Source organism: Pan paniscus, chromosome 9, assembly GCF_029289425.2.
Source record: "Pan paniscus chromosome 9, NHGRI_mPanPan1-v2.0_pri, whole genome shotgun sequence".
NCBI classification, from domain to species: Eukaryota; Metazoa; Chordata; class Mammalia; order Primates; family Hominidae; genus Pan; species Pan paniscus.
This window is the reverse complement of record NC_073258.2, coordinates 17,910,858-17,973,769: the sequence shown is the minus strand read 5'-3', so window position 1 is coordinate 17,973,769 and position 62,912 is coordinate 17,910,858. Positions and strand designations below refer to the sequence as shown.

The 62,912-nt window shown below is 43.4% G+C and overlaps 1 long non-coding RNA gene across 1 annotated transcript; it reads right to left on the bottom strand.

Annotated features, from left to right (window-relative positions):
• Positions 1 to 4,708: 4,708 nt before the first annotated feature.
• On the bottom strand, positions 4,709 to 45,949 carry LOC130540583 (uncharacterized). Its single transcript, XR_008954580.1, has 5 exons — positions 45,540 to 45,949; positions 40,663 to 40,732; positions 21,977 to 22,081; positions 18,716 to 19,236; positions 4,709 to 5,145 (listed from the first exon to the last, which is right to left on the bottom strand). It is a non-coding gene; the product is annotated as an uncharacterized LOC130540583 (long non-coding RNA).
• Positions 45,950 to 62,912: the final 16,963 nt, after the last annotated feature.

The window sequence follows — 62,912 nt, the reverse complement described above, 5'->3', positions numbered from 1 at the left end:
GAGCACAGCCCTGGGATCTGAGCAGCTTGCATACAGGATGTAGCAGATTGGTATGCAAGCTTAGTGGGCTCTGGCTAATCTTGCAGGGAACCCTTCAATCTGAATAACAATCAACAAGATTTTAAAGAAATTTGGGCCAATTTCCTGGAAGTCTATGATTAATCTAATTGCTGGGTTTTCCTCTGTTTTTGTCTCCCACTGTTAATTTCATTTATTTTTTTTCTTTCTTCCCCGACACAGACTGCCTTGTCTCTGTACGCGGTTTTGTCACTGTTGTTATTTGTCCATACATAGTTTATCATTGGCAATGCATTCAATGGGATTATTGTACTCTATGTTTGGGGAAAGAGAATCTTTCAATAGAGACAACATCACACAGCAGGAAGAAAGAGCACTGGGCTGAATTTCAGAGACACTATTTCAAAGCTTCACTTTGCGAATACCTGCTACGCCTCCCTGGCTCCTCAGATACCCCAGGGTTAAGGAGACCTCCTGCTTCTCCTGGCCCATCCCCCATTACATAATATCTGGAGTTATGAGAAGCTTTAGGGGCTGCACTATGCTGCCAGCTATTGCAAATAAATGTTCAAAAATAGATTTTGGTCAAATATAATATAAAATGCTTCCTTTTAGCAAGGGGGTTTTGTTCTCTAGAGGACACGTCAAAGGAATGGGATGGTGATAATATTTTTATAACCAGATGGACAAAGGTATTCCAGCACTTGGATGAAGACAGAGGTGAAGGAATGAGTTGAGGAGAGATGGAGAGAGCAAAGGAGGGTGTCAGCACTGGCCATGGCTATACGTTTTAGAAGGGCCAGAGGTGATCGAAGAGGTCTGGACAGAGATAGAGCCAATCTAGTGTATTCATCAGGTGAATGAAGAGTGCAGCCAACTTTTCTGTCGCCTGTGTCTGTTACCTTGCATGTGCCTAGCTTGGAAGCTTAACTAGTCACTGGTTGGAACATGGGAGACCACTAATGAGCAACTGGCCTGACCAAATCAGACCAGCATCAGAAATGGTAAACTCTTTGGGATAGCAGAGTGGCATTGCTATTGGGTTACCCAGGAGAGGAGAAGGTGAACTTGACTGTAGGGCAGCCAGTCACCCCTGGTCACCTCTCTGCAGCCTACCACATGTAGATCCTACTTCACACCCCATAGGCTTTCTGGAAAAATGTGCCATGAAGTCATCCAAGATCCTGATTCTTTATTCAGTCTAAGTCTTATTCAAGCATTAAGGGGCCTTGTTTTTGTCGTGGAAGACTAGTACTGTCCTTTCTAACCAACTAGCTACTGGAATGCTGGGGAGGTGTCTAGTTCTTGGTAGGTAACCCAAGAGGCAATAATAATAATATCCCTTAATGTCAGGCCTTGAATGTGTGCCAAGTACAGACCTGCCTTATCTCACTGTTCTCTCCCTGAGTATATGTTCTGGTAATAAATATTTATTTGTATTTGATAATAAGAAACAGCTACTTAATTTGCAAGGTCCAGTGCAAAATGAAAATACAGAGCTACTTAAAAAAATATAATTGGGAATTTCAAGACGGTAAGAACAGAGTGTTAAACCAACTGCAGGGCCTTTATGAGGATGGAGCCCTGGGGGAACACACAGGTCACATGCCCATGAAACAGGCTGTGCTTATAATTTTAACTGAGATGTAGAGATATGAAATAATTTCCCCAAGATGACAAAGTTAATAAGCTGAGGGTCTGGCTGCAGAACCTGAACTCTTAACCACTCTGCAGAATTGTCTCAAGCTAGATAGCTGGATAATGGGTGAATCCTCAAGCCCTGCCCACATTCTCCTGAATAGGCAAAACTGGGAGGAGCCAGATGATCCCACTTAAGGGGCCTCAGCCTGGTTGAGCTCTGTCCACCACTCGGGAGGCTCAGTGAATAGCCTGGGCTCCAGCCCCTGGTGCTCAGCACCCAAGCCTGCACCCTCTGACTCTAGAGGCAGCAACTTCTGCTGAACCACAGTTGCTTCATCTAAAAACAACAGTAGCTACAAAAGCAACAATAGTTACAAATGCAACAGCAACAGCAATGAACAAACGTGCATATTTGGAAATGGCTTGCTCAGTTGGACCACAGCCCTCTCCCAGACCCGATGAAAAGGAGACATATGTACTTATACACACACACACTCACATACTCACTCACTCCAGGCTATGTTCCTAGTTGGGGTCATTGGTCCCAATTGCTCTGCATTTGCCCCTACAGTGGTGACAGAGATTGTGTAGGAGTCTTCTGCCATTTCTCTTGGACTTCTTGTCCTGGGGTCCCAATTTCTCTTTTACATTTCCTTCCAGGATCCCAGAGCTTCCTATGCCTCCATATCTCAGAGTTGTCGAGACGTAGAAGCAGGCTCGGCTGTTGGCTCTTTCTTCACCTCTCACAATGTGGGAATGTGCAACTTCACTCTCCAAAGGGCGAAGGGGAAGGCTGCCACTAGAATCTCTCCTAACTAGACTCTGTGACACTTGTATGACACTTGGTGATACTTGGCACAATTACAAATGGGACTAGGGTGTGAAGTCAGGAGGCTGTCTGGCCTTTTGCCTAGAAGGGGAGGAACACTGCCATGGTGTGAGGTTGAGAGGACTGACCCTGAGCTCTACTGGGAATGGAAGATGCAGCAATGAGTAAGGCAGATGTGGCTCCTCCCCTCCTGGAGCTTGTAGTCTAGCAGGAAACATAGATAGCAAACAAATAAGTTTTACAAACAATCACTTAATTATAATTGTGAAAAGTAATGGGGAAATGCAAAATGATTAGAGAGTGTACGTGCAGATGGCCTGATCCAGTCAGATGTGTCAGGCATGGTCTGAAGAAGTAACATTTAAGCAGAAACCTCAGCGAAGAATAGGAGTTAGCCGGAAAGTGGGTGGAGGGAGGTGCTGGAGAGGATGCCTACAAAGAAAACAGTGACCCTAAGCCAGGCATGTGGCTGGCCCTCACCTCAGTGGCACCAGGGAGGGTCACTAGGAGAATGCTGCGATAAAGAGTGACTACTTGGTTGAAAAAGGAATGTAGAAGAGAATGGCAGATGGAGAGAAGAAAGAACAACTGAAAGAGGGGCCAAAGAGAGCAGGGCTGGAGTAGAGGGCAGAGTGAGGTAGATGGGGATGACCCCTGTAAAGAGGAATGAGACAATTACCAATCCCATTTCTAAGTCAAATTCCAGGTGCTAACCCTCAATTCTCAACTGCGGGAGAAGTGGCCCCAGGTAGAGCTTGAAGCTTCCTGCTCCCTCCAACCAAAGGCACTGCTAGACCACAGCCTTCCACGGGAAGCACATTCAATCCCTCCTCTGCAAGGAATTATAACTTTCAGCACTTCTCACCTTGCATGAAGGTAATCGTGATTGCCCAGGTGTGGTGTGAGGATTGAGAGAGAGAATGCTTATAGAGCACCAAGCGTAGTGCTTAGCATGTGGGAACACTCCAGAGTGTCCACTGCTTCTAACATTCTAGAATGGAAAAAAATATGGAAGCTTTGGTGTCAGAATAAACCTAAGTTTGAAACCTGGTTGTCCCGTTCATTTTGTGATCTTGAGTTGATTACTTCACTTCTCTTAGTCCCAGTTTCATCATCTATAAAACAAGGACCATAAGGCTTACTAATGCAAAGTTCTATGGCACACGGTTAATAACCATTCCTTCCTCTTCATTTGCTCTTAATTTCTTAATTTATTTGTAAATTCAACCTCTTTCAACATTTGAGGGAATCAGGGTCTTCATGCAAGCAGGATGCAGTCCGCTCACTGTCCCTTCCAAAGGACCTTGGATCCTGTCTGGAAGATGAAGAGTTCTCACATCTACTGCCCACAGTTTGCAAAGCCCATTTATATGTGTCTCAGAATCATCTCAGAGAGGGGTCTGGAGGCAGGAGTTATCATCTGCATTTCCTGGAGAAGAAAACAGAAGCTCAAAAAGGTCTATTTACTTCTCCAAATCATGGAATCCATAACCCATCTACTCCTCACCTCTACACAGGGGAGCACACCAATTAACAGCTACAAAAAAAAAAAAAAAAAAAAAAAAAAGCTGGGGTTTACGCTCAGAAAAAAAGTTAAGTGAGTTTCCTTGAAAGGATTCTTCAATGGGAACCAGTTTGGGGTAGATGTGGATTGGTAAAGGTGACAGAGAGTGGGGCAAGGGAGGTGTGACAGATCTTACCCGCTCATTATATTCAGCAAAAACTGAATCCACCAAAGCCTAGAAAGGGCTAGGAGTGTCTGTGGGGGCAGGCAGATTCCAGAGTTTTCTGCCACAAGAAGTAAACTCAGACACTACTCCTGGCCCCTCCCTCCCTCCCCTGCAAGAAGAGCCTTCCTTCCCACTAACCCCTGGGGCTCTGCTCACCCTCCCACCTGGGCTCCATCCAATCCTGCTCTGCTCTTGCCAGGGGCTGGAGTGCTGGTGGCCGGCTCCTCCAGCTTGCCTCCATTGGCCTGAGTGCGTCCTAGCCCACTCTGGATATTAGAGCATTCTCTCATTTGAAAGGCTCCTTTATTTTTAGTGCTAAATCAACAAAGCTGTTACTGTCATTTTCCATCAGACCGTCATCTTCCACGGATTCAAAATTACACTCAGCTGCAAACTATTGACACTCCTCTTAACAAAAAAATGGTTTTAATAAATCTTTACATTAGCCTATGAGATAAAAAAAATCTTTACCATGAAATATACAAGTGTGTAAGTGTTTTATGAAAGTTTTATTAACTTTACAAAAGAAAAATTGGCAGTGGACCATGAACATCCTGTACTCCTAACACGTGGTTATAAATTACATGTTCTTTCCAATAACATCTGAAAAAGAGACTGTAATTTAAATTTCAAAACCACTTGGCATACCTACTATATAGTGCTGACATGAAGTAAAAGGAGGAACTAGAGAGGCCCAGACAAAGAAGAGAAATATAAAGACGTCCTTAGCTAAAAAGCTGCTGATGGGTACAATCCCCCCTCCAGCTGGACAGGGATCAAGTACTTGCTTGTCATATCATTCAATGCACTGTTCAATCTGGGATTCTTCCTTTCAACAAAAAGAGAACTTAAGTGCTAGTAATCATCGCTTGCAGAACTTTATCTCCCAGATACCTTCTTTATGTCAGGATTTCTCAATGACCGCTGCTGCTGGCAGAGAGATCAAAGTTGTTATTAAACACAAATGCGAACCCCAGCCCATGCAGGAGGTGTGCGCCATGGCACTCCCTCCCTGGGATGTAAGCCTACCACTACCTTAGTGATTTTTCATTTTCTGTCTCTGCTCCGTAGGCTATTAAGGAAACTTCCTGTAGGGTCTGTCCAATACAGGGGTTGGGGTCCAGCTTTTCTTTGCAAGTGAGTGCTTCAGCGTCAAGAATATTTTGGGACATTAAGGTCACCTGGTGGGATTTGAAGAAGCCCCTCGGAAGTGAGCAGATGGCACAGATCTGGCGGTAGCCTGCAAAGTTCACCACTTTGGGGAAAGCAGATATCTACCAGGATCTCAGCAGCACTAAGCCTGCCTTCCAGGCAGCAGCATTGCAGAAAAGCATAATATAAAGTCATGCAAACCTGGATTCAAAGTCCAATTTTGCTAGTTACTACCTGTATGATTCTGAGCAAGTTACTTAACCTCTCTCTTCCCTTTGAGTCATACTGATAAGGTATCAAAGTCTGAAGCAGTTTTCTTTGGCCTTCAAGCTCAACATTTAACACAGCCTGAAGATGGGGACTAGGGCCACCCTCCCAGATCCAAGAATCTGGCATCTGTTGAAAATGGTCAGTGAGAGGTGCACACCAAGATGGCCCTGCAGACATACTCTCCCAAGGCCTAAGATTTCGTGGTTCCATTTAAGTGGTGAAATTTCCAGTTTGCCACTGACAAAAAGCTGAGCCTCTAAGATGTGTACCCAGGTTGGGGTGCCATGTCAGACAGCCCAGACTGGGAACTAGAAAACAATCCTGGGAGACCCTCTTAGTTGGGTGGCAGGTGACACTGCAAAGTTCAGCAGGGTTTCTGCATATAGATCCAGGCCCAAGTCTTAGAGTGAGTGTCTTGGAGTCTTCCCATAGTAGAAAGAAATGAATTTCCACTCAGATAAGGGGTATTTTAATGGTTCTTACAGAAACACCTGAGTTGGGAGACTCCTGCTAACATACCTTCCTCTGCTTTCACTTGGTATGGTTAATTTTTGAATGCATTTCCTTAGTTGTTGGATTCATTGATTGATTGAAATCAAATGAGGAAGAAAGCCCTGTGCTGGAGTGACTTTGGAGATTAGACTATGTGGGATCTAAATGGCCCCATTTCCAATTACAAAAGGGTAATATGTGCCCTTAATGGAAAAGCACAACAACTTTTGACCAAATAAATTATTTTCTTCCAGTTCAAAATAAGTGACGGTCCTTACAAAGTAGAACTTGCCCTCCTTCCAAATGTGTTGAAGGAAAGTGACATGTGTCTTGGATGCAGAATTACAAGGACATCATATTAATCTGCATCACCCCAGATGAGAAGGCAGCCAGACGATGTGGGGTGGGGGACTTGAAGCGCAGCGCCTGAGAACAGCTGTGACTGCATGGAGGTCACAGTCAGGGACTAGGCAGGAGCCAGCACTGCCCAAACTTCATTATGTAGAAAAAATGCACCCAGTAGCAAGATGCCGAAGATCTGAGAATCGGTGAGAAAAGTTCATTTGGACTGAAGGGAACTTGATTAATTTTAAGCCTGGTGTGTTGCTACTGCCTCCCTGACTTAGTCTTCAGAATATTAATGAGTGGTTTGAGGAAAAGAAACAGCACAGGAGATGTACCTGAGGATGCAGCCCACTCTTCTTAATGACAATAGCAGCAACAAGAGCAATAATGACAACAGCTATAGTGACATGGAAAAGGGCTCACATTTACTGAGGGCTCATAATGTACCAGGCCTTGAGGTTGATATGCATTATCCTATTTATTCTTCACAACAGTCCTCTGAGGTAGCTATTAAGTGTTCTTATCTCCAATTTGCAAACAAAAACTCTTTGGCACAGAGGGATAAAATGAGTTGTCCAAAGGCACATAGCCTGAGGTTTGCACCACATGCGATCTTTCATTTTCCAAGGTCTCCTCAAACCTGAACACCCACCACGTGTGCCCACCTGCAGGCTGGGCCTTCACTGGAAATGATCTCCAGGGCTGACTGCCTTCTCCCAGCCCATCTCAGGATTTGGCTAGGCATGTCCAGCTGCTCCCTGGCAGGCAGAAAGGGATTGGACACTGACCTGGAGCTGTCTGAAGGGCTGGGCATATGTCAGGGCATCTGACCCAGGGATAGGAGCTGACATGAGGGGCTCCCGATATCAGGAAAAGCCTGACACATGAGGATGTCACCATCTCCCAGCTATAGTGGGAAGGCTGACCTAGTAAGTGGGTGGGACACAGAAGTGGGGAAATTAGGCTGATAGTTGTAATCTAAGAAGCCCTGATGGGCAGGAGGCAGGCCCTATCACCAGCCAGGGAAGCAGGTGAGAGGGAGAGAACAGGAGCTGGGGAGAGGAATGGAGTTCCTTGGCCTGGAACAGGCTGGCCAGGGTAAGAGAGGTCCCATGTACTGGATGGGGGCTGGAGGCAGGGCAGAGCCCTGTCACAGAGACTTGGAGCCAAGCTCTAAGCCCAAATTCCAGCATCAGACCCAGATTACATGGTATAGGGATAAGATGCTAGGGCATAGGGCCATTGACCCCCATGGAGGCACAACGTCAGCAGTGGAAGAACTGCAAGAATTAATTATTCTTAAGAAATGGACTCTGAAGCTGGGACCGAACAAAACCCTGAACTCATTCAATGATGCTCTTTCGATCTCCCTTGCTCTCTCTCTTCATTCATTCATTAATGCATTCATTCCATAAGTATTATCTGAGCAATTATTCTGTGACAGACATGGGTATAAAGATAAATGAGATAAACGAGAGCTCCCAGTCTATCTACTAGGAGACAGTCCTATAATCAAAGGTATATACCAGGAAAAAAAGGTCTTAGTTGTGGTTTAGATGCAGGGCTATGAAAGCCTAGAGGAGGAGCACCTGATTCTGCCTGGGGTGGTCTAGGAAGGCTTTCTGAAGGAAGTGAGGGATGATAGAGTAGAATCTTAGAGCTTAATTCTTAACCAGGTAGACACAGGGCAATGAGGGAGGTGACTGAGGAGCAGGCGACAGCTTGGGCAAAGGTACAGAGGACAGAGACCATATGGCCCATCTGAAATTGGCCCTGAAACCTGAGTGCAGACATATGGGGTAAGAAAGGAAGGGACTCTCCTCATTTTTAGAGGAAGAAATGGGCTCATGCGCCATGAACCAATGGTGAGCCAGTGCTAGAATCCAGGTCTCTCCACTCTCAGTGCCCAGCCAGACCACTTCAGAGAACAGTTAATGTTGCAGAAGAGTCTTTGGTTGCAGACAGATCTAATGGGATCTCACACCTTAGCTATGCCCCCACCAAGGTGAGGAGCTGAAATTGCTTATTTCTTTGAGCCTGAGATTATCATTACAAGGGGGAGGGAGAGCTATTAACACTGACCTTACAGATTGATCTGAAACGAAAATGGAGAATTAAATCAGATAATGCTGGAACTGAATAGCTTGTTGTTAGTGGAGCTTTGCCATTTGTCTTGCTTTGTTCATTTGTTTAGGGGAAGATTAGGGTGACTGCACATGCCAGGGAGACAGGAACAGGGCTCTGGGACAGGGGACCCCACTAGGGGGGCTGAGTTAGTAACCCAAGCATGAGGTGATCAGGATGGCAGTTGCTGCAAATATGCTGTGCAGAAGGAGGGAAGCTTGTGGAGAAGATAGCATTTACTAAACACCTACTGTGTGCCAGGAGTTGCATTAGGAATTGATTTACATCATTTAATTCAATATTTACCATAACCCAGTGTCTCAATGTATGGGCTGGAAAATATGGTAGCTGGATGGAGAAGGGGGACTGATGTTTATTCAGTGACATCTAGCAGGCATCAATTGTTTTTCATTCAATATCTCACATATGCTTTTTACATACATGTGATATACACTCATATTAGTCCTGTGACAGCAATACTATTCCCATTCTGTAGATGAGGAAATAAGACTGGAAGGAGTTAATGGCTTGTTCAAGATCACATAGTTACACATTGGGCAGGCTCAGAATTTGAACTCAGCTTTCTTGGCTCCAAAGTCAACGTGTTCTCCATCTCACTGGGTGTCAGATAGGAAGAGGAGCATGTCAGAATATTTCTTTCCTTTCCGCAGTCATTCATTTTCAACACTTTTCTCTGCCCTCATTTTGTCATTTTAGGCCCCAAATCACCTTGCTTTCCTGTCTCTAGCCCACATCAGCCAAGACTTCCTAGCCAGGCTGAGACAAAAATGGTCCATTTAAAGACTGGAAGTCCAAGTACGTTGTAGCTTCTCCAGGTCCTTGTTAACTGGTTTTCCTTCTTGTGACTGGTCTGCATATTGGGGGTGGGGCAGTGAGCAGGGTAGAAGCTGGGCTTTTGTCATTAAGGAGACCAGGAGGGGCTGGGCGTGGTGGCTCATGTCTGTAATCCCAGCACTACGGGAGGCCGAGGCAGGCAGATCACAAAGTCAGGAGTTTGAGATCAGCCTGACCAGCATGGTGAAACCCCACCTCTACTAAAACTACAAGAATTAGTTGAGGGTGGTGGCATGTGCCTGTAATCTCAGCTACTCAGGAGGCTGAGGCAGGAGAACTGCTTGAACCTGGGAGGTGGAGGTTGCAGTGAGCCAAGATGGCACCACTGCTGGACAGAGCAAGACTCCTTCTCAAAAAAAAAAAAAAAAAAAAAAAAAAAGACGAGGAGGGAAGAGACATAAGGGAGAAAGCAACCTGGTTTGCAATGCAAAGATCACACATTAAACTTTCTATTACCCTCCAACAGAGGTTTGCAATTTTCTATTTTCAACACTCAATTTCATTCTTAAAATGAAATTCTACTTGAGAGCCCAACATATAAAAGATACAAAAGAGATTCTGCCTTTGTTGAATTGGGAGGGGGTGGTCTGAAGGCCTGACCACTGACATCCATCACCCTTGAACTGCCTCGCAGGACCTCAGGGCTTCTTCGAACCCAGTTTGAAAACTGTGGATCTGCTCTGTGACTTTGGATATAGAATGTACAATATATAGTTAATTACCACAAAGGGAAGTAAAATCCCTAATTTTGTAGGGATGTCTAGGTCCTGATGGAGTGAGGTTAACCCTGGACACAGGTACAGCTCTTCAAAGGATAAAGGAAAGTAAACTCACATCTACTGAGCACCTAGTAAGTACCAGGTATTTTGTGTACCCAGTAAGTGCCGAAACATCGCCCCAGTTATTTTGTACAAAGGTAGGACTTCTCCAAACTTATGGCCCTATTTCTCAGATGATTTAAAGTCTGAAGGGTTAGGTAACTTGGCTCAAGGTCACACAAGTCAGGAGTGGTCAGCACAAGAATTCAAGCCACACCTCTTTATGGAAAGAAATACACTCAATCTCAGTCCTATGTTAACTGACTTTATGTTAAGGAGGATACAGAAGGTACCCAGGATCTGGAGTACCTGAAGGTACTTCCTTACAGCACCAGAGATATGAAAGGGACAAGATACGTATAACACAGTGTCACTCATAGAGCCCTGCAGTGGGAACCAAGAAATTGAAGATTCTAGTCCCCCTGGCTCTGCCCTTGACTTACCAGGCAATGGACCTTCCTGTTCAAGTTGCAGGGCTGGGCTGAGGAATGGGTAGATGGGACAGTACTTTGAAGACTTGTAGTTTCTGTGAACAGATGAGGGAATTTTGTAGGGTTGACTGTAGATATGACCAATTGCTAAATCAGTTCCTAATGATTTTACATTATTCTAACCAACTCAAAAACTGCACAGTATGCCACAAATAAACTCCATGAATGTACAGCTCCTATGGGCTACAGAAGCCAGCAGCAGGGAAAGAGCCAGGGAGTTGGAGCCAAAAGAACTGGGATGGATTTCTGGCCCCAGCACTTGGTAGCTGTGTGACCTTGAGTAAATTGCTCAGCTTACCCTTTTTGATCCTAAGTTTCTTGCCTGTGAAAACCCCATCTGACAGGGTTATCGTGAGAATTAAATGTGCAAACGTGCAAAGTGTCGAATGCAGTCTGGCAAATAGCATGTAGTACATGTAAGCACCCTTCCTCTTCTTTCTTTTCTCCACTCTCTAAATAGAAAAATCATTAAAAGTAGGTGGTAGCTCCTAAAAACTCCTGTTCATCCTTCAAAACCTGGATTTGTGATACTTCTTTCAGCAAATCTTCCTTGAGCCTCCACGACAGAGCTGATACCACCTCCAAGTTATCTGGGGACTTTGTATTTGATTCTATTACTTCTTGTTATAATATTACTTACATATTGTAATTTCCTGTTTTTATGTCCATTTTCCCCAGGAGACTGTGAGCTCCCTAGTTGAAGCCTGGCACAAACGAGTTTGCTAGACTCATTTGGGGAGTTGTCAATAACCCCCAAGTAACCCCTACATCAACCCAGCCAGCATTCCACTGATGACTGGGAAAGTTGGACAGCCTTCCACCCAAAACTGGACAATTCATTTAATCTGCTCTCCAGAAGAGCTCTGTGCTGTTAGCCCTTTTGTGAAAAGCAATTCTGCAGGATCCTCAGGAAAAAACTAACACGGTGTGTGTGTGTGTGTGTGTGTGTGTGTGTGTTTATGGAAAAACTCCACAGTCATTTTTTTGGCACTGAAATTCTTGGGTTTTTAAGGAGGAGAATTTTTGCTCTTCTTGATGCCTGCACCCAATATGATGGAAACATAGTGAAATGTCAAGCACTGCTCCAGTGTTTTCTTTTTTTATTTTCTTTTTAATTCCTGCTTTACGGGAGTAAGAAACTGGCCCTTGTCAAGACTAATCTGCAGAGAATGCTGGCAACCAATCATACAATGCCAGGTTGAGCTTGGATCTGGGCCCTGGGGCAAGCTTGTTTATCTGTAAAATGGGATCCTGGGTACTCACCTTGCAGGCTTGTGATAGGGATAAGGGAGGCTGTGGGTGCTGCGTGCTTAGCAGAGTGCTGGCACGTTGCAGATCCCTTTCCTATTCCCAGGTTACCTCATTACATTCTTACAATGCTCTACTGTATATAGAGAGCCATCCCTAAGTTCTAGGTAGCTTGTGTTAAATTTAACTAAACTTGGCCTGAAGATGCCTCAGTACCTTGAGTATTTACATAACAAACTGCACCTAACTTAGTAAGTAAACAGAATAAAAGCCTAATTTAGGAGTATGTATTTTTTGTGACAAGTAGCTGTGTCTCAGCCAATAACAAGACGCTGAGGTTCAGCCAATCACGGGCAGTCAACTCATCACACCACATCCAAATATGGCCAACGCCGAGCTGTAACCAGTGAAGCTGTTGCTGTGCCTCACTTCCGTTTCCTGGTTCTGAGGGGGCTCGATTTGCGAATAGTTCTTGGCTCAACTAAACTTTGTTAAATTTAATTTGCTGAAATTTTTTTTTTCACGCCTGGAAGTGTGTGTAAAGTGCCTCTGTAGGTAGGCAGCAGAGCTAAGACTGGAAGTCAGGATTGCTGGACTCCACAGCCCATGGGAAATGTGTCCCTCCTTCATAAAGACTGAGTCTTCTCATTGAGATTGTTCTCTTTAGCTGTGTAATGGGCTTGCCACAGATGCCCTCTTAACTCATGCCCAGGTGCCCCCTTTTGGCTCTCTGCTAGCTGCCCCTGTTCCCTGGCTGAGTCAGACAGGAAACTCCCTTGGACCACATGTAGAAGGATCGAAGAAGTGGAAAAATAAAGTAAGCAACAGTGACTTCTGATGGGTGTGAAGAATGCAGCTGCAAAGCTGCAGAGATGGCCGTGCTGGGGCTGGCAGGAAGCTCGGGCTCCACAAGGAACGCACTGGTCAGTCTCAGGAGCAGCCTCAGCCAGGTGGCTTCCTCCCCAGCAATTTCCTTCCAGGACCCCCTGTGGAGCCAGTGAAATGAATGCCAATACAACTGCTGCCCAGGTACAAGCAGGCCTCTGGGGGGCTGGGGCTGCAGGTAGCTTGTTTAACACAAGCTAACAGCAGGATGTGGTGGATGCCATGGTGTGCTGCCCACCTCCCCTGGAGGACCAAGGCACTGTCTCCCTTAGTTGACAGGCTGTTGCATCCCTCCCTGGGGGTTGCTCTCAGCTGCAGGGTACTGCTCCACCCAACATCACGTCCTCTCGCTGGAGGCACAAAGCCTCGGCCCATAGATTCATTTGGGACAACCTTGAAGAACCCTCTCAGCTCCAGAGCTCCCCATGACCTCTGCTGAGGCTGCTGTCCCTCTGCTCTGTCCTGCTTTCTTTCCTCAAGTACTCCTCAGTGAACCCTTGCATGCTAATCCCACAGTTTCAGCCAGTTTCCCAGGAGCTGCACCTAAGACCAGGGAGAACTCTAGCCTGGAAGATTGAAAAACTTGGTTCTATACACTGTTTTGTTACTAACTTGTTGTGTCACCTCAGGCAAGTCCCAGCTTCTCTCTGGGCCTTCAACTGCAAAATGAGGCAATTTTACCTGAAAGTTCCTTTCAACCGGGACTGTCCTTGAGTTGGGCTGAAACAGGAGCTCAGGGCAAGTCCACAATATCTGGTCTCTCATGAGTAGGGACCAGGCATTGCTGCTTGCCTATGACAATCTCAGGTAATTCAGTGTAATTGTTGTTAGTGTCCCTTTCGCTCTCAACACTGTCTTGGTTTGGATGATTCTTTTTTTTTTTTTTGGTTATCCTACTGAAGATACCTGGGACATGAGGGAGATGCAGCCAGGAGGAGAAAGCACAGAGTGAATTCAGAGGGTCCAGAGTGCTGTCTGTCCCTGTGTCTTCTGCACCCTCTCCCTGGCCCTGTGGCACCAGATAAGCTCCAATCCTGCAGATTAAGCATCTCCGCCTGACTCTTCTGTGGCCTTTTTGTTCCCCGGGGTCTGCAGATGGAGGGCACATAGTACAGCCAGCCTTTATGGGGGCAGCAAAGAGTTAAAGCAGCTCCCTGAGCGCCAGACAACAGCCTCATCAGCAGGCCCTGATTCTGATTAAACAGCTGTGCGGAGAGGTATAGAATATATGTGTGAGTGAGCCAGTGTGTGAGGGTGAGAAGGGTGGGGGGAGACTGTTTGTAACTAAACATGTCTGAGAATCCATGTGGCATGTGTGAGTATGGCTGAGCGAGTGCACACAGGCACATAGGTGCCTCTGGGTGCATTTGTATAAATGTGGGAACATGTGCACATAAAAGTGTGTGTTTGAAAAGTAAGTATATATATGTATGTGTAGGACTGAGAATGCAAGGATCTGTATCTGCAGATGAGTATATGGCCTGTGTATGCGAAGCATTTTGAAAATCAACAAGTATTTAAAAATAATAGTCATGATTTAAATGTGTAGTATGGGCACAAGTGGGTGGCTGTGCATACATGTGCAAAGGTCTTTGTGGATGAGAAGAGCTGGGAGGGGCGGTCATGTAAGTGGGCATCCAGGGCAACTATCTCATTCTCCAGGTAAGGAAACTGGGGTTCATAGACGTGACCCATTCAAGGTCACAAGATTACCTGTGAGATGGAGTGGATTATTCTAGTTCCTCACTCCTTCCTGCCATGTGACTTGCAGAACAGGAGAGTGAGCAGAGTCTGTTTTCCTGCCCCATCATTGTTGGCCTTGACCATGGGACTTGTTTTGACCAATGGGATGTGAGTTAAGTGAGGGGTTGCCGGCTAAAATCTAAGATCTTAAGGGGCACTTGCACTTCTATCAATACCTTGAAAATTTGCTGCAGGGAAAGATGTAGCTCCCAGAAATATGAGATCTGTAGAATTCCCTCAATGCAATGTCTAGAATGCAATGTCTAGAGTCAGCCTAGAGTCAACCCCAGCTGACCCTGAAGCCTGAAGCAGAACTGCCACCAGCATTTACCTGCCAAATCACAGATGATCTGCATTTCTGTGAGCATGGTAATCAATATTTTTTGTAAGCCACCACGAATTTGAAGTGGTCTGTGATGGAAACAGCTAGCTAATACATCTGGTATGACTGGAGCTTAGGATGTAGGCCCTATACCTGGGTTTCTAGCTTCTCTGGGGTCACCTGAGCAACTAGGTCCCATCCCAGAAATTGTGGTTTAATTGGTCTGGGTGCTGGGCTGTGCTTTAGACATTCTAAAAGATCTCCAGGTGAATTTGAACATGCAGACAAGTGTTTGGATCCCTGCCCTACACTATAGAGATGGGATGACAGAGGTATAAGCACAGGCTTGATGAAGCTTTAAACACCAAGCCAAAGAGCTTGGACTTCATTCTGAGAGTGAAGTGGAAACAGCGAAGGGTTTTAAGGAGGATGAAGACATGTTTATATTCATGTTTTAAAAGGATCACCCAGGCAGTTCCAGGGCATTCTGGAAGCCACGCCTTTATCTGGCTGGGCTGCAGGGTTTCCTACTAACTTCTGCCTGACAAGGTATGGGATGTAGACTTGTACCTGGACACTCTTTCTGGTTCAGGACCTGTTTCCCAAGTGCTCAGTACACACTCAGGTGGCCCCACAGCTGCTAATAACTGTCTTAAAAGAGGAGCAAGAAAACAATCTGCAACTTTTTCCAGAAATCCCATGGCTGCTACTGGAATTCAGGCCTCACCACCTCTTACTTGGAATATTACACCCCCTCCACTGGCCCTGTCTGCTCCCCTTCCACCCCTCCTTCCTCCATGTGAAGCCCAGTTGGTACTGTTTCTGCCCTACCGGAGAGGCAGCCCTGGCTCCTATTCCTATAGGATAGTTTCACACCCTTTCCCAGGGAGTCAAGGCCCCTCCTACTGCAGCCCTGATCTTTCTAGCTTCATCTTCCATTGCGACCTTCCAGGGGCCTTTGCATGAACTGAAACACATCTGCAATTGTCTTCCTCCATGCTTTTGAACATACCAATCTGTGCCAGGAATGCTCTCCTCTGACCCCTCCACCTGTCAAAGTCATGGTTAACTTTACGGCCTACTTAGGGGCCTCGTTCTCTAGGAAATAAATATTCCTAGACTCCCACAACCTCAGACAGAATGACTGCCTCCTTCCTCAGAGCACTAAAGCTTGTCCTTTGTCCCCTAATTTTCCATGCAGGCAATTGATATCCACATCTCCCTCCACCTTTCTGAGCCCCTGCAACCTGGGATCCTTGCCTTCCCATCTCCTCCAGCACTCTGCCCCTAGCAGTGCCAGGCAGGAAGGAGCTGCCAGGTACATGTTTGCTGAGTTGGCCTGAATTTCTTGCCCCATATCTGGGCTGAAGGGATAGCAAGGGCAGTGGGGCTGGCTCCACGCCCTGGAGAGATCCTCCCACCAGCCTCCTCCGTCCTCTCTCTCTCTGCCAGATTCTCGGGGAAGCTCAGCCTTTGAGGGCTTGAGACAAATGCATCTCCTGGAATGTTCCTGCCCTCCCTTATCAGAGCAAGGGCTGGGCCATTGACAGTTCTGTGGTCCACAGGCCAAAGTGTCCTAGAAGGTCACAGGCTTTATCTTGTTTATGTCTGTGACTTTTCCTGAGGCTCCTCGCTTCTTGACAGTGTCACGGAGCAGGACTGCTGCCTGGGACGTGTCTGGAAAGTGGCCCACTCCTTCAGGGCCAGGGAAGAGAACCAAGTCATTGATGCTGGTGGGGCATTCCAGGACAATCTGTGGAAGAACATGGTTTCTTTAACTGCCTGTGATGACTAGCTTCTGAATTTTTAAAATATTTGGTGGGGGTAGGAAGAGAAGGGAACAATAGGAAAAGAAAGGGAAACAAGAACTACGAATCCCTGTAGTGTGCCCAACAGTAAAGAAAAATAGCAAGTGCAAAGGCCCTGAGATAGAAACATGCTTAGTGTGTTCTAGGAATGCAAAATGGCCAGTGTGGCTGGAGTGGGTAGGGCAAGAGGAAGAGTGTTAAGAGTTGAGGTTAAAAAGGAAGAGGAAGGCAGTTCACGTAAAGCCATGGTAGAGACTGTGGCTTTTACTTTGAATGAGCAATTCCATGACTCTATTGAGTTTTCTAAAGGATCATCCTGACTGCTTTGGGAATCACAGTTTCCCCCTTCCTCCATAGTGAAGTCCTTTCTTCTGTCTTGTTTCCACCAGTTCTCTAGCATCTAGGATGGTGCCGCTCAGAGTTAGCACTCAATAATTATTTCCTGAATGTGTTGGCCAGAATTCTGTTTCAAGCTTTTTCTTAGGCTCATGATGAGTGTTGAAGGCATTATGACTCTCACCCAGAGGGACACCATGTCTAGGAGCTTCTTCTCGTGTGGGCCCTGTTCTCCAGATGTCTGATGGGTAAGAAATTGGCATACAGTATCTTACAGCTGGCAAAAGCACAGCTGGATGCAATGCTGTGCACATCTGCTACCCACATGTCTAACCATGGACTTGACAGTCAGCCAGATATCTGTGAACATACTGTAGACAAGCAGGAGAAATGGGAAGTCCTAAGTACTAGCAACAGATGGTGACTACAGGTGGCCTTCAGGATAGCCTGTGGCCATTTTCCAGAGTGACCTTGGTCAACAGGCAGAGTTTCAGGCCCATGGCACGTTAATTCACCCAAACTCAAATTCAGGTTTATATGGTTAGGAGGATCCTGGGTGACTCCTTTCCTCAGCCTCAATTTCCTCATCTGTAAAACAGGAGATACCTGAACTGGAACAATTAAAATCAGTGGGCTGGAGAGTCTCATTGCCCAATTGGCTATATTTATGGTCTTGGAAGGGTCTTTTTTTTCTCTGTGTCTTATTTCTACGCAAAATAAAAATAATTGCAATAAGAGCTCTTCATCTCCCTAGGCAAAAAGGGGAAGTGTCCCTCCCTCAGACATTCTGCCTGGAAACAGACTGTGCCTTGCACTTCAGTGGTTTGGGGGAAAAAAAACTGACTTATTTTTGGTTTTCTTTTTTGTATCTTTCCCACTTTACTTATGAGGAGACCACTTTCTTAAATGAAAATGGAGACTCGGGCGCAATTAATATGTACCATAATTTTAAAATGCAACATTATTGAAGCTATTTTTCTCTCCAACTGCTATTCAATTATAGGCATGGGTGAATTTGCAGGGACCTATTTTAAGCCTTGGAGTCTCCAGTACATTTTAGGGATGTTCTTTAAAAGACATGGCAACATGCAAAAATCCCAGATGTTTGCTCAATGCTCTGAGTGTCTTTGAGCTGAGTGGGGAAAGAAAATGTCAATCAGGCCTGTTTGGGGAAGAGAAATTTAGGTTGGAATGCCTCACATAGCTCTATATCAACAGTCCCAGAAAGAAAGGTGTTTCCTTTCTGGGAAAGGAGACTTGAAATCCAAAGATTCCGCAGGGAGGAGACCATCTGGGGAGTAAGAGGAAGGAATTGAAGGCTGGGAGGCCTTTTACCTCAAATCCGCCGTGATTGGCGTTTCCTTTAGTCATCTCACGTAATCCTCACATAAACCCTTGACAGATGGTATCATCCCTGCTTTGCAGATAAGGAAATTGAGACTCAAAGAGGACCCCCATGGAGAAAGTAATGAAGCTTGAATTTAGACCCAAGATCATGTCCCTTTCACTTCCTCAGCCTGCCCAGGAAGTTTATAGCGTGCTCATGCCACAAACCCTGGAGCTGGATACGCGCTCAATTGGCTTGAAGACCTCGGGTAAGCTACTTACCTTTTATGTTCCTCAGTTTCTTCCTCTAAACTGGGGCTTGTAACTGTAGCTACCTCACAGGGCTGTTGCAAGGGTTAGAAGAGTTAATGCCCCTAGGGTATTAGGTAGGTGCCTGCTTGGCACATGGTAGGAGCTGCAATAAATTGTCTCTTCTTTTGATTACCCTGACACAAGCTGGAGTTGTCAGCTCTAGAATATGGAGAAGGGGTGGAATTATCCTCACCAACTTCTCTATGCTCTTCTCATGGTTCCACCATCCAAGCTCCCTAAGATCCTTCAAAGTCTTCTTTTAAGTGCTTTCAAAGTCTTCTTTTCTGCTGCATCTTCCTTGATTCCACTCCCCTCCTTTACGGCCTAGGGTATATGACCTGCCTCCCTCCTCTTCACTTGTCCCCTGTATCATTCAAATATTGAGCATAAGCTTGGAACATCATTGTGGATTCATTCACCAAACGTGCCACTTAACATCTATATATACTGTGAGCAAGTTTCTCAAGATTTCAAAGACTTGGTTTCTCCATCTGTAAAATGGAAATAATAGTAATATACCTCTTTTTTTTTTTTTTTTTTTTGAGATGGAGTCTCACTCTGTCACCCAGGCTGGAGTGCAGTGGTGCCATGTCAGCTCATTGCAACCTCCGCCTCCTGTGTTCAAGTGATTCTCCCGCCTCAGTCTCCTGACAGCTGGGACTACAGGCGCGTGCCACCACGCCCGGCTAATTTTTTTTATTTTTAGTAGAGACGGGGTTTCACTGTGTTAGCCAGGATGGTCTTGATCTCCTGACCTTGTGATCTGCCCGGTCAACCTCCCAAAGTGTTGGGATTACAGGCGTGAGCCACGGCGCCCGGCCAATAGTATTATGTCTTTTAGAGGACTGCTGTGATAATTAAATGTTATTAACATATTGAAAAGTCTTATATGATTGTTCAATTTTAGTTATTATTATCTATCAATGCCTAAAATGCTAAATTTGATTCCCTCTTCTAATTTCTACCCATCATTTAAGAGCCAGCTAAACTTCTACATTTCATTTCTATCCCTCATGCAACCTTCCCAGAATTAATCTTCTTTCTCCCATAAATTCCTTGCGGCAATACCTATCAGAGACTGCTGGGCCTTTTGGACTAGTATCTGTGTACCTTTCTACTTCTTGGAGGAGTACAGACAGACCCCCTTTTGTCCATTTGTAAGTCAAAGGCTGGCTTTTCCTTTGGTGCCTGAGTCAAATCAGAGGTGATTGCTTTGTATTTTATGGGTACAGTGGTCCTGGATCTTCAGTCCCAAATAGATATAACTTTAGTGAAGAGGGATATCAGAGATGATTGAACCAATCTCTCCATTGTATTGAGGAGGCCATGGAGGTCCAGAAACAAAAACAATTTCCCCAAAATTACAAAAGCACAGGGAATCGGCCGGTCTTAAAGAGCACAGGATTTGGACTCAGAGAAGAAATCCTCAAATTTAAGCTACCCTACTAACCAGTTATGACTTTGGGCAAATTACTTAAGCTCTCTGGACCTTGGCTTCTACTTCTGTTGAATAAGTATAAGAATACATGTCTTGCAGACTGTTATATTTAATGAGCTGACATAGAGATTTTATGGCACAGAGTGGGATAACCATTGTTATTACTCCATAGGGTTGTGGTATAGCAGATGAGATAATTTCCTTCCACTGTTCCAAGCTAACTTGCTTTTTCCTGAACAATTGGCTTCCAGTAATGCCTTTGAGGGGGAACTGAGAGCCAACCTCCACCCAGAGCCCTGGTGATCATCCAGCACTTGAAACCCAAATCTCAGCATCAGCCCTGTGGGTTACAGCGTGTGGTACAAAGACCATGCTGGCCCCTTAAACAATGTTGTCTCTACACTCATCTGATTTGGGTCTCGTCTTTTTCACAGAAAGGATGGGATGCTTCTGTCTAACATATTTAATATTTTAAAAAACAAACAAAGAAATGTGTTTCCCTAGATATTCCATTAGTGCTGATAACAGCCACCATACCACACCCACAGTGGAGGCCAGGACAGATTCTCTCCTGGAAGAGATATGTTTCCAAGCTCCTTTATTGTTAGTGCTTGGCTGGAAAATTAAGTGGGTCTGGCTTAAGGAAAATTTCTATGCTCAGGTTCCTTTTCTTTTCCTGGGTGTGTACAGAGGTGAGCACCTCCTCACTCACCACTTTCCCTGTCACCAAGGCCCACGCTGGGGAAGAGGTGCTGATCACAGGCAGGTCTGTTTGAGCAGCCTGGCATCCTTCCCTTAGCAAAGGCAGAAGAGGCCATCTAAGTTGGCAGGGCCTAGGCACCCCAGAGTTGAAATGTCCACTCGAATGTCTCTGGCAAGTTGCAGAGCTTATATTTCATTCCTCCTAATCTGGGAGATGCCAAGAGAGAAATCTGGATTTGCTTTCAAACCCTTGAGCTTCTATGATATTTGTGAAAAATAAGTATTTTCAGTGAACATTTCTGAGGGGCAGCCATAAGTGAGGATCTACTAGACATAATTCATTTATTCCACAGGAGGGCCAGGCCCTCAGCTGAGCATGTATTCATGCTCAGAAAATAATTTGTGACTGTGTCAGTAAGAAGTTTTTCATTGTAAGCAGCAAAATTAACTCTGGCTGATGTAAGTATAAGGGAATTTATTGGAAGGATAACAGGAGCTTAATGCATCATTGGAAAAGTTGGAGAACAAGGCTTGGAAGTGGGCTGGAACCAAATAATGCAGAATGAGGAGCTACAGGTATATTTTTATAGCAGGAGTAGTCAGATCATGGAGCCATGGGAATAAATGAACTCTGACCACCTCTTTGTATTATTCATCTTTGTATTATTTGCTCAAAAATCAGACTCCTCAGAGAGAGCACCAGCTGGCCCCTGGTTCTGGCAGATAAGCCCTCAGTGACCCCTTTGACTTCTATGGTGGGAGAGCAGGTATCTGGATTTACCATTCAACCAAGATTGCAAATAACAGGGGAAAATTAATTTCTCCAAAAAAATTGAGATCTGGTTGAAACGGAAAATAAAAGCTTTGCAGACAAAAAAAAATTCTCTGTTTCCACAATTTAGAACAGATGTGTGAGTGTGAGTGTGTGTGTGTGTGTGTGTGTGTTTGAATACTCAATCATTCCACAAACATTTCTGAACATCTCTATGACAGGCCTGTGCTAACTACTGGGGATACAATGGTTAAAGAAACTGTGTAGTGGGGTAGAGAGACTCCCCAATAGATACTTACAATACACTATGGTAACATACCATGTACACAGTGCTGTGGGGACACACCCCTCCTCTTCCTGATGTGGTCCAGCAAGATCTCCCCAAGGAAGTAACACAAGCCAAAACTTTTTTAGAGCTTAAGCTCTAAAAAAATGGAAATAGAAATGGATCGTTTGTAATGTTAAATATTCATACATCTTCCCATTCATTCATAAATTCATTCAGCAAACACTCATTAGCTATTTTAGAGTGTACGAAGCTTTGGGTTTAGTTGGGTTGAAAAAAATAACTATTAATACCATTGACATAAAAGACAGTCATTGGGTGTGGTAGCTCATGCTGGTAATCCTAGCACTTTGGGAGGCTAAGGTGAGAGGATCATTTGAGCCCAGGAATTCGAGGCTGTAGTGAGCAATGTTTGTGTCACTATACTCTGGCCTGGGCAGTAGCAAGACCCTTCCTCTTAAAAAAAAAAAAAAAAAAGAACCATAAATAAGAGGTGACAGAGGCTTTTCCTGAGACATTCCCTCCTGATTCATGTATTTCTCTTTTGCTAAGGTCACACTCCACTCCAACCGTAGCTCCTATTACCGACTCAGGAGCAAACAAACCAGCCCAGAAGTCACAGGTATTCCTTTTGTATCCTGTAACCAGCTGGACTTTGGAGTACCTCGTCCTTCTATAAAACTGCCCCCTCCTCTCATCTTGCCCCAGGGCCAGAGTGAGGCCTGTTGAAGCACAGTGAGGGGATGGAGAAGAGGAATTGGGGCCCTGCGTTTCCCTGTCTTCCTGTTTTCCTAGCCTCAGCACAAATGGCCTTAGCAGTGCACCCAGTTCGGGGCCTGTTGGATGAATTCGGAAGACCAGACCTCTCACCCAAGCTCTGGTTGTCATCACAGTGTGTGGCTCTGGAGGGGCCGCTCCCTCTCTAAGTCCTTCTTCCCCATCTGAGGAATGGAAGGTCAGCCCCCCACGGATTGCTATGTGCCTTCCAGTTCTTGGATCCCTTTGGTCCTGCCTTCTTCTCCCTCATGTTTTCCTGGGCTGAGTCTTCATCTCAGATACCGCTGCTCTCTCCACCTCCCTAGGGATCCAATCTAGGTCTCCCTGAGATCACTGAATCTCATGTTTTAGCCTCAGATCCTCAGCATTAGCAATGTCCCATGAGGCCCAGGCTTCTCTATGGCTTCACTGAAGGAGCAGAATCAGGGCATGGGATCTCCCAGCCCCGCCTCACCCTACACAAATGTGTCTTTTCTCCACCAGCAGCAAAAACTTTTAGAAAACTTCTAAAGAGGTAGCTTCAAGGACAGGAAGAAGTGATACAAGGCAGAGGAAGGCCTGCGGAGACGGAGCCTCATTCTCTGCTCCCTGGCCCTGTGAAAACTCCTAAGAGCATTTGGCCCTGTGGGGGATTTCTGAAGCAACCCGGCGCAACCCCACCTTGGCAGAAACCCTCCCTTCTCTGTGCTCTCTTCCTGTGTTGTGACAGATGCTGCTCTGATATCCTTGGTACCCAGCTCCCAAAGAAGAAAACAGATCACCCATCACTGGGTAATTATAGAGCAACTGAAAGGCCATTTAGCTACTGTGTGATAAGCAATAGACTATTTTAATAATAACCAATTACCATACATTATAGTATATCATTTGGCATTTGATGATCTACTGGGGTCTCACCTGTTCCTTCCTTTATGGAGCATTTTGTGGCTGTTCACACTTTCCCCAACAGAAGTTGTGCCACTTTCTAATTGAAGCACTATTTTTAGGAAAGAGTTAGGAAAAGTTTGTAGAGGTGGTGCAAATTATATCATGCCAAGTAGAAGGATACATTCTGCCAAGTGTCTTCTCTGACAGCTCTGCCATTATGCTGTGCTCAGGAGGATAGAGAGTGAGATTTGTTTCATGATCTGCATTAGCCTTTCGATATTAAGGGACGTGTAAACCTGGAGGTCTCCTGCTGTCCAGGCAGACATGTGGGCAATCCAAACAGACACTGCTCTCTGCTGCTGACCATTCCTTCCTGGCTGAGCTGCATTCTCACTGCCTGGTGAGCAGGAAGTCTTGAGGCCTAGCAGCCCACTCCAAGGTCTGCCATGGATAGCAGAGCAGGCCCCGTCCAAGCCACAGAGGTTCTTCAAGGGGACAGGGAAGATGACCTTCTAATCACTAAGATCTGCTCAGCGCATTCCCCTAGCCTGGGCTCCCCTCTTTACATTCACTCACTCAGCCACTTCTCTAGGGCACAAGCCTGCCACCAAATAGATAGCCAGGCTGGTTCTGGGTGCAGTGGCCACCCTCACGTTTATGTATTCACTGTACTCTTTCCATGATCTCCCGCATCTAGAGGCTTAGCTCTGAATCCTTTCCTCCCAAGAAGATGGTTAGAGTCCTCATGAAAATTGTCAACCCTTTTCACACACACATACTTAAGTTCAACCTCCAGTGAAACCCCCTGTTATGAGTTGCCGGATTTATAAAGTTGTAGTGGTTTTTGTTTGGGACAGGCCTTTAGGATATCACAGTTTACTCTTCTGCCCTCACAAAGCAGATATGGTTTAATCCATTAGATGCTATCATCATTGCCAAGTCCATTCACTTTCCCCACATCCATGTCTACCACTCAGGCTGCCACCACCCCTCACCTGGATTATTGCAGTATTCCTTGCTCCTGCCTTGCCCCCAACCGTCAATTCCCCATACAGCAGCCAGACAGGTTTTGTTAAAAGTATACTCAGATCACGTCACTCTGCTGCTCAGACTGCCCTAATGACTTTCTATCTTATTCAAAATTAACAATAAATAGGTATCTTTTTAAAAACCCACAATAAAAAACAAAGGCAAAACTTACTAATTACAAAGCCCTACGTAATCTCTCCCTTCCTCAAGCCACCCCCTTCCACAGTTACCTTGTTGTCCCTCTCCCTGAATCATCAATGAGTTCACCTTGCTTACTCCATCCAGTCCCACTGACCTATTTGCAATGTGATTTGCAATGTCTTTGGACACAATGAGGCCATTTTATTTGAAAAAAAAAATCTTTAAATCATTTGTGTTGCTTTTAATAAAGAAGCTTTATTCTTACTCATCATTATTTTCAAAAGTTACCTTAGAACTGAAGTAGAATTTAGAATACCTCTTGAGTCACTGAGATGTCTCAGATAGGGATCTCTTAGTTGCAGTAACATAATCTCACTCAAACTAGGACCTAGCAGAAAAAGATCTTAAAATAAGAAGGCAAAGCCATTTAATGGACTATGAAGACACAAAGTGCTTCCAAACCTATGATGAACTGAACCCAGGAGATGAGAGAAATCTAGACCAGAGCACCTAGGCATTTGGATTGGGGATGAACAGGGAAAATGCAGGTTAACTCTTTCTTGCCCCAATTAGGATGACACTGGAAGGGGTAAAGATGGAGACACATATAGAGGACAAGAATGAGCCTGAAAGAAAATATCCAGGGGGCTGAGGAGCTGGAGAAGATAGAAACTGGAGAAGTGAAAGAATGACTGCACGGTGGGGATTGCAGGGCTGATGACTTCTCCTCCTCTTGGGAAATGGGCCCACTCCAGATGAAATGCAAAGACATGGTGCATGGTAACTGAGAAATGAGAGTAATACACCTTGAGACTCCCTCAAAATTCCCTATCTCAAGCTCAAATGACACTTGGTCCTTTGCCACAGCCATACTTTTGTTTTAAAAAAATCACAACCAGATGCGTCTCCATTTTATCAAGCAATTAGTTACCATGTTAAACTCAGTGAAAGATCCAGAGAAGCATAAATTACTTCCTTTTAGCAGCTTACAATCCAATGAGAAAGGGAAAACACCTGTTGGTGGATTACTTAAATAATAGTGAGAGAGATAGCTTGGTGTATTGGAAAAAGCATGAGTTTAGAGTCAAGAAGATCTAGATTTGGACCCTGGTTCCCTCAGTTACAAAATGTCCCTTAGGTAAGTTTCTTAAACCCTCAAAGCCTCGGTTTCCTCATCTTTAAAAATGGGAATAGTAACTGCTACCACCCTGTGGCTAGCACACAGTAGGTGTTGAATAAATTGGTTTTTTTGGTTGGTTGTTTGTGTTTTTTTTGAGATACAATCTCACTCTGTCACCCAGGCTGGAGTGCAGTGGTACAATCTTGGCTCATTGCAACCTCTGCCTCCGGGGTTCAAGTGATTCTCCTGCCTTAGCCTCCCAAGTAGCTAGGACTATAGGTGTGTGCCACCATGCCCGGCTAAGTTTTGTATTTTTAGTTGAGACAGGGTTTTGCCATGTTGGCCAGGCTGGTCTTGAACTCCTGACCTCAGGTGCTCCCCCCCACCTCAGCCTCCAAAAGTGCCGGGATTACAGGCGTGAGCCACCATGCCCAGCCTTAATTGTTCTTCTTTTATAATGAAGATCATAATGCAAGTGATTGGCAAAAGAAAAAAGAAAAAGAAAAAAAGATAGGACAACCAGAAATAATCCTCTAGTAGTTCAGAAAAAGACGAGTTCAAGATCCCAGGCAATGGAAGACGTGAGTGGGTCTATCAGGAGGAGGAGGGGTCCTTGAGCCACCTGTGATGGTTAATTGTATGTGTCAACTTGACTGGGCCACAGCATGCCCAGACGTTTAGTCAAACATTTTTCTGGATGTTTCTGTGAAGGTGTTTTTGGGTGAGAATTGCATTTGACTGAGGAAAGTTGATTGCCCTCCCTAATGTGGTTGGGCACCATCCAGTTAGTCGAAGGCTTGAATAGAACATAGAGGCCGACCCTCTGGGTGTAACAGAATTCCTCCCTCCTGACTGCTCTCAAACTGGGACGCTGACGTTTTCCTGCATTAGGACTTGAATTGAAACATCAGCTCTTCTTGGGTCTCAAGTTTGCTGGCCTTTGGACTAGAACCAAACCATTGACTCTCCTGGGTGTTCGGCCTGCCTAACTTGCCCTGCAGATCTTGGGACTTGCCAGCCCTGTAAACATGTGAGTCACTTTCTTATAAGGAATTAATTAATTAATCCTATTGGTTCTGTTTCTCTGGAGAAGTCTGACTAATATACCACCTTTGAAGGATAGGTTAGGTTTGGATAGAAGTAGAGAGGAATTGGGGAGAAAAGGGCAAATGAAAGTGAGTGAAAATCAATTGGGTGTGTTGACAAAAACTGGAGGATCCTGACTGACAATATTAGCCAATGTTTATCAAGCTTGTATCACGAGCCAGCCTCTGCTTTACCTGCACTGTCTCATGTAACCCTCATAAGAGTCTGATGACAAATGCTATTCCCTTTTTAGAGATGAAGAAAGCTAGTCATGGAGAAGTCAAGAATATTTTCCAAGGTCCCGCATCTAGCAAGTTGCAAGATCAGAGTTCAGACCCCACTAATCTGACTCCAGGGACTATGCTATTATATTATGCAGACAAGTATTTACTGAGGTTGAGTGGATTAAACTGGATAAAGCTGGCACATACACAGCTAGGTTTTAGATGCTAGACTAAGTGGGTTAGGTAATTGCAGACCTTAGGCTCAACTTCTGCATTCTGTTGAGAAGGAAATTGAAGTTCATAGATGGGAAGTAACTTATCAGGTTCACACAGGCCAACTAATTGAGCCAGAACTTGACCTTGGACCTTTGTTCAGCTGAGTCAGCTCCTTGGACTTGCCTCAGTCAGGGTCCCTGCCCATTTTGGGGCCACACTGCAATGTGAACCTCTCCTAGGACTGGGCCTCTCTGGGGGACCTCTCCTGCTGAGGGTCCCTCCAGTCCAGCCTCAGCCTTAGAAAGCCAAGAGGAAGAGGGGCTCTTAGTCTCCCACTAACTCAGCCTGCGAGGGGACATTTCAGTCTCTCCTTTCTCCAACTGCCCTCTCTTGCTCATGCACGGGGACTCTTTGCACACACTGCCTTTTCTCCGCTCCCATAGTCCCAGCTTTTCCACATGACACTAATTAGAGGTCAGCTTCAAACAAGCCTCAGGGACCAGTCCTGTCACCAGCTTGTGGTACTTTAAGTATCTATTATTTGGGACACAGGGTGACTTGGCATGGCTATCCTGGCTGCAACCTGTCACTAACCTCAGGGCCTAGCACTAGCTAGTTCCCATTTTCATGACCTGGGCCTGACTGACTATTTCACTGAAGTCTGGGAACAGGTGCTGGTCCCACTGCACGATTTCCTAGGTTGTTTTCAGTCAAGTCAGATTCTACTTCTGTCTGCTCTGTGCCCACCTTGAGGGAGGCTCTTGAGTCCTACTGATAACCCAGATATAGTGTCCAAGTCACTCTGGAAAGGAACTAGTCTCAGGGCAAAAACATGGAGGCCACTCAATCATTCAGCAATGTGGATTAACCACATACTGCATGTCAGACACTGGTATACAATGATGAAAATGACAGAGTGCCTGCCCTCATGGGGTGAGAGCGAAGGTCCATCACAGACCAAAAAGCCATCACAGTCCAGAGGGCAAGTGCATGATGGAGGAAAATACTGGTTGCTAAGAGGAAATACAGCAAGGGCATTGAAACGTAGCCTGGCCATTAGGATTGGAGTGGGGTTGGCTAAGAAGGGCTCCCAGCAGCACCGATATCTGAGCCAAAAAATGAATAATTCTCCAGGCAACAGGGCATAGGTGTAAATGTAAGTGGTGTAGCTGTGGCCAGAAAGGTACAGATAGTTTCCCAGCAAAGGGAATCACAGGTACATGATAGAAGAGGATGAGAGGAAACCTGTTGTGATGTGGACTGACAGTTGTGTTGTTCTGATGAAACAAAGCTCACAAGGGGAGGTGACGGATGATGCCAAAGGTGTCATCCAGGACTGCATTGTGGGGGGGGTCCTTGGACATTATTTTTAGGTGTTTGGGATTTATCCTATAGCCTTACAGAGCCATTAAAAATTTTTTAAGCTGAGGAATGACATGGTTAGCTTTGCAACTTAGACAAAGAAGTAAGTGTGACAACAGGGATGTGGTCGAATGCTAGGGAGCCAGAGGAGGGGGTGATTCATTCTGCCTGGTTTGAGAGCCACACCAGAAATTCATCCTGAGGGCCCAAGGCCCTTCTTCTGAATACATTCCTGATTCTGGTCCCACAATCAATGCCTCCCTCAAGCCTACCCTCCAGCTCCTGGCTGAGCTTCCTAGCAGCTTCCAGACCTATTATAGAACCTGGTCCCTGCCCTGATATCTCCTCCTGCTGACAAGGGGCTTGGAGATTGTTCTCTCCTGTTAAGCAAGATGTACTCTCCCTGCCAGCACCAGGTCAGCCCCCACGCCCAACCCCACCACAAAGCATGTCCAGGCTTCAGGCCCTTCTAAACCTGCTTCACTCCACAACAATCTGTTCCTCAACTCCTGATATTATAGCTTAAACTGTAGGTGATTTAAGAAGATCAGACCATGGCTGGGCATGGTGGCTCATGCCTGTAATCCCAGCACTTTGGGAGGCCTAGGTGGGCAGATCACGAGGTCAGGAGATTGAGACCATCCTGGCCAACATGGTGAAACCCCATGTTTGTGTATACTAAAATATACACACACACACAAAAACAATAACAAAAATTAGCTGGGCGTGGGCGCCTGTAGTCCCACCTACTCAGGAGGCTGAGGCAGGAGAACCACTTGAACCCGTGCAGGCAGAAGTTGCAGTGAGCTGAGGTCGTGCCACTGCACTCCAGCCTGGTGACAGAGTGAGACTCTGCCTCAAAAAAAAAAAAAAAAAAAAAAAAAAGAGGGTCAGACAACGATAGGAGCACATGAGCACAGGAATGATGCCCTTAAAGAGATATGCCTCTCACCACGCCCTTTAAGGATTCTAAGTTAGCTATGATGACCTTGAGCAAGTTTTTTTAGCCTCTCTGTCCTCAATTCCCTCATCTGTGAATGCTTATAGGTACAAGACCCACCACATGGGTTTATTGTAAAGATTCAATGACTTAACACATGTCAAGCTTTAAAAAGCCCTTGGCATATTGAAAAATTAGACAGTGTTGTTACTAAGAGCAGTCTCCTGTGCCCAGAATAAACAGAAACAGCATCCTATGAGATAATGCAGAAAAGGGGAGGGGTCAGTGATTCAGGGAAGGGGAAAATTAGTGGTGTTCCCCTCAAACAAAACCACAAAATGTCTTCATAACTAAGTAACATTTTTAACAGAAAATGCTTTTGTAAGGTAGGCAGCTGCTCAATTTATCCATGCCTATTGGCTTCTCAATTTTGCAGAATCCTCGTGCTTGCCTCACATTGAACATCTGGGGCAGAGGAAGAAGTTTGGCCTTTGGGTTCGGACCAAACTGAATTTAGAAAATGACACTGCCACACCCTGGCTGTGTGATCTTGGGAAGCTCACTCAAATTCCATGAGTCTCAGATTCCTCATCTGTAAAGTGGGCACAATCCCACCTGCCTGGAAATGCAGAGATGAGAGAGTCTTTCTAAATAGGCTGGCACGATGTGGTAGTCAAGTCAGGGGGGTCTCCTTCCTCTTGGATCTCATGTCCTGACATACTCAGGAGAAACACCCTCCAAGCAAAAGGAAAACAGAGATACCCTGTGACATGAGCAGAGACAAGCTCTCAGGAAGTGAGATTTTAGACAGTGGTCACTGAGGATGCCTCCTGTACCCTCTTCCTTGAGGATTTGGGGCATTGTCATTCTCAGGGCCAAGTCTTTTCCAGGACTATGAGGGTCAGAGGAACTCACAGGAGAAGTACAGACCTCCTTCAGTGTTCCACATCCTGCTGCCCCCAAACTGGGCTGTCAGCCCAGGAGTCATTAGCAGGTAGCAGGGCTGAGCGTGGGGCCATCAGTCAGAGGAGAATGTCTGCTGCTGTTCCTGAGATGCAATGGTGCCCTGAGGAGCCATTGGCAGTAATGATGATGGGTATTTAAGCAAATGAACTGTTAATGACCGGGCAGAGGTGAGCTGCGTCCCAGACCAGCTGGAGCCCAGAGTTGGCAAAGGAGGGTGAGGTAGGAATGAGGAGAGACTGGAGAGGAGAGACTTCATTTTCTTCTCAGAAATTGGTTTCCCTAGGGAGTCTTGGTTAGCCATGGGGCAATGCCTGCTTTATGTGCTGTCCCCTACCCTGGGACTCCCCATCACTTCCATGAATTATTTTTAAAAACTCCTGGCTGCCCTGCCCAGTTATACCCCACATCACTCCTATTCTTCTAGCTCAGTCCTTCCTGCCATATAGCAAAAAAGAGTCTTGCTGAAAGCCCATATCAGTTGGGAGAGAACAGGAGGGATACTGGCTGGCTGGCTCAGGTCTGATGGATCCTGGGGGCTGAGGACTGAGTGGCTGGGGCAGATGAAAATGGTCATATTAACAATACACCGTCTACTGATAACAGTACTGCTACCACAGCTCTGTATGAAATGCCAAATGTGTGCCAGACATTGTTCTAAATTTTTATTTTTTTGAGACGGAGTTTCACTCTGTCACCCAGGCTGGAGTGCAGTTGCGCAATCTCAGCGACTGTAACCTCTGCCTCCTGGGTTCAAGCAATTCTCTGGCTTCAGCCTCTTGAATAGCTGGGATTACAGGTGTGTGCCACCATGCCCAGCTAATTTTTGTATTTTTAGTAGAGACAGGGTTTCACCATGCTAGCCAGGCTGGTCTCGATCTCCTGAACTCAAGTAACACCCTCCTCGGCTTCCCAAAGTGCTGGGATTACAGGCATGAGCCACCACGCCCAGCCTGTTATAAACTCTTAATCAACATTGTTTAATTTATTACTCACACAATCCTTGAAGTGAAGATCGATGCTCCCATTTAACACAGGAGGAAACTGAGGCTCGAACAGAAGAAATAACTTACCCAGAAATTAGGGAGCCAGGTTTGTCTATATAGTGAGCAGGGAGAGTGAAACTAGAGAATTTCACAATTTCAACCTTTCATTACCCAAAGCACAATGTAGCTAGAGTAAAGAATACTCTGGCTTGAGAAGTCTTTGAACTGAGAACAGAAGGTGGAGCCAAGATCAAGATGTTGTGCCCTTCAGATTCACACAGATCCAGATGGACAGGAGGCAGGTGGCCTCAACATTCTATAGGTTCATGTGCTTGTTCCAGCCTCCACACCTTTGTACTCTCACTTTGTCCATTCCCTTTAGACCCATCCAAATCCACAATGGTAAAGAATGTCATCCGGCAAAAAGCATCAGCTCTGCCCTTAGACAGAACCTGCCACATCCTTGCTGTGTGGCCTTGGGTAAATTACTTAGCCACTCTGAACCTGTTTTCTTATATGTAAAGTGGGATAGTGATTATTTTGTAATTGTTAGGTAAATAAATAGACAAAAACAACCTTGGCATCAATGTGGTATAGGGAGCAGATCACTTTTTATTTCTTGGCTGTGATTCCTGACAGCAGGGTGGATTGGGTAATTCTTTCGACCTTCTGTTTTCTAATTTGCAAAATGGAATAATTTTTCATACCTGGCAGGATCATTTTACATTTTAGAGATGATGTAAATAAAATGTCTAATACATAATTGGTCACCAAAAATAGTAACTGCAATTAGCCTTTTTATCAATTAGATGTATATTGTGCCTGACCCAGTGCCTGGGTTCCACAGTTAGAAGTTCCTTGTCCCTCATTCTGCTCTTCTACCCTATTCTCTGATAAACTTTCTCTGTGCCTTCTCCAGGAAGGCTTCTTCTGTCACCTACAGCACTCTATCTCCTCTGAGCTCAAAAACTTCATTCACAGTTAGTAATTAACCAAACCACTTCTTGTATTGTCCACTGATGCTTCATTTGTTGGTAAGCTGTTACTCTGGAACTTCATAAGAAGCCTTTAATTGGCCGTGTGAATTTGGACACATAACTCTTTTCTCGGAAGCTGAGTTTCCTTATGAACAGATGGAGGCTTGGACCAGAACCTGGTCTTCTGTCTCCAAACCACAGGATTTTACAGGACCTCAAGCTGACCCTGGGCACAATCCACTCCTTCTCTCCCCGAGCCTTTGCTCACAGAATCCACTCTTCCTCAAATGGCCTTAACCCACCTCCATATTCCAGAATGCATCTTAAATGCCACTTCGTCCATGAAGCTTCCTTAATCCCCTCCAGGCAGAGGTGATTTCCCCTTTGAAATTACAAAATCTTTAGACCCACTAGCCCATGTAGATCTTCCTGAACTTCACCTAGAGCTTGCCATTCCTCCTACAGGAACTAAAGTCTCTAATCACAGAAGTGTGAGTCATGCATTCCCATAACTCCTATAGCCTGAGCACTCTAAGCCTTGCTCTATAAGTACCCCTGAATCTTAGGGCCCTGTTCTGAGGACTACAAAGGGACCCAAAGATTTACTATACAAACGTTATTAAGGAGCCATATTCAAGTCACCATCTCTGCTAAAAGGAGACAAATCCTCGCGGGATCTCTGGGTGTCACTTTCACATAGACACCTACCTTACCTTCCTGCACCCCATCTTTCTCTGTTCTCTGATGCCCTTTCTATAGCAAGATTATCTTCATTTCATCGTATTTCTTTTGACACCTGTGCTAGGAGCTCCAGACCACAGCGAATTCCCTGACTCCAGACACTGTTTTTTTCTTCTGCTGTAACTGGCATCTGTTCAGGTGGATGAGTGAATATTTATTAGATCTCAGCAGGTTTTGGTCACTTTAATTGTTTTCTAGTGAAACGTGCCCATTGCTGAAACCAGACCTTGTTGGCCATTTATCAGGTCAGCTAAGTGAAAGGGGAGCTGCATGGAGATGGGAGTTCAGGCAGGTCCAGGAAATTTTGGCTGCAGAAAGAAGTCACGCCAAAGAAAAATGAGTCCCTGGATGGTGATCTGGGACTGATGGATTAAGAGATAAGCACCGGAGTTGTGATCTCAATACACAGAATCACTGGACCAGTCATTCTCATAATTAGATGCAAGTGGCAAACATTTAGTGTTTTTTTTTTTTTAACTTTTAAAACTGCATGGAGCAAAAGCCATTGGAAATGGCAATTGCCATTTTTCAAAGAAGCGGTTGGGGAAAGGAAGTGAGCAGTATTTATTAAGAGCCTAATATATGCTATGCACTTAACATAAATTGGTGGTTTCCTTATTTATTCAGAAAAACTTTTTTTCACATGATATTTCTCCAGAAGCCCAACATGTAAAAAAGAGAAGAGCTGCTCTTGTCGAAGCTTAGGTGAGACATCTGAAGCCCACCTATTCCTTTTGTCCCTTCCTTACTCAAATTCCCATCAAATTAGTCCTTGAAGCCCATGAGGCCCTTTTCACAAACATTGCCTATCTCAGCCCTGGCAGCAACTCTCTAACGATGATATTATTTACCAATGTGTTAAGTGAGAATGAAAGCAGTGTAGTCACATGGCTGGGAAGTGGAGAGGAGTCAGGCTTAGATTAGAACTCAGCTATCCTGACTACAACAAGGTGAGTGCTCCTTCCACACCATCAGGATATCACCTGGTTGGAAGAGGATAGACTGTGGTCAAGGATCCCCAGTCTGGCTATGCCTGTGTATTAGTCCATTCTTGCACTGCTATAAAGAACTACCTGAGACTGGGTAATTTATATAGAAAAAAAGGTTTAATTGGCTCACGGTTCTGTAGGCTGTATAGGAAGCATGGCTGGGGAGGCCTCAGGAAACTTACACTCATGGCAGAAGGCAAAGAGGAGGGAGGCACATCTTACATGGCCAGAGCAGGAAGAAGAGCATAAAGCAGGAGGTGCTACACACTTTTAAACAACCAGATCTCATGAAAACTCACCATCACGAGAACAGCAAGGGAGAAATCTGCCTCCATGACCCAACCACCTCCCACCAGGGCCCTCCTCCAACATTGGGGATTATAGTTCAACATGAGATGCAGGCAGAGACACAAATCCAAACCATATCACCCTGTAATCCATGTGAGAGGGGCAAGGGCTGAGAAAAAGAGAGGGACTGGAGAAGATCAAGCAATAGATCTTTGGCCTGACCAGAAATGGAGTAGAGAGGGGAGGCAACAGAGATGAGAGCCCATTTTGCTTTTATCCAGATGATACCCCCATGACAGAGGTTCTGTGTTCTACTCTGCCTCCTCTAAAGTGACAGGGCTCCCCTCCAGTTTGCTGCCCTCCATCTTGTCTGACTGTCCCTATCACCAGCACTGCCTTGTTTCTGGGTGATACAGCCAGTTGCCTGCTAAGATTCAGTCCTCACAATCAAAAGAGGGCTCTGAACCTTAGAGCCTCAACAAGAAAGAAGCTGTTGCAGCCCCTGATGGACAGTAAAATCCAATGGTAAAGATGGTTTAATGTCCCCTAAATGCCAATTTGCTTGTGGACATGTTGAGTGCGACCAGACTGAGGGCTGATATCCAGATGGAAGTGTCCAGCAGCCCAGCCAGGGTGGGTGGGGATAGGGTGGGGTGGGATGTCTTTCTCCTATCTAGTCCTCAATAGTCCTCTCTCCCCTTACTCACCAGGTAGTGCTGACTTCCAGACCACTGAGGTCACCTGCATAAGCGAGTCTGGCAACAAATAATCGTCTTCCAGAAAATGACCAGAAACTCAGCCTGCTTTTTGTCATTTCACCAGCCCCACCATCTTTCCTTTATTCTAGAGCTCCTGGCACACTTACATGAATCTCTTGAAAGAAGAGAAATGAGAGCATTCATTCCATACTAATACAATTGTGCCCTATGGAAAGGCTTTTTGCTGGCAGACATAGTAGATGGACCATTTCCCAACTTCTTTTTCTTTGCCAACTTCCAGCCAAAGGTGTCCATATGACACAGCTCTGGACAGGATAATTGGAAGTCTGTTGTGGGATTTCTGAGAAAGCTTTTGATTTTCTGACAGAGACATTTTTGCTTCCCTTTACCACTTCCTACTGGATTACAGATGTGATGGAAAGAGCTGCAGCAGCCATAATACAACCATAAAGGAGAGGAGAAGAGAATTGTAAAGGCATCAACCCACATTGAATTGAACTGCTAAGTTAACACTAGCAGTTACTTGCGTCCAGATATCTTGGTGTGTGAGAACATTAAATCTGTATGTGTCTAAATCAGTATGGGTGAACATTTCTGTCACTAAAGTCAAAAGCATTCCTGAAACAGTGCATGATTCTATATGACCCTTACCACAACCCTGGTAAATAGGTATAATTATCCTTCATTTAAACATGACGAAATTAAAGTTGGGAGAAACTGACTATACAAAAGTCATTAATCGTATGAGTGGTAGAATCAGGATTTAATTTCAAGCTTTTCATGCTACACTCACAAACTCATACCAAATAAACAAGATTACATATATTAAGATATTATATATCATATCTGTATTATATTTAATTTCTTACATACATTTTATATATTTATATGTACTTTTACATATATATTTATATATACTTATTCTTTATATGTATATCTACACACACACACACACTTTTTAATCCTATTGCCTAATTTCCTTGGAGTCCATGGTAACAACATCCCCTTTATCTTGGGCCTGTGATGATTTCTCTTCTAGACTAACATTACTCTCAGCCCACCAGATACAAGTAAAAATCATCCAGGAGAAAATACAGATGATTTGGAAGTGCCATGCTTCCTAAATATCAAGAAATAAGAGAGTCTGAGTGTGGGAGGCAGCGTGTAGAGCATAAAGAGCAGAGAATCTGGAGCGGACAGATGTAAGTCATAGCCCAGCACTGTCTAACGCTAAGTTGCTGTGAATCCGTTGGAAAAAGCACTTCCCCCTCCATGAAACTGGGTTTTCCTACCTATCAAATGGAATGAGTATCTGGTGGGGGCAATGGGATTTGTGTGTGTGTGTGTGGGGGGGGGAACTGGAATAAAGGGAGTTCTTAGGTGACACTTAAAATCATTTTAATGTGAAAATGCCATAACTGGGAGATATATACACATATATGTCTACTGGTCAGTAAACCCACCTCGACCAGAATTACAGATTCTTTCATGATTTGTTACCTGTGAAGAGGAGATGATGGTGTAGAGGATCGGAATGCACAAGAGACAGCAATCAGCAGAGGGCCAACACCTCCTAAGATCCACCTTTGTCACCTTGAGGTTTTTGAGCTATGGCCAGGTACTTGAGTTGGCTGTTTGTTCCCACTGTAGACAGTTTGCTCTCAGAAACCACATCTTTATGACCCCACCCCACAGGGCGTAGCAGGGAATGTATTCCTCCACGACATCTTCACCATTTTCTTACCGGTCACATCAGCTTTTTCCTTTTTTTCTTTTTGTAATGAGTTCCAATGCCCACTATCCATTTTGTGCTGCTATAACAGAATACCTGAGAATGGATAATTTATAAAGACCAGAAATTTATTTCTCACATCCCTGGAGGCTGGGAAGTTCAAGGTCAGGGTGCCAGCATCTGGTGTTGGCCTGCTTGCTGCATTCTCACGTGGCAGAAGAGCAGAAGAGAGCAAACCCACTTCCATAAGCCTTTTTTATAGTGGCATTAATCTGTTCATGAAGGGCTGTGCCCTTGTGACCTAAATACCTCCCATTAGGCCCTACCTCCCAACACAGTTGCATTTGGGATTAAACATCCAACACATGAATTTTGGAAGACATATTCTGACTATAGCAACCATGCTCTCAAATCTACAGAGGCAAAGCAGTCACTCTGTACCCCAGTCACTAGTAGGTTGGGGGTCCCATCCTCTGCATCATAACATCATAATTTGGTGGATAGAATGGGCTTCTGCATGTGATCATGCCTGTACTGGACAAACGGTTTTGTCTGCAGACCTCACTTCCATCCTCCTGTATTACTGAGCCATGCCAAGAACAAGCCTCTCACAGAAGCTGCTTGTTCTTGGATTACACTTTCCTGACATCAAAATGTTTGCTGAGATTATGCAAAATAGAATGAGATTAACATGTGTTGTTCAACTGAATAGCCCCAGGCTCTTGGCTTTCCTACACCACTTGAGCTGCCAAAATAAATTCCCACCCACGGATATCCTGAGTTTGTCTGGCTTGCTTAGAGTAAAAGCACGGAGACAGAGGAGCTGTTACATAGCAGATTCTCCCACATTCACAAAGGAAGCCGCAAAGCAATTCCATCCAAAGCAACCCTCGGGCCCCTCCCAGAGTCGAGTTTCTTTCCTTCCTGTCCTAACCAAAAGGACATTTTTAACTAAAAGCCAAAGTGTCATCACCTTTTGTGGGGGATAGCCTTCTAGGATCCCCATGGTTTTTACTTACATCACTCCTTTATTCTGCATTCAACAAATATTCAATAAGTAAACATATTACTTACTTAAACACTTGTTATGCCAGGCATGGTGCTAGGCCACAGGGAGCCGATGGCAAAAGAGATCATGTGGTCCTGGCCATTGGTTTACCCTGTACAGTTAACACTATAGTCTCACTTTCTTCCTCTATAAGGTCATTGCTTTGTCGGCAAAGAAAGAACCCTGAAGAAAAACACTTGGTTTCTTAACCCATGAGGGTTTCAAATTTCAACGTATTTAATTTTTGGTGCAATTCCATGTGACAGACTCAGCTATAGGTAATTTCTCATGTGTTTCAAGTGCTCAGTAAATATCTGTGGAATTTGATTGTTTGTTAACATCATCACTGCTGTGAAAGAAATACCATTTGCCTCAGTTTTTGGGTAAGACGAGGTATAGAAACTTTCCCAAGATATTTAAGTGGTGGAGCATTTCAATGTTACTTCCATTACGACCATTACCACTGCTAATACTATCACTACCACCATCATACCCTATCCTGTATTACCAGTATCACTATTATTACTACACTACCATTGCCACTGTGATTACTACATCATCATTACTACTGTTATACTACTACTGCTACTACTGCTACTTCTATGAGCAGCTAAAACTTAGTGGGCTGTAAGTGTCAAGCCCTCTACTAATATTTTAAATCCATTAATTGATTTAAACATCACACTAACCCTTTCAATTAGAGATTATTGTCTCCCATTTACAGATGAGACAATAAAGTGACAGTTAAACATCTAGAAGTGACAAAATTAGGCTCCAAGCCCAGGCAGTCTGACTTCCAAGTCCATGACCGTAACCACCATCTCGTACTTCCCCTCTAGATCCATTTCTAGCACTCACATGTGTGTAATTCCAAAGCCATGCTCCTAACCATGGGATTGGTAAACACTCTGAACTCCAGCGAGGCAGGTTTATGAGACATGCAGGTATTGCGAGCTGACTCTTACCCTTGTATAGCTTCAAGGCTTCAAGGATGGCTCTACGCCAAGCTTGTCCAACCTGCAGCCTGTGGGCCCAGGACAGGCGGCCCAGGACAGCTTTGAATGCGGCCCAACACAAATTGGTAAACTTTCTTAATGCATTATGAGATTTTTTTTTGTGATTTTTTTTTTTTTAGCTCATCAGCTATCATTAGTGTTAGTGTATTTTATGTGTGGCTCAAGACAATTTTTCTTCTTTCAAGGTGGTCCAAGGAAGCCAAAAGATTGGACATCCTTACTCTATACCTCCCAGCAGGAACATCCCTCAACAGGGAACACAAAGGTTAGGTTGAGGAAGTAACAAAATCTGACAAAAAAGACAGGGCAAAGATTTCTGACAGAGAGCAGAGGCCCACTATGAACCTCAGATCACTGAGTTCTAGGAGGTGCCCAGAGTTCTAATGGCAGCAGCATCTGAGCTAAGGCACTGCTCTAGCCACATCAGGAGAAGCCAGCAAGTTCCTGGCATCTCAGGCCAGGAGGGACTAACAACAGACATTCAGGCCAGACTCCTGCCACATACCCCCTTCATCTTCTTAATGCCATGTCTCACATCAAATGTCCATTCCAGCACTGCTACTCCTTAACATAATGCTACTGAGGGCGCCAAGCTACATCAGTCCTTTCCCCAATCCTGTAACCCCCATTTCCTATTAACAATGGGCCCATGACAGGCCAGGCACGGTGGCTCACGCCTGTAATCTCAGCACTTTGTAAGGCTGAGGCGGGTGGATCACGAGGTCAGGAGATCGAGACCATCCTGGCTAACACGGTGAAACCCTGTCTCCACTAAAAATACAAAAAAATTAGCCGGGCATGGCAGTGGGCGCCTGTAGTCCCAGCTACTCGGGAGGCTGAGGCAGGAGAATGGCGTGAACCTGGGAGGTGGAGCTTGCAGTGAACCGAGATGGCGCCACTGCACTCCAGCCTGGGCGACAGTGTGAGACTCTGTCTCAAAAAAAAAAGGGCCCATGACAGGGTGAGACCAGTGACTCAAGCCAGGTCTGGATCCTTGTCCCCTTTTCTCCGCCTACAAGCATTTTACACATCCTTCATGATCTACCTCCATATGCACCTCCCTGTGAAGCCACTGTCTATTCCAGGACCCAAGCACTTTGTAAATCCCAATCATATGGCAACAATCAAGTTGTTTCTTCTATTTTTGAGGGCGTATCTCTTCTGGACTAGGCTTGTTGAAGACCAGTAACTTACCTTATTCATATTTGCATGCCCCACAGCATCTAGTCCAATGCCTGCCTAATAGTAGGGGCTCTGTAAATGTGGAAGGAAGGAAGAAAGAAAAGGAGGAAGGAACGAAAAAAAGAGAAGGAAACGGAAGGAAGGAGGGAGAAAGGGAAGGAAAAAACAAAGAAAGAAAGGGAAGAAGAACAGAAGCTAGGCATTCAGTATGCCACACCTCTGAGTTTTCCTAAGTCCAGCCCCAAATCATGTAAACATGGGTTTCCAATACAGAGACCACAAGAATTCAGTCTTTGTCACAGGCTTAGTTCATTACCATAGACTTAGAGGCTGATGGAAGTAGATCTCTCAGGACCTCCTGCCAATCTGGGAGCTGATGGAAATCACTGGAACAAAAAAGGAGACAGTGGTATAGGGAAGGGCATGGAATTTTACATTCGAGGACTTATTCTATCCCAGCAGGCTTTAGCATTGGGTATGTCTTCTGACAACCCTGCACCTCAGCTTCCTTCTCTATGAAACTGAACACTATCACCTCCTTCCAGGGAGTGTTGTGAGGATGTAAAGAAAAACACAGAGCATGTGAAAGTGTTTTGTGGATGGGAGTGTGCCTTGTGGATATTATGTATTACCTAGATCAGGGTGTCTGTGTTGATGCTATTCTCCTTACTATCTGAGTTTTCCTCTTGCCCTGACCCTGACCCAGGGGTGTTGGTCGTTGCTGTCAGAGAGAGTCTGGCCCTGGGGCTCCACCAGACCTCGCCACTGCCTGTTTCCTTGTGCGTCCCCATGGCAGCCTCCAATGAGGAAGCCAACCCCGGATGTGTTTTGTGTAGTGTTTGGAATTCACCTCAGCCTACCATGAAGGAGAAAGAGGGAAGGAGAAGAAAAAGGAGACGCAGCAGCCGCCACCACCAAAGCCTCCCAGGGAGCGAGCCACTCTAGAATAGTTCCTCCTGAGCTCTGCAGAGGCCTCACCACTGAGGAAAATGCCGGAAAAATGCCGGCTAATTTCAGAGGCTCCACGTTGGTGGGCCAACATCCCAGGGAGAATGAGCAATTATGATTTCCATCTAAGCAACATATGCTGTTTGCTGGCCTCTTTCGAACAGCTGTAGGTTAGATGCTGTTAAGATTGGTCTCCTTCTCTCCTCCATATTTCAGAATTCAAATTAAACTAAAATAACAGCACCTGCTGAACAAAAACCCCATTGGAAATGTGTCCTCGTACACAATTACTGTAGGGAGGCTGGTCACCATTGTTACCCGCCTATTCTTCCTGAATGGGAACGGCAGCGAAGTTTCCCAGGCAGCTGCAGCAATTCAATTGTATAACTGGAGCTGGCCCCGCGCCAACCCTCAAGAACTCAAGTGGCACCAAAAGATACTATATTGATTTGCAATCGAACATAATAGGCCATCAGCTTAATTATTACTGAAGTGACAAGGTTCTGGGTATTTCATATTTATATTTCAGGGCCTGTGAAGGATGAATGTAAATCTTTTAAATGCACGGATTTGCATATCTTCAGAAGGGTTGAGTGCTCTTATTACATTCATAGCCTTTGAAAGACCAAAAGGACTGGCTATTGAACTCAGGTTGCCAGATCCCACCGGCATTTGCTTGGATGAAGAGACAAAAGGCATAAAATGGAAATTGCTTTTAGTCCAAAAAAAAGCCAAAAAAAAAAAAAAAGCCCACTACCCAACTCCATCAAGCTCAGGCCTCTTCGGGGGCCTTCTCTGGGAAACTGGTTATAGGTCTTATTGGACAGAGGCATTTGGATATTGGGAAATGAAACCAATGACTCTGACTTGTGAGGTCCCCTTTGCTTTCTCCTTCCCAGCCTGCACCCTGGGCTCTGCAGAGCTCTGGTCAGTAGAATCTTATGAGCCACTGAGATGTGGGCAAGGGAGGGACAGGGAGAGACAGAGGGGGGACAGGGAGAGACAAAGGGACATTTTCCAAATGTCCACTTCACTTATGCACCACACTGATACCAAAGACGCAAAGACAATGGTCTCATCATCTTCGTCCACTCATCATCATCAACCCTCCTCTCCCTACATCCTTTCTAATAGGACCTGTTACCCTAGCAAGAAATTTTAAAACCATTCCAGATTTCGCCCTATCTCTCACCCTGCAGATCCAGTAAGTCATTGCAAGTTATAGATGCCTCCTCCTGAAGCCCCCACGAGTACTGCTCTCTGCCCCATCAGTCTTATGTCCTACCTCTGTCAGGTCTCATTATAAAGCCGAAGTCTGTAAGATTTTCCTGCCATACCTTCCTGCCTGCATCTTTCTGGATTGCAGTCCATTTCCTACCCTGCCATCATAGGGCTTTTCTGAAAATGCTGGAAACTCCTGCCTAAAACTTTTCCATAGAGGCCAGATGATAAAGCTCATCTCTCTTCACAGTCAGGCATCAGCCTTCATGCCAAACCACTATTCCCTAGGCATGCACTTTCACCCTTTACACATGGTGTTTCAATTCTCTTTGCCTGAATGCCTTTTTCTTCTTGTCAATGGAAAGACAAGAATCATCTTTCAAGATTCCCTTTGAAACACTGCATCCTATCTTATACTTTACACAGGTCCCCTCCCCAGCAACTTCACTTCGTTCATATGTACATTATGAAAACTTGTCATATTGTCCTTTACTTAATGGTTCACACTGGGAGATAAACTGCTTCCACTAGCAAGGCCTCACAGTCAGAAAATGTGCCTTTATATCTGGACCTGGCTCAGAGCTTGGAATGTAGAAATGTTCAGCAATTGTTAGTTGAGTAATTCTTCATTCCTAGGAAACATCAACCATGTATTGAATGTCTATAATGTGTGATATTGTTCCAGGTGCTGAACCAAAAATAATTCATATGGGAACCCAATCCCAAGTCCAAGACACCACAATAAGCATAATAGTCAATGCTAATGACCAAGAGGATGGTTTAGACATCAAGCATCCTCCAAACACAGAGAAACAGGAAATTTGTGGCCTAGAGTGTCTGGGAGAAAGTAGGACTACAGCTAAGCCTGAAATCTTGAAATGCTATAATTTAAGAAGTGGCAGGATTATTTGAATTCACCTTCTCCAATCCCCACATTTTATAGATGAGAAAATTGAAGACCAAAAAAGGTAAAATTTACAAGGTTGCAAGAGCAGTAGGAATTCTCGCTTCCAAATCCCGCTTCTTTCCGTGATGCAGTGAGATGGGTAGGACTTGACTAGAAATGAAGTGTGGAGAATATTCCAGATGAAAGCTCTACAGCATTCTCATCATCCTCAGTAACCTCAGGAACCACAGTATTATCACTATTGCCACCACTCCTCTCCCCAATACCACCATTGACACCACCTTCATTGTCTCCACCATTGTCAGTATCCCCCTGACAGCCACTGTTCCAGCCCCACTCCCGCCATCATTCACACCACCAAGATCCATATCAAAGAAGCCTCTTTGTTGAGTGGAGAGAAAAGGTGCTTTGTTCTTGTTTCCATTATCTGTAATGAAATTTCTGCCCCTATTCTATTCCATTTTCCTACACCATTTAGACGGCCTCTGTCCTTTCAGATCCTGGGCTCTAGCACAGAGCTGTCTTAGCACTGCCAAGGGGCATTGTGATAATCTCCCCATCCAAGGAAGAATTTTTATTCCCTTGAACTGAGAAGCTATTTCCAAGGAAGCTAGATCAATAGGAATACAGGAAAGAAAAAAAAAGAGAGAGAGAGTATTGCAAAATTTAGGAAACCAGAATTCTGTCTACAAAGGTAATGGGCAATAAGAGTTACGATCTAATTCTTTGAAGGGGACAGTTCAAGAAGTCTGAAGAGGGAGATGCCCACTGTTACCTAGATCAGGAAACCTAGGGATATTCTCCAGGACACAGCTGAATCCCCCTTTCCCTGACTCTTGATGTCCTGGCTTATCATCCGGTTCTCCCCCTACCCTCCCTGTTGCCATTCTCCGGCTTCTGTCTCGTCTGGGGCTGCATTTAGATCCACTTCCCTGGCTTATGTCCTTTGGGAGGAGCCCAGCACCTCCACTGGAATCACCCAGGAGAGAAATCCAAGGGCTGGCAAAGACTCAATCCCTGGAGTCCTCAGGCAGCAGCATCCCCACAAGGGCCTCTCCTGCCAGGCAGAGCACAAAGGAAGGCATTATCCTGCGAGGAGGAGAGGAGCTGAGGAGGACCACCTGCTCAGGCAATTCTATGATAAAAGGAAGTGAGGCTGCAAATTGGACAATTGTTACTAAGTAGCTGAGGACCCAGCTGAGTGGGGTTTTCTTTAATAGAGATGATAGAAACCAGCTTTAAAGGCAGATGGAGATTTTCCAGAACCTAGGGGCTCATGAAGAGAAGCAGGGGAGAGAAGTAGGCCCAGGAAAGGGCATCTTTTAACATCCTTGTGAGGAGCCAGGAGTGGGGTTCTTTCTTACAGGGATAGGAAGCATTTCACATGTGTCAGTATTTATTTCCTGCTCTCCTTTTAAAGGCACAGTCTTTGTGAGCACCTGGGAGGGAGAAAGTGATCCCTAAGACTTGGCGAGGGTTTGCCAAGAATTAGCTACAAAGGACCAAACACTTCTTTCACTGCTTTCTAGGCTGGGAGACTGCGGAAACACTGGAAAGCAAGCAAATCTGGACTTCAAGCATTTGACAAAGTCTTTATTTTCGTGGAAAAGATAGGTGACAAGGTAATTAAGTGAATTTGGAGTTGGTTTGTATCTACAATTGATTGTGTGCTTACCATTTGTCAAGCACCATACTGGATTTTTCACACATCCTATCACTGAATCACCTCATTCCCCTTAAACAGATGAGTAAAGTGGCTCAGAGACGTTGACACATTTAGGCCTAGGGGAGCCTGGAAGCATATCTGCCACCTCTGTATAGCACCTGTCTACAGGCTAGAATGGAGCATGCCCATGTATGCTCACAAGGTACTAGGGGAGCCTGGGAGCATCTCTGCCATCTCTCTATAGCACTTGTCTGCAGGCTAGAATGAAGCATGCCCATGTATGCTCACAAGGCACACTGTTCCATCATGCACAGACAAACACCAATCAACACACTCTCGGTTGCAGTCACATAGAGCTCCGACTCCCACAGATGCCATGGGTGTGTGAGCACACACAGCCTTACAGGTACGAACATGCTCCCACACCAGGGATACCTCTCAGAGGTCTTACCTTTTTCTACTTCCTGTCTCCATCTAATGGATAGCACTCCTCTTTTCCTGCATCTCAAGCTTCAGAAAATGGCGCTGATTATCTGGGGTAACATTGTGTCCGGAATTGGTGGGTTCTTGGTCTCACTGACTTCAAGAATGAAGCCGCAGACCCTCGAGGTGAGCGTTACAGTTCTTAAAGGCCGCCTGTCCGGAGTTTGTTCCTTCTGATGTTCGGATGTGTTCGGAGTTTCTTCATTCTGGTGGGTTCGTGGTCTCACTGGCTTCAGGAGTGAAGCTGCAGACCATAGTAGTGAGCGTTGCAGCTAATAAACGCAGTGTGGACCCAAGAAGTGAGCAGCAGTAAGATTTACTGCAAAGAGAGAAAGAACAAACCTTCCACAATGCAGAAGCTGACTCAAGCGGGTTGCCACTACTGGCTCAGGCAGCCTGCTTTTATTCTCTTATCTGGCCCCACCCACATCCTGCTGTTTGGTCCATTTTACAGTGAGCCAACTGGTCTGTTTTACAGAGAGCTGATTGGTCCATTTTGACAGGGTGCTGATTAGTGCGTTTGCAATCTCTGAGCTAGACGCAAAAGTTCTCCACCTCCCCACTAGATTAGCTAGATACAGAGTGCTGATTGGTGCATTTACAAACCTTGAGCTAGATACAGAGGGCTGATTGGTGTATTCACAATCCCTTAGCTAGACATTTTAAAGATTCTCCAAGTCCCCACCAAATTAGCTAGATACAGAATGCGATTGGTGCATCCACAAACCAGGAGCTAGACACAGGGTGCTGATTGGTGTGTTTACAATCCTTTAGCTAGAAATAAAGGTTCTCCAAGTCCCCGCTAGACTCAGGAGCCTAGCTGGCTTCACCCAGTGGATCCCGCACCGGGGCCGCAGGTGGAGCTGCCTGCCAGTCCCGTGCCGTGCACCCACACTCCTCAGCCCTTGGGCGGTCAATGGGACCAGGTACCGTGGAGCAGGGGGCGGCTCAGGCCGCGCAGGAGCCCGGCGGGGGGCGGGGAGGGGGGTGGTGGAGGGTGGCTCAGGCATCGCGGCTTGCAGGTCCCCAGCCCTGCCCGGAGGCAGCTAAGGCCTGGCGAGAAATCGAGCGCAGCGCCGGTGGGCCGGCACTGCTGGCAGACCTGGCGCACCCTCCGCAGCTGCTGGCCCGGGTGCTAAGCCCCTCACTCCCCGGGGCCGCTCGCTCCGAGTGCGGGGCCCGCCAAGCCCAGGCCCATCTGGAACTCTAGCTGGTCCGCAAGTGCCGCGCGCAGCCCGGGTTCCTGCCGGCGCCTCTCCCTCCGCACCTCCCGGCAAGCTGAGGGAGCCGGCTCCAGCCTCAACCAGACCAGAGAGGGGCCTCCACAGCGCAGTGGCGGGCTGAAGGGCTCCTCAAGCGCGGCCAGAATGGGCGCCCAGGCCGGGGAGGCACCGAGAGGGAGCGAGGGCTGCTAGGGCTGCCAGCAAGCTGCCACCTCTCAACATCTAAAGTCCAGTGGGCTGAGCAGCATCCTCAGGGAGAGGCTGTGGGAAAGCAAGGCAGAAAGACCCTGAGGGATCCATGGGTCAGATCTCATTCATATGCCTAACCTTGCCCCATGTTAGCAGTGTGGCCTCAGGGAGTCCCTGCATGTCTCCAACCCCCGGTGGCCCTTCTGTTAAGATGGGGATAGAAACACCCATCACAGAGCATTGCTCTGAGGACTGGAAAGTCCTGAGACAGTTGGGACAGAGTGCCTGTGCCTGCCCATGGCCAATCCCAAGCCATTCTGCCACGTTGTCATTCTGCCACATTCTGAGGCCAAAGCCATTTCCATGCTGCACTGCACCCTGTCAACAGCCCCCAGGGAAAAAGAGGTGGCAGAGAGTCAGGGGGCGTTGAGACCCTCAGCTGCTCCCGGAGAGGCAGGGCTGACAAGGCGAGGATTGTTTTTCTCCCCTGGTGTGAAGCTTGTTGACTTGCTGTTGATAGATGGTGGGATAATATTCATTAAAATACAGGCAGGTGTGAGGGTGCCACTTAGAGTTGTGCTTTCTCTCGGGGAAGGGGGAAGCCATCCGACTCTGTTTTGTAGCCATAGAAGGAAGAGCGTCCTGTCCTCTGCCCTCCCCTCCCGCTTCTGACAGCAGGTGCTACTTGGAGGAAAAGGTCTGGATTTCCCTGTCACTGGCAGAGGCAGGTCACAGGAGCACCAGGCTCCAGGTGGGAAGCACCATCAGGCTTTCCATCCTAGTGGGTGCAGTGAGGGGAGGGGCAGGCCTCTTAACACTTTTCCTCAACCATGAGGTCTTCTGAGATTCTGCCTTTGGAGAATGTGCTCCAGGAAGCACTTGTCTTTTCTGCTCCTTGCCAGCTCTGCCTCTGGCTCCCATAGGCAGGACTGGGGTGCAAAGGACTTCCTGAGAGGGAGGAGTTCGATGTTCTAAGGCAGAGCCTACGGGGAAGAGCTGAGACCAAACACCACAAACCAGGGTCTGTGTGCAGGGTCTGTGTCCAGAGGTCTAGAGGCTGGGGTTTGAACTTGAGACAGGAGCAAGCACAGGACAGGAATAAGAAACCTGAGCAAAGACTGGTTGTTGCACACAGCCACACAGCCGCGGGACATGCCCAGCCCAGCCCTACGGCCAGAGTTTTTTTGCTGTCCCTTGGACCAAGATGGACTGCAAGAGGACATAGATGAATGCCAAGGTCCTCCTTCTTGTCCCTTCCTGCAGGAATGGTTCCTGAGGACTCCTAATTCTGAGGTGTTAGTATTGGACATGGTAGGAACTATTGAGGATCCCTGCAGTCAGGTGACGTGATTGAAATGTTAGAGCTGAGATTCAAACAACTCATTTATGCAAGCTGAAGCCCCAAGCCACTCCTCTGTTTCCTGAAACTTTATTTGAACAGGAGTCAGTGAGACATCTCAAAAGAAAGTCCTTCCATTGCCCTACCTCTGCTAACCTCTCAGAAGAAAATAAGGAAATATCTGTAAAGGGAGAGTAGAGATAGAGAGCAAGCTGTAGGCTCAAGACTTGGGTCCCTGAGCTCACAACCCAAACCACAGAACTTAATCTTCAACTTTCCAGGACTCTGTTTACTTGTTTGTAGAAAGGAATAAATGAGATTGTGAATTCTCCCTCTCTTCTCTCTCTCCCTCCCTTTCTTCCTTCTCTTTCCTTCCTTCCTTCCTTCCTCTTTCTTTCCTTCTTTCTTTCTTCTTTTTCTTTCTTTCTTTTCTTTCTCTCTCTCCCTCTCTCTTTCTTCTTTCTTTCTTCGTCACTTTCTTTCTGTCTTTCTCTCTCTTTCTTTCTTTTTCTTTCTTTCTTTCTTTCTCTCTCTCTCTCTCTCTTTCCTTTCTTCCTTCGTTCCCAACTTTCCTCCTCCTCCAGCTACACAGATAATTTGACAATCTGCATTTGGGGTTCTTAAATATGTGTAATCATTTCTCCACCATCTGACCTGTAAATAACAGCTTTAATGAGGATTGTTGGAAAACATTCCCCAGGGATGGCAATGAATTATAATGCAAATTGAACCGAGCTTTCATGCAGGCTTAATAGCTAGAACTGTTAACAATGAGGATTATTTTGGAAGTGTTGAAGAAGAGACAAGGTAAAGCAGTAAAAAAGTCTCTGCAGACTCAAAGTGTAGCCTCCTCCATGCCCCATCTTACTTAGTAACACATTTGTTAATCCAAAAAGATCAAAGCCCTTCCAATAACACAATCAGGATGTCCCACATCCTTGGAATATAATGGACAATATCATTCCAAACTGTTTCTGGAAATAAACAGTCAATTCAAACAAATAGGACAATGTTTTCTAATAGATACATATTAGGAAACATAATATATATAAAAACATATATATATGTTTCTTAATCTATAGATATGAGAGTTTTTTGATTAATTTTTGTTAGGGCAATTCTAAGTTCACAGCAAAATTGAGCAGAAAGTTCGTAGTTCCTGTATACCTCCTGCTGTCACATATGCATATCCTCCCCACTACCAACATCTCCCACCAGAATGGTAGATTTGTTACAATTGATGAACCTATATTGACACGTCACTGTCATCCGGAGTTCACAGTTGACATTAAGGTTCACTTTTGTTGTTGGACATTCCATGGGTTTTGGCAAATGTATAATGATATGTATTCACCATTATAGTATCATACAAAATAGTTTCACTTCCCTAAAAATTCTGTGATCCACCTACTTAATCTTTTCCTTCCTGCTAACTCTTGGCAACCACTGATCTTTTTACTGTCTCTATAGTTGTGCCTTTTTCAGAATGTCCTATAGTTGGATTCACACAATATACAGTTTTTTCAGATTGACTTCTTTCACTTACTAATACGCATTTCAGTTTCCTCCATGTCTTTGTGTAGTTTTATAGCTTATTTCTTTTTAATACTGAACAATAGTCCATCATCTAAGTATACCACAGTTCATCCATTCACCTACTGAAGGACAGCTTGGTTACTTCCAAGTTTTGGCAATTATGAATAAAGCTACTCTAAACATGCATGTATGGGTTTTGTGTAGAATATAAATTTTTCCCTTTTTGGCTAACTACCAAGGACAGCAATTGCTGGATCATATGGTCAAAATATGTTTTGTTTGAATACATCTAGTCCCAAGTGTTTAAGAAAACAGTTTGTGGATTTGGGCTATGTGATCTTCAGAGAGAGACACAAAGTTGGTGAGTTTCTGAACAACAGTAAACAACAACAAGTCTCAATATTACTTTCATTAAAGAATCTTTAGACTAATATGCCTTTTTTACATTTAACATTTTTGTTTTTAGGAAGGCAAATAACCATCTATTTCAGATGATGAGATATTCTCTTTCTGGAATTAAACTGGAAGATTGAACTGGCCTACACGTATGCTAATTAAAATGCTGTAGTATTTGTTAGAACTAATAGCAATGCAAGTATCAGTAATGACATTGGAGACAGTTGTTACCTTGAGTTGTGGTCATAGTCTATTCACGCTGGTATAAAAAAATACCTGAAACAAGATAACTTATAAAGAATAGAAATGTATTTCTCACAGTTGAGGAGGCTGGGAAGTCCAAGATAAAAGGGTGGGCAGGTTCAGTGTTTGGTGAGGGAAGCTCTCAACTTCCAAAATGGCACTCTGATGATGACTTCTTTGGAGGGGAGAAACATTTTGTTCTCACATGGTGGAAGGTGGAAGGGCAATAGCCTAACACTGGCTTTGTAAAACCTCTTCTATAAGGGCCTAAATCCCATTCAGAAGGGAGAAGCCTTCATGGTCTAATGACCTCTTAAATGCCCCACCTCTTAATCCCATTGCATTGTCAACATCAGAATTTTGAGACACATTCTAACCACAGCAGTTGTCTTGTAAAAACTAACAGAAAACTGAGAATTTGCATTAATCCTGGAAAGAGTCAAACTTTTAGAGAACATGTCAAAGGACAGGACCTAGAGCTAAGCCATGAAGGAGGGAAGGGGTTCAAATAAGTAGACCATAATGATAAGCCATGTTCAAGAGCAGCCAGGTCTGGGGCTAGGCTAGAGTGGTTTTCTGCTGAAAGGTGTGGTATAATTTTGGCCACTTTTATTCTTCCATCCTGTTCCCCCATCATGGCTTTGCTCTCAGCTATAATGTAGTGCCCCAAGATTCTGTGCATTTTACTCATTCCAAGTGACTTCCAAATAGTGTACTCTTCCCAAATACACCTCAATTCTTCAAAAATTAATAAATTAAAGAAATATCAAATGCATATAAAAATTTACTGGTCCCAATAAAAGGAGATTGTTCCTAAGAATTAGAATTAATATTTCCCTGTTAAATAGATACATTTTTGTTAACAAAGAAGGAATTTGAAAATGTTATAATCCATGCTCTTATTAAGATTTAAAAGGACAATGCATCTATCAAAAAGGCACATCTGGACTGGTGGAGTGGCTCACACCTGTAATCCCAGCACTTTGAAAGGCCAAGGCAGGAGGATCACTTGAGCCCAGGAAATTGAGACCAGCCTGGGCAACAAAGTGAGATGTGTTACTAAAAAAATTTTTTTTTAATTACTCAGGCCTGGTGGTGAATGCCTGTGTAGTTCCAGCTACTCAGGGGGCTGAGGCAGGAGGATTGTTTATGCTCAGGATTTCAAGGCCGCAGTGAGCTATATGATTGCACCACTGCACTCAAGCCTAGGTGACAGAGCAAGACTATCTTAAAAAATAAAATTACAATAATAATAAAAGAACTTCTGAGACCAGAAAAAAATTCTAGATAAAAAATATGGTTATGAAATATTTACAGAAAACATAACGAAGTAGTGAATAGTTGATTTAGATAAATTATCCCAGAATTCAGAGGAAATTTGTATAGATGAAAATGATGAACAAAAATATGATAAAAGTGAATAGATCCAGAACATATAATCCATTTATAGTAGAATTTCAGAAAGTGAAAGGAAACATATGGAAGAATAATACAAAATATAAACAGACTTCCCTGTACAAAGGAAAAATTAAGATTTGTGGAACCAAATCCCTGATTGAGCAGCGAGGTAAAGCTGATAAAAGAAAATATGTTCCTAGATATATCTAGTAACATATTTGAATTTCAAGGATCAAAAACATCAGAATTTCTGGCTAAATATGGGTAATTGAACACATGCCTTTAGTTTCACTTTCCCTTAAAATCTCACTAAAATGATAGTAAAAAAAAAAAATGTTTGAAGACAATAATTGAAAATGGCAAAGAAAAATAGAATGTCAGTAGCCAAAAAAAAAAAAATTGGGAAGCTGAGCAGTAGATGAAGTGTAACTGACACAGCTGACTGACAAAAGCAGGATTCTAAGCTGCCAGCAGGAAAAGCCAAGAAGAACACATTCCCCTCACAGAACTCAAACTCTCAGGAATCAGTAGCTCCCACACTTATGGGGGCTGGGTGGATGGTGTTAAGAAGCTAAAGTAAGGACTGGTTAAACTGTGTTGAGAATTCAAATAGCAGTATAAGCCTGCTATTTAGAGTTACAGAAGTACGTTTTTCAAAATCAGCTAAAAAATTTGAAAGTAGTTGCCTTTGTGGAGCAGTAAATGGGAGAGGGTTTATATTAAGTTACAAGTCTTCTAGAACTATTTGGCTTTTCAAATTATCATTATGCATAAGGTGAAAAAAATAAATACCTAATTGAAAAGCTCTTTAAATAATTAAGGAGGGGAAAATAAAATTTTTATGTAAAAATAAAAATAGTTAAGTTGGCAACGGTCTCTTTTTCTGCAATTCTAAATGCCAGAAGACAATGGAGCAATGTCTATAGAATTTTCAAAGGAAATTATTGTGATCAAAAATTTCTGAACCTGGAAAAACTGTCAATATAAAAGGGCTGGAAAAATGACTTAGAAAGTAAAACTACTGCATGTATTTATTAAGAAAACAAAAAACAAAAAAAACTAAAAGAACTAAACCTCAAGCAATTCTCTGCCTGTCTGAGAAATTAAGAAAAATGAAACTCTTATTTATAGGAAAAATGTAATAAGAAGGAAATGAATGATAACAATGGTAGTGTTTCAAATATAAATGTTAGCATCTTAATATTTGTAAAAGGTAAATATAAAGCCTAATGCTAATTAAAAAAAATTCTTAAAGTGGTAGAAGTATAATGTATTATGGATTACAATTTTAGCATCTAAATTAAAAAACCCATAATCTGTCACAAACATGTGTGGTATAAAGGAGAAATAGCATGAAAAAACATGTATGTTTCAATGGTTAAACAAATAGTTCTTTACTTATGTGTCGATCCTTCTCCTCGTGGTTACTAGGGTTTTTGAGTGAAGATGGGGTAGGGGACTAGATAGATAATGCTTATGTGTTTCATTGTAACAGAGAAATTAAAGTTTAATATGTTTTAAGAACAAACCATGTAATCATCAGTATAAAAGAGAGTAGATATTTTTCTAATTAATATAATATTTTAAAAAAGCATATAATATGCAAAACATAAAGTTATCTGCATACTGTTTATAGCAAATGTTTTAAAACTAAGTTGGTCTAGAAAGGTTCACAGGAGTACAGATTTATTAAGGAAATGCCAAAAAAAGAGAGGCAGAAATGCCTATAGTACTATCGGAACTCAAATTAAAATTCATGGAACAGCACACAAAGGAAGTGGAATGTTACTTAACATTGATTAGACAAGATTACCTAAAATAAAGTCATAATTACTAATGCTAATCTATTAAATAACAAAGCATTAAAATACTTTAAAAAGCTATTAGAGAAATTGATGAAAGTACAATTGTATTGACAGATTTAAAGACACATCTTATTTTTCACGGCACAAATAGCAAGTGAAAAAAGTGAAAAATCAGTTGAAAATTTGCCTTAAATGATCAAATGGAGAATTGCATACACTACAAACAGAAAATACATTACTTTCCAAAGTTCATGACATTTTCACAAAAATATTTATATCCTAGGCCATAAAAATAGTGAAAAAATTCTTCACATTTGAAACCATACATTCTACAGTCTAACAATGCAGTGCAATAAAAGTAGACATTAACATAAAAGGCAAAGAGGAAAAACTTAAATTCACTTGAAAATGGAAAACAAAAATCTCCTCTCCAATGTAACTTCTATGTCAAAGAGTTAATTAAAACTGAAATTACAAACTATTTAAAAAACAATAAAATTACTGCAAAAGTATGAAAATAGGAAGAGCAGTAATAGAGAGAGGAGTATTATCAGTATATTGTTAAATAATGGTGGAAGAAATCAAACAAGCTACGCATCCAACTTAAGTAGAGAAAACATATAAGTAGCAAATAAAACCTAAGAAAAGCTGAAGGTATAGAAAATAAGAAATCAAATAAATAGGAGATAAAACAGAGGTGACAAACTTAACAGATTTTTTTTCATTCAGTAATACTGACATCCTTCTGGCAATGCAAATCAGGAGGAAAAAAGGTAGAAAATAAAAATGTGCAACAGTAGGCATGAGAAAAGGGGGTAAAACTAAATATACAAAACAGTTTTAAAGAACTAATAATACCCTGTACATCTCCATGGAAAAACATTTAGACACAAAACATTTAGATACAAGATTGAACCAAGAGTAAGTTAAAAAAACAGGATAGAGACTTTGGTTTTAGCTCTAATGTGTAAAGAGCTTGGAAGATGCTACCCTCCACCCTTACGAGAAAAAAGTTGAACAAACTGAAAATCAACAGCTTTTCTCAGATAAATCAGGGAATAAAGTTGCAGGGGAAACTGCTGCCTCAAAATTTGGAGAGACAGGTAAATCCAGAGAATCAAAGCTGAGATCAGCTTACCTGAAGAAGAAGCTGCTGGAGTCAACAACTGGTAAAAACAGTAAAATGATAATTATGATGAATTTCTGGAGGTGAATGTGAACTAATTAGAGAGTGAGAAACTCCTGGGGGTCACAGTCTTAGGGGTCCTGATGTGCTTCTGAGTCTTACTTCCAGCAACTCCACAAGATTCTCAGGATGAACCAAAAAGATCTCCTGACTCTCGCACAGGGAGGGAAGAGTAACCACTGTGAAACACACAGTGAATTCTCCTTAACAAAGGCCTCCTCTCCATGGGGAAGGAATTTGCCTTTTATCAAACCTGGGGAAAGGCATTTCTCCCACTTCTAGGCTTCCTATCTCACATAAGTGGGGAGAAAAATCTAAGAAACAGTTATGAAGGTCACTGCTAGGAACACAGGTCCACCAACATACTGAGATTTGATAACAGAAACCTTCCCCTTCCCCCTAAACTGTATGACCACTCCAACAAGGCTCCCCAGTGTAATAACAATGGATTATAGCTAAAAGGGTTGTACACAAGTGACTCAATTGAGGAAGTGTTCACAGGGAAACCCAAAGACAATGGGAGAGACATAAACAAGGACATAAAAGAAATTTGAAGCCTCTAGTAACTACATTAAACACAGCCTAATTCCTAGCCAGATTAGCGCAAATGCTTAAACTGAGGCCGATTTACCTCAGCTTCTAACATATAATATGCCTGACTTTCTGTAAAAAATTACAAAACGAGCCAAAAAGCAAGAAAAATCACAGTCTAAAAGATAAAGCAAGCATCATCAACCAGATTCAGATATAACACAGATGTTGGAATTATCAGACAGGAAATGTAAAATAACTATGATAAATGCATTAGGACCATAATGGAAAAAGCAGACAACATACAAAACAGATGGGTAATGTAAGCAGAGAAGTGAAAATTCTAAGGAAGAATTTTAAAAATTTCTAGAAATAAAAAACACTTTAATGGAAATGAAGAATGCTGCCTTTGATCATCATTACATTGTCATACTTCATCAGTAGACTGGACATTGTTGAAAGAACCAGTGATCTTGAAGATATGTCAATAGAAACTTCCCAAACTGAAGTACAAAGAGAAAAAAGAATGAAAAAGAAGAGAATATCCAAGAACTGTGAGACAATTTCAAAAAGGGTAACATACACATAATTGGAATACCAGAAAAAAAAGAGAGAAATCAAAGAAGATATATTTAAAGTAATGACTTGGTAGCTTCAAAAATTAATCAGTAAACAAAACCACAAATATAGAAAGCTCAGGGAACACCAAACAGGCTAAATCCCCCAAAATTGACACCAGGACATAGTATATTCAACCTACACAAAACCAAAGACAAGAAAAAAAATATTTATAAGAAACCAGAGGGAAAAAAACCTACCTTACCTATGGAAGAACAAGTTAAGAATGATCATAAAGTTCTTGTCAGAAACCATGCAATCAAGTCTGGACATGGTGCTCACGCCTATAATCCCAGCAGTTTGGGAGGCCAAGGTGAGCAGATCACTTAAGGTCAGGAGTTTGAGACCAGCCTGGCCAACATGGTAAAACCTTATCTCTACTAAAAATACAAAAATTAGCCAGGCATGGTGGCGCACACCTGTAATCCCAGCTGCTCAGGAGGCTGAGGTGGGAGAATCACTTGAACCCAGAAGGCAGTGGTTGCAGTGAGCTGAGATCATGCCTCTTCACTCCAGCCTGGGCAATATAAGCAAGACTGTCTCAATACAAAAACAAAAACAGAAAAACAAAAAACAAAAAGCCATGCAATCAAGAAAAGAATGGAGTAAAATATTTAAAATGTTGAAAGGAAAAAAGCCATCAGTATAGAATTCCGTAGTTAGTGAAACTGACTTTCAAAAGAGACAGAGAAATAAAACTGTGTCAGGCAAAGAAAAACTGAGCAAATTCACTGCCAGCAGAAGCCTCACAAAAGAAGATATACAGATGGCAAACAAACATGTGAAAAGATGTTCAACATCATTTGTCATGAGGAAATTGCAAATTAAAACAACAATGAGATACTACTACAATCGTATTAGAATGGCTAAAATCCCAAAGTACTGACAATACCAATTGCTAGCTAGGATATGGAACAACAGGAATTCTTATTCATTGCTTGTGAGAATGTGAAATGATACACTCAGTTTGAAAGACAGTTTGGCTGTACTTATAAATCAAAATATAGCTTTATAACACTATCCAATAACCTCACTGCTAGGTATTTACTTAATTGATTTAAAAACTTATGTCCTCACAAAATCTAAATGCAAATGTTTATAACAGCTTTATTCATAATCAACAAAAGCTGGAAGTAACCAGAATGTCCTTCAATTGGTGAATGAATAAACAAACTGTGGTACATACGATAGAATATTATTCAGCAATAAAATGAAATGAACTATCAAGCCACAAGAAGACCTGAATGCTAAATGTATATAGCTAAGTGAAAGAAGCCAGTCTGAAAAGGCTATGTATTGTATTACTCCAATTATGTGACAGTCTAGAAAAGGAAAAACTATAGCATCTGTCAAAAGTTCAGTTTGCCATAGGGAAGGATAAAAGTGTAAGGTTAAATAGAAGAAGCAGAGGAGATGTTTTAGGACTGTGAAACTATTCTATATGATACTGCAATTGTGGATGTCAGAAACTATGCATTTGCCAAAACCCATAGAATTTGATAGCACAAAGAGTAAATCTTAATATATGCACATTAAAAAAAATCACTTAGGAGGTCTGAAAACCCAGGACAGAACACAGAATGTGATGAAAAAAATCTGTTTTACAAATATGTGAAACAACTGCATTGAAGGAGATAGGAAAAAAAAAAAAAGTGCTGATCTAACTAGTTTTGGAAATAAGTGGAGTCTATAAGACCGAGGGCAAAATAAACTGTACATAGCATTGTACTCTCCTGATAAGATTATTTCCTCAGCCATATGATCACAGTTAATAACAACAATTATAAATCATGTTGATATTGTATATACCCTTGATATGATGTGATCAAAATTGTACTTTTACCTCTAGGGTCTTCCTCCTAAAACCCATGACCCAAGTCTAATCATCAGAAAAACATCTGACAAATCTCCATAGAGGGACATTCTATAAAATGCCTGATGAGAGCTCACAACTGTCAAGGTCATCAAAAATAAGGAAAATCTGAGATACTGTCACAGCCAAGAGGAGCCTAAGGAGATAGAGTGAGCAAATTTAATGTGATATCCTGGAAAACATTCTGTAAGAGAAAAAAGACAGTAGTTCACTTGTGCCACTGTAACAAAACACCACAGACAGAGTAATTTATAGAGAACAGAAATTTATTTCTCACGGTTCTGGTGGCTGAGAAGTCTAAGATCAACGTGCTGGCAGGCCAGTGTCTGGTGAAGACCCTGTGTCTTCTAATATGGCATCTTATTACTGTATCATTGGGAGGGGATGAGCCCTGTGGCCTCACATGGCTGAAGGCAGAAGGGAAAACAGGGCCCAAACTCACTCTCTCCTTCTCTTTTATAAGGATACAAATTCCATCCATGAAGGTGGAGCCCTCATGGTCTAATCAGCTCCTAAAAGACCCACCTCTTAACACGATCACATTGGCAATTAAGTTACAACACATAGGTTTTGGGAGACATTGAGACAATACCAGGTAAAAATCAGGGAAATGTGAATGAATATGGACTTAAAAATGGAGTTTATAATAATGTAAAATATTAGTTAATTAATAGTAACAAGTTTACCATACAAATATAAGGGGTTAATAGTAGTGGAAACTGGGTGTGGGGTATATGGGAACTCTCTGTACTATCTTAGCAATTTTTCTGTAAATGTAAAAATGTTCTTAAAATAAGTTTATTGGGCCGGGTGCAGTGGCTTCATGCCTGTAATCCCAGAACTTTGGGAGGCCGAGGCTGGTGGATCACCTGAGGTTATGAGTTCGAGACCAGACTGATCAACATAGTGAAACCCTGTCTCTACCAAAAATACAAAAAAATTAGCCGGGCGTGATGGCGGGCGCCTGTAGTCCCAGCTACTTGGGAGGCTGAGGCAGGAGAATGGCATGAACCCGGGAGGCGGAGCTTGCAGTGAGCCGAGATTGCGCCACTGCACTCCCGCCTGGGCCACAGAGCGAGACTCCGTCTCAAAAAAAAAAAAAAAAAAATACAAAATCAGCTGGGTGTGGTGGCTCATGCCTGTAATCCCAGCTACTTGAGAGGCTGAGGTAGGAGAATCACTTGAACCCAGGAGGTGGAGGTTGTAGTGAGCTGAGATTGCCCCATTGCACTCCAGTCTGGGTGACAGAGCGAAATTCCATTAAAAAAAATAGTTTATTAAAATAAATAGAGTAGATTAAATCACTATAGTAGAAACTGAGACTCCAGGAGCCAATAATTTCTCAGGTGGGGTCTATCAAACTTAAAAGAATCAAATATTTATGTGTTCTAAATATATTTTCACACTGAGCATAGATGATTGGAAATGTATTACTTTTCTCCAAAGCACTGAAAAAGATAGAAAACCTCTCAATTCATTTTATGAAGCTAACATAAACTTGACAATAAAATTGAACAAAAACAGTATATGTAACACAAATATAAAACCACAGAACTCTGGAGTACAATTATATTTATGGCTACAGATGAGAAATCCTACAGCACACTAACAAAATGAATGCATTGGCATTAAAAAATAATAAAATACGGTGCTATAGACTATTTGTGCCCTCCCCAACCAAATTCAGATGTTGAAACCTAATCCCCAATGTGAGGGTGTTTGGACACAGGGCCTCTGAGAGGTAATTAGGTCATGAGGGTGGGGCCCTCATGAGTGAGATTAGTGCTCATATAAAAGAATCCCAAAGAGATCCCTCGTCTCTTCTGCTCTGTGAGGTTGCAGAGAGAGGAAAATCATCCATTAAAAAAAAAGTAATCCCTTACAACAACTGTATTAGGTAATATCATGGGTTGAATGTTTGTGTTCCCCCAAAATTTGTATGCTGAAGCCCTAACCCCCAGTGTGATAGTATTTGAGGATTAGGTTTTGGGGAAGTAATTAGGTTTAAATTAGGTTGCTAGGGTGGGACTCTCATGATGGAATCTGTGCCTTTATAAGAAGACAAAGAGAAAGCGAGAGATCACACAGGGAGAAGTCAGCCTTCTGCAAGCTGAGAGGAGAGCCCTCCCCAGAAACCTATCATGCTGGCACCCTGATCTCAAACTTCCTGGCCTCCACACCTGTGAGAAGTAAATGTCTGTCCTTTAAGCCACCTGGTCTATGGTATTTTGTTATAGCAGACTTAGCAGATGAAGACTAGTAGGTACTATAAATTGAGTATTCCTTAGCTGAAGTGCTGGTGGGGCGTGGTGGCTCATGCCTGTAATCCCAGCACTTTGGGAGGCCAAAGCAGGCAGATCGCTTGAGGTCAGGAGTTTGAGATCAGCCTGGCCAACATGGTGAAACCCTGTCTCTACTAAAATACAAAAATTTGGCGGGTGCCTGTAATCTCAGCTACTCGGGAGGCTGAGGCAGGAGAATTGCTTGAACCCAGGAGGCGGAGGTTGCAGTGAGCTAAGATCACACCACTGCACCCCAGGCTAGGTGACAGAGGAGCAAGACTCCCTCTCAAAAAACAAGCAAATAAAAAAAACCAAAGTGCTGGACGTCAGGAGTGTTTTAGATTTCAGATTTTTAAATATTTGCATATACATAATAAGACATCTTGGGGATGGGACCCAAGTCTAAACACGAAATTCATTTCCATTTTATGTATATCTTATTCACATATCATGAAGGTAATTTTATACAATATTTTCAATATTTTTGCACACCTATCATATAGGATAAGATGTGGAATTTTCCACTGGTAGCATCATGTTGACACTCAAAAAGTTTCAGATTTTGGAGCATTTCAGATTTCAGATTCTCAGATTAGGGAGGCTCTATGCGTATTATTACTTCCGTTTTACATATTTGAGAACCACATACAAGTGAAATAATTAGCCTAAAATAATAATGACTAATACGTAACAAAGACAGTCTTGGAACCGAGGCTATTTGGCTTCAGAGTCTATGATTTGAACCACTTTAATCTCAATTTCTTTCTTTCCTCCTCGTTGTTACAATTTTAAAATAATTTAAGAATAAAATTCAGTATGAAGTAAATCCCTGATAATTAGAGTGGGAGATAGGGACAATTTAATGGGCAGCTGAATCTGTTACAAATAATATTTACTTTTAAAAAAGCAATGATTTTGGCCGGGCGCGGTGGCTGACACCTGTAATTGTAGCACTTTGGGAGGCTGAGGCAGGAGGATGACGAGGTCAGGAGATCAAGACCATCCTGGCTAACACGGTGAAACCCTGTCTCTACTAAAAACACAAAAAATTAGCTGGGTGTGGTGGCGGGCGCCTGTGGTCCCAGCTACTCGGGAGGCTGAGGCAGAATGGTGTGAACCCAGGAGGCGGAGTTTGCAGTGAGTGGAGATGGCGCCACTGCACTCCAGCCTGGGCAACAGAGCGAGACTCTGTCTCAAAAAAAAAAAAAAAAGCAAAAAAGCAATGATTTTACATTTTATTAGAACCACTTTGAGTTTTTCAAAAATTCTCCTGCTCCTAAAGGTTTCCTATATTAGACATATGTGTCAAAGCAATTATTTAAGTAAAATAAGTCCTACAAGTATTATGAAGGAGATAAAATTAACATTGTTTATTGAGGATTAAGATTGTCTATCTAGAAAAAACAGGAGAATCATTCAAAAAACAATAAAACTAATAAAGGCATTTACTAAAGTATCCAGTTATCAAATTAATATAAAAATCAGTAGCTTCTCTATACAGTAGAGATAGCTACTTAGAATTATATAAAGAGGGGGGAGGAGGCAAAATAATAATAAAAAATACATAAAGAAAATATAATCACATTAACAATAGCAATGAAAGTATAATAAGAACTAATCTTAACAAGAAATATCTATCTATCTTAGAAATATCACAAACTTGACTTAGGGACATGAAAGATGTTAATAAATCAGGAGGCATTACAAGTCTCTAGATTAGAGGCTTCAATATTTTAAAGATGTCATTTCTCCTCAAATTAATTTATACATTTAATACAATCCCAATTAAAATTTGATGAGATTTTTGTTTGGAACTTGACCAAATGACTCCAAAGTTCATTTAGAAGAATAATTGTGTTAGAATAGTCATGAAAAGACTAAGAAAAATGAGTAACGAGATTGACTTTTCCTATTTGAAATTAAATTATCACTGTGGTGTAGCACCAAAGTAGTCAGATTTATAAAGCTAAAAAATAGTCCAGAAACTGAGCTAATAAGTATGTGTAATAATTTGGTATACGTTAATTGTGGCAGTTAAAATATTAGGGAAAGAATCACCTATTTATTAAGTGGATTATTCAATAAAATATGACTGGTAGCAAGTATACAGGCCTTTAAAAAAAACACATTCAAGCTTTGTACCCATAACAGCTACAAAAATAAATTTTGGATATCTCAAAGTTTTGAACCAAAAAAAGAAACTGTTACAATGCCAGAATATATAAATAAGTATGTATGTAATCCTGTGATGGTGAAGAACTTAAAATGTACAGACCCAATGGCTTAAAGGAAAAGATTAATAATGCCTTTGACTATATAAAATCCTATAATTTGTGAATGGCAAAAACAAGCCTTGATCCACTTATCCATCTGAATACCATAAACAACATTAAAACACAAACTATAAAAATTTTTTGCAAGAAATATTACAAACAAAGGTTTAGTTTTCTTAATCTTTTAAGGGCTCATACAAACCAGTAAGATAAAAAGGATATTCCAATAGGAAATGATCCAAGGATAGATCAGGCAATTCATAGACTACTATATATAAGGTTTTAGCAGTTAAAACATGCTAAACCTCACTAGCTATCAAGGAAACATAATTAAAACATCAATGAGATGACATTTTGTTATGAGGATTATTCTAGCAAACTACTTTCTAGAAAGTTTGTTGTACCAGGTTGAATTTGGTACCAAAGTACATGAGAATGCCTGTTTACTC